This window comes from Plecotus auritus (assembly GCF_963455305.1).
Source record: "Plecotus auritus genome assembly, chromosome: 7".
NCBI classification, from domain to species: Eukaryota; Metazoa; Chordata; class Mammalia; order Chiroptera; family Vespertilionidae; genus Plecotus; species Plecotus auritus.
In genome coordinates this window covers 158,675,321-158,738,704 of record NC_137774.1, presented here as the reverse complement: position 1 = coordinate 158,738,704, position 63,384 = coordinate 158,675,321, and the positions used below count along the sequence as shown (strand labels likewise).

The 63,384-nt window shown below is 37.5% G+C and overlaps 1 pseudogene across 1 annotated transcript; it reads left to right on the top strand.

Annotated features, from left to right (window-relative positions):
• The first annotated feature begins 3,343 nt into the window (after positions 1–3,343).
• LOC308252785 (ferritin light chain-like) lies at positions 3,344–47,689 on the top strand (annotated as a pseudogene). Its single transcript has 2 exons — positions 3,344–3,414; positions 47,087–47,689. The product of its transcript is annotated as a ferritin light chain-like (transcript).
• The last annotated feature ends 15,695 nt before the right edge of the window (positions 47,690–63,384 follow it).

Genomic DNA, 63,384 nt, shown 5'->3' with positions numbered 1-63,384 from the left:
GGAGTTTTTTATTTTTTTTTTTCAGAGGTAGAAAATATGAGTTGTTGAAGAAGTGAGCCAACTAGGCTGTTTGGGCTCAAGAAACAAGTTCCAGAGGCAAAAAGAAGGGTCCCTAGGAGTTTAGAAAAAGGAAAGGCATAGAGAATGCATTTGAAGGAAGAGAGAGGAAAGGTGTGGTTGAGAGAGAGAGAGAGAGAGAGAGAGAGAGAGAGCACTTGGGGAAAGAAGGGGTGGGAAAAGGAATGGCTTGAGAGATAGAATAAGTGAATGAGAATTGAGTTTTTTATTTTCATTACCTCTGTCTGAGATTATTTCAAACAATGTAGGTACAAGTACTATAGCTTTAGCAAAAATTGTGTAGATATCACGATTCAATAAATGACATTTCCCAACGCAAGAATTAGGAACCATATGATCACTCAGTTTTTCTATATCACATCACTTAAAGCATGGATGTTTGAGATAAAAGAAGGCATTATATAAAGAAAGATGACTTACAGTCACATGCCACGTCACTCCTAATTTTCAGTGAAGGACTGACCACACATAGCAGGTGGTCCCATAAAATTACAATGTCGCTAAAAAATCCCTGCCACCTAGTGACGATGACAATGACGCAGCTGTCCTATAGTCACAGGTAGTCTATGTAATGAGGCACCCTACACAACGCTGCAGTATGTAATGCTATGATGCAGTACATTCCGATGTGTCTGTGGCCATGCTGGTGAGAACAACCTGCTGTGGAAACTTGTTCAAACATATGGCACATGCAATTCTGTACAGTATATAATACTTGATAATCTATACTAATAAAAGGGTAATATGCTAATTAGACCTGGTCGACCAGACATCTTCGGTCGTTCTGCCTTCCTTCCAGACAAAGCCAAGGTAGCGGAGGCCAAAGCAAAGGAGATTAGGAGCGGTCAGGCCGGCAGGGGAGAGCAGTTAGGGGCGATCAGGTAGGCAGGGGAGGGGTTAGGGGCAATCAGGCAGGCAGGCAGGTGAGCGGTTGGGAGCTAGTGGTCCCGGATTGCAAGACGGATGTCCAAGAGGTCCCGGATTGGAGATGGTGCAAGCCAGGCTGAGGGACCCCCTCCCCCCATGCACGAATTTCATGCACCAGGCCTCTAGTAATAATAATAAATGCCTGCTACTGGTGTATCTATTTACAAGGTTATACATTTTACAGCTATTTTAGATTGTCCTTTTTCTACTTATAAACAAGTTTGCTGTGAAACAGCATGCCTTACTCTGGCAACAGCCTCACACCTCTCATGTTTACTGGGTCTCATGGTTGCAGTCATTTTATCTTATGCTTCATGTACTCTCCTGTTGTTTTTCAGGGTAACCTGCTGTTCAGGTTTGTAGCCTAAGAGCAATGGTCTCTTACAGCCTAGGTGTGAGGTAGGCTAGACCATCCGGGTTTACGGAAATACACCCTATGATGTTTGCACAAGGATAAAATTGCCTACTGATGCATTTCTCAGGAAATATCCATGTCAGTAATGGGCACATGACTCTACTGTCATTTTCTTACCTAAATTCATTCAATGTCAGATTTCCAGGATACCTTTTTTCACATTTTCTTTTCTAATATTCATATTTTGCTTTCCATTCTGAAAAAATGCAATTTATAAAAATTGTATGAGTGTTCATGTCTATAAAGTAAAATATCTAAACTAAAATTGATATAATCTAATATAAAAATATCAATTCAAGAAATATTAACCAAGACTAGAATTATTTGAATGCCTGAGTATCTTAGTTATGAAAAATACATGACTACTGGAGTGAATTTCTAAAGCTGATATATTTTGCCACCTCTTTGCCTGCTCTTCATGATCAAAGCACTGAGTTTCTTTATAGAGCCTGCGTCTAAGATAATATAAAAAGTAACACTAACCCATCCCCTAAATGTAATGCAATGCCAATGTTTATATTCTGGAAAAAAATGTGATAGAAAAGTCAAAAGTACTGTGGTGTGAGAATAACCTCACCCTCCTCCCAAAAATATCCACCTGGGACCTGTAGATATGTTCTCTTTCAAGCTACAGGGGGATTGAAGTTGCAGATGAAATTAAAGTTGCTAAACAATTGACCCTGAAATTTGAAAATTATCCTGGATTATCTGGTGGGGCACAATATAACCACAAAGGTTCTCCAAAGATGGGAGAGGGAGGTGTGAGAGTTAGTATCAGAGTAATGCAATGTGAGAAACACTTGACCTGTCTGACTGGCCTTCAGCATTGAGAGGGAGCAGGACTGGAATCTGGACAGACTATAGGAGCTGGGAAAAGACAACAAAACATTCTCTCTCCCATCCCCCAGCCTCCAAACCTGAATGCAGTTCTGCAGACACCTTGGTTTCATTCCTTTTAAAAATGAGGCCCATTTTAGACTTCTGACCTCCAGATCTGGAAGGTAATAGATTTGTGTTGTGTTAAGCATGTTATAGACATGAACACAAAGTTAGTGGTAATTTATTACAGCTTCCATGGAAAATATAGGTTCTGAGAAAAGGAAGATCTCCGCACACATAGTACCATAGTGGGAGTTGCTTATACAAGGGCAGAGAAGCAGGCATGGGTAAATCTCTATGGCACAGTCTTCCTGTCATCTAATCTTGAAAGCAGTACAGAGTCTGACAAAATAGGAAAACCTTGCCATATTATTGGGATAGTTTTTTTTTTTTCTTTAGAAACATGTGTCAGCTTTTGATAACAAAGATCATTTTAGCATTGTAAGGTAGATTAAGACTTCTTCCTTAAGCTAGTGACACCAGTAAATTAACACATAGATCAAATTCTAAGAGCTTGAATTGTTATTTTAAACACATTTTCAATTAAACAATTCTGATGGCATTTAATGTAGGAGATCAAATCAGACATAGCATTTCAAACTTTTAAAGAAGACAACATAATGTTTGACTGGCGTTGCTCAGTGGGCGAGCGTTGACCAATGATCCAGGAGGCCACGGTTTGATTCCCAGTCAGGGAACATGCCCACGTTGCAGGGAACATCTGGGGCTGTGCAGGATACAGACGATCAGTGATTCTCTCTCATCATTGATGTTTCTCTCTCTTTCCCCTCCTTTCCCTTCCTCTCTGAAATCAATAAAAATATATATTTTTTAAAAAGACAACATAATATTGATAACATAATTTTCTGCTTTTAACTAGTGCTTTTTATTGTTGGCCTAAATTCCATGAGAGTATAATTCACTGATCATTGGGTACAAACATGTTTTATATGTATCTTTGTTTTTGTGTGTATGTGTTTGTGGGTGAGGGTGGAGGTTGAAGAAGGATGACTACAGCCAGAAGTAGTATCATCAAATGGTAGGATGGAGAGCAGTTCCCCAGTGACCCAGAGGAATGGAGGCTTGGAAGCAATTGCAGGGAGAAGAGGCTGCAGGTATGAGAGACAGTTTTAAACCAGATTGGGCTAAGTGCCACAGGAATGGTGATTGAACTTCTGAGCACAATTTGGGGGGGACCAAGTACATGGGACTAATCATTTTTATTTGCTACGGACACTGAATATCTATGGCTATTGTTCAGTTACCTCTTTTTCAGTATTTCTTGAGGCTAGTTTTTGACTTCTACTTTAGTGAAAAATATACATTGATTTGACTCTTTCCAGGATGAATTGCAATTAGCATTTGATGACTCACTGACCCCCTGCAAAGAATTCATTAAGCAGATGGTACAGTGAAACTTAGGTATAATTTAGTTCACATCCTTCCAATTTGAAACAACCTACTTAAAACTATGACCCATTTAAAGATGATTGAGAAATGTCTAACAGAGCCATTCACTTTCCTTATTTATTCTCTGAAGAATTTCGAATGACACAGAAAAAAAGTGTGTGATTTTTCAATGGCCCTGAAAACTTCCATTGAAGATCATAATGCCTAATCAAAAGAAATTCCTTTTATGAATGTGACTAATGGATACAACATTTTTCTCACATGCTGGTGAATGTTAACTGTTATCATGATTTGCCTGCTCTGACTTTAGTAAATTGTTTCAGACTTCATAGCTATCAAATCTAGTCACGAGCTAAATATTTTATAATTAAAAAACATAAAATATCTTGACCCATATTGTCTGTATAAAAAACTGATCCTTTGGGGGTTATGTTCTAATTTCCTAGATTTTTAAATATTGAATATTTGCTCACAATATTTTATTTTCTGCTAGTAAGCAAAGCTGTAATGTGAAAAAAAACCTAGATTTTGATAATTTTGTTAGTTTTTTTTCCATGTAATATTTGATGACTATATTTTAACTATTTTACATATTTACTGGAACTCTTTTGATAATGCTTCATTACTTTAAAAATTCTCTTGGGTTTACACTGCTTGCATATGCAATTCACTGACAATATAAGATGAAAAAAAGGGAACAGAATAAAAATTAATACTGTTCTGATTTAACTTCCATCTATAGAAAAGAAAAAAAAAAGATTTGTCCCCAAAGCTTCAACTAAGCACTATGAGTTCTAATGTAATTTTTTAATAAGTGTGTTCACCAAATCTGCCTAGGTATTAAAAGTCATTTTTATCCTCTTTTGCACTACTGGCTAATGTTTCAAAAGATAGAAGACTTACCCCAATGCAGAAATTGCTGGGTTAGTATCCAACTCCTGAATCTATGTTTTTGAAAGAGGTTATGCAGGGTACATTCACAGGCAGAAGCCAAGCATCATTTAATGTTCAGCAATAGCTGTAGCTTTGAATAAAACATAGATAAGGCACATTTTATTAGGCAGGAATGTGATCTACTAAAAATTGACTTAACATGGCTTTAGCGAAAGGAGTTTCTCTTAACAAAGCAAGAGTTCGAGGAAGACAGTACAGAATGGGGGTAGAATTCCCATGGTAACATCACAGAGCCAGGTTCTCTCTGTCTCTCCCTTCTAATCCTCAGCTTGTTATCTTTCATCCTCACTCAGGCTTCCTCCTGGTCACTCCAAAGCTGTTGTATCACTGTGTATTATGTCCAGGCATCAAAAAGAGAGGGTCAAAGGAATAAGATGTTACGGTTACCTACTGCTACATAAACGATTAATTCAAAGTTAATGTCTTAACATTGGTTATTTATTATTGTTGTATTATATTGTTTTTATCAAAAATAATGCTCAACTCCCAGGAAGCTGCCATCTGTTCTAAACTCCCATGAAAGGATCTGCGGATCCCGAAGGCTGGAGGATCAGCTTTCAGTTCACATGATGGTCTCTCTCTCTTTTATTCTCTCTCTCAATCTTTTAATTTTTTTAATATATTTTATTGATTTTTTACAGAGAGGAAGGGAGAGGGATAGAGAGTTAGAAACATCGATGAGAGAGAAACATCGATCAGCCGCCTCCTGCATACTCCCCACTGGTTATGTGCCCGCAACCAAGGTACATGCCCTTGACCGAAATCGAACCCGGGACCCTTGAGTCCACAGGCCGACACTCTTTCCACCGAGACAAACCGGTTAGGGCTCTCTCTCAATCTTCTGACCCAACCACTTTCGCTCTCCTTCCTGATAGACAGACTTCCATGTGGCCATTGAAGTTTTCCAAGAGCCCAAGTGTAGTAACTGCCAGGCCTCTGAGGGTTCCAACTTGATGTCACTTTTGCCACTTTCTACTCTTCAAAGTAACCCCAGGCCCATCCCAGATTCAAAAGTGGTAGACTATAGTTGACTAATCCCTGAAAACATAGCTTATTTAGGGCCATGACTTAACAGGGAAAAGTGATATGTCATCTGGTTCCGAATGATTCACATTTCCCCCCATTTAAAAGACACTCATTTACTCTCTCCCACCCAAAACCACCAGATGTCTCCCTGGATTATGGAATCAGGGTCAGAGTTGACATTTGGGATATCATCACTGCACGTAGAGATCTTCAGCTGCCACAGTACTCCATTTAAGTCCTTTAAACCAAGTAGACAAGTTAACGCTCTCTCTCTCTCTCTCTCTCTCTCACACACACACACACACACACACACACACACACACACACACACAGTATTCAACCTTGGGACGAGGACAGCAGAAAAATGAGAGCCATGGAACAGGAACTGGTAACTTACAATTCTGGAATCCAATCAGGTACCTGTTACCAGTGACTTGATTAGGGCCCAATTCTGCTCCATGTTTCTTGAGTACTCTCCGAGTCCTCTTTGATTTTTCCCTAAGAAATGTTACTCTTTTTCAGTTAAGTTTCTTTCTCATTCTGCTTCTTGCCTGTAAATTTGGGGACATTGAAGCCTCTTTTATTGTGGGATCATCTTTCTGTTACTATTTTTTTCTTAAGCTTATATAATTCATTTACAGATTGTGTCTTTTGTTTTGTTTTCAATATATTTTTATTGATTTCAGAGAGGAAGGGAGAGGGAGAGAGAGATAGAAACATCAACAAGGAGAGAGAATCATTGATCAGCTGCCTCCTGGACAGCCACCCACTGGGGATGAAGCCCACAACCAGGGCATGTGACCTGACCAGGAATGGAACCATGACCTCCTGGTTCATAGGTCAATGCTCAACTACTAAGCTACTCCAGCCAGGCTACAAATTTTGTATTTCTTAGGTCTGATATAACAATCCACTCCATTACACAAAGGCAACACCATGTAACATCTGTTTTCAAGTTATCCCCCTGTACTTCGGACTGAGAGTCAGGGTGCTCTGGCCCAAAGCCATCAAGATTCTTAGAAAAGAAAAACAAAACAAAACAAAACAAACAAAACAAAACAAACAAACAAAAAAAAACACCAATATTGTCTAGCAGGGAGTGACTAGGAAGAATACCTTTAAGATTTTTATAAGTAATTTTTTTGTTGTTGAGAGTCTATGAGACATCCACTTAACAACTTCTGTACATCAACAAAGACCTTAAGAACCACACCTGACTTCAGGCTACTTTTAATGACAGGGCCCTGGATTTAATATTTGTCTTAATAGCATTGTTTTACTTTGTACACTATTTTGCCAAGAGAGACTGGAAATGAGAAACAGTTTATTTTTGAACCCAGTAACCCCTGGCTCTTTCCTTTTTGCCTCTAAATTACACTTTAAAAATGAACAATTCCTTCTTTAGCTCATCTCACTCCTTCAGTATTTTATTCCAGGCAGCTAAAAGAAGCCACTTGGTATGTTCAACATTCTAGCTGGAAATTTTATAGCCATATCTGCTAGTTTAATATGAAGACTTTCTATCCTCTACATTAATGCAGGCAACTGCTGATTATGCTGTAAAACTCAGGTCCCCTTAATTAAGGTCTGTAATAACAATTTCTCAGTGTCCTTTCACAATTTATTAGTTTCCATGAGGCCCTTCAGGTATTTGTCCACTGCCCAGTTTCAAAACCAATTAGTTCAGAAGTATCATTTTAGTTCAGAAGGATCTCTCGCCCAGTATCAATTTCTATTGTGATTAGCTCTTAAATAAAACACACCATAACAAAAATTACGGACTTAAAACTACAACAATTTTCCGATTTTCCATAATTGCGCTACATTGGTGGGGCTCACTCGGGCACTTACGCTTATCTTGCCAGCGTGCACTTTATGGCGGCGTCTCTCTTGTCGGTTGGCCGAGAGCAGGCGCTCTCTTCCCATGTCCTCTCAGGTCCTCTCCCCTTCTCCATGAGCGCCCTGATTGACTTTTCCATGGGGATCTTCCATCGGGGTTATGGGACCTCTTACATGTGGTTCTAATTTCCAGAAACACAAACACAGAAGCAGCCAGGCCTTCTCTTTTTTTTCCAATATAATTTTTTATTTTGAAGCTATACAATTTTTATAAGGTGTTGCCCCCCACCTTTGCATTTTTTCAATGTTATTGTTTAAAGTATTACATGTAGTAGTACATATATCTCCTTTTTTTTCCCCATTGACCTTCCCCCAGCCTCCCCTACCCCTGTCGCATGCCCTCATCCCACCCCTCCCCACAGTGTCTTGTGTCCATTGGTTGTGCTTATATGGATGCATACAAGTCCTTCGGTTGATCTCATTCCCCCGCCCCTCCCCAACACTCCCCAGCCTTCCCGCTGTAATTTGACAGTCTGTTCGATGCTTTACTGCCTCTGTGTCTATTAATGCTTAAGTCAGGAAATGGCACAATAATATTCCGTCACATTCCATTGATAAGCACATGTCCTGGGGCTAGCCCACATTCAGGCAGAAGGGAAAAAACACACAAAACAAACAAACAAACAAAAAAACACAACAAAGCACAACTCCCAGGACACATGATTAATTTTGGCGAACATCGCAATGAACAGACAGGCATACCCTCATGTTCACCAGTAGTGAAATCTAAATACAATGCCCTACAACCACGCTATAGCCACATTGTTTTAGGGAGGAATGTAATCTACTAAAAATCAAGTGACAGTAAACTAAGAGGAGAAAAGCCCAGAGAGATATAGTATAAGCTTGGTGTAGAGTCTCAGTGATAATATCGTGGACCCCGTTTCTTTCTGTCTTTTCCATGTCTGATTCTCAGCAGGCTGACTTTCACCTTCATTCACACTGCCTAATATTTTCCATAAGACTGACTTATCTCTAGGTATTAAGACTTTATTCCAGGTGGAAAAGTGATAAGTAGAACAACATGGTTCTCTGAGCTAAGTTGTTCTCATCAGAAAAGCAAAATGAGGAGATTTCTACTTAAATTTTTCATTGGACAGAATTGCATCATATGGCTACTCCCAGCAGTATGGGGAATAGTACAGGCTAGAAAAATATTGACAATTTTCTACCATTGCAAAAACATTTGGTAAGTAGTTCATTTGATATGCAAAACCAATTGCTTTAGTAAAACTGATTTTTAAATATCAAAATATTGGTGTGTTTTTGTTGCTCCTCGGTTCCTTCAGTAAACCTATATAAAAGGATAATAATACGGGTTGGAAATAATTACTTTGCAAACAGAGATAGGAGGGAATATAGCTCTGGTCTGTCTGCCTACAGCCTTTAATTTAAGGTGCCTCAGTATTTAGTAATTTGAGGTCTTGGAATGTTGAAAAAATCAACTACTGCTGAACTCCAAATAATAGAAGAAACAATTTTCATCTTGTGTCTTTTTCAAGGAGCACCAATTAAATGTACTTGGGCAGATAATGTGAGCCAGTTCCTTGGCAAAAATTATATATAATATGTTGTATTTACACCAATAGCAGCCTATTGGCTCTCATCCAAATCAGTTATGTTCCTGGCCTAGATTTTTGGTCATCAAGCTAGAGACTATGTGTCTCAACCTCCCTTACAGAAAGGTGTGCCATGTAACTAAGTTCCTACTAATGGGATGTAACAACATCACATACTCCTTTTTTAAAAAATACAGATTTTTATTGATTTCAGAGAGGAAGGGAGAGGGAGAGGGAGAGGGAGAGGGAGAGGGAGAGGGAGAGGGAGAGGGAGAGGGAGAGGGAGAGGGAGAGGGAGAGGGAGAGGGAGAGGGAGAGGGAGAGGGAGAGGGAGAGGGAGAGGGAGAGAGATGATGAGAGAGAATCATCCTGCAAGCCCCATAATGGGGATCTGGCCCACAACCCGGGCATGTGCCCTGACCTAGAATAGGTGGATGCTCAACCACGGAGCCACACCAGCGGGACTCAAATACATCTTAAATATGATTTCCCATGCCTCACTCTTTTTTTTTCCTTGATCCCAAATGGAAATGGTAAACACAACATTTATAGGTGTGTGTTGTAGATAGAAAAGCCAATCTACTGGGTCCCTGGACTGCTTCATGGAGCACAGAATTCCTGGACTCATATTGTGTATGGGGAATACATTTGTATTGTATTCAGACACAAAAATGGTGGCGTTTCTTAGACTAAGAAACTTAGTCTTTCCTCTAACTAATAAAGAATTGGTATATTTAAATGTTTTCTGCTCTCCCCAAAACCTAAAAAAAAAAATGTGGAATTGACTTTGCAGTCAGGGTAAAGGTACCACATTTATCTAAAACAGTATTTATGGTAACTGGAAGAGTAAAGCACTTGCCTAAAGAAGCACCTTTGAAAGAAGCTAGTGGAGAGAGCCAGAATGCACCACTTACTGCTGCATTTAGCTAGCTTACTGCTGCATTTAGCTAGCTTATTGCTGCATTTAGCTAGCTTATTTCAATAAGTACTGACCTCAGGTAAGAATTACATCATTTTCAAGCAGAAGTGGAAGAAAACAGGAGTTCAGAAATGTGGGATCTGATTGAGTTGGATAAGCCAATTTTTTTTATCATCCCAACAGTAGAAAATCACCCTGCTGTTCAGAGCCTTTCACTCCCATTAAGAATCCTCAGCCCAACAAATGAATCTATAAATTATCTGTGCCAATGATGAGATTAAGAGTGTTGCTATCCAAACATGCCTATTGTATTATATGGTTTTATATTTTCAGTAGACTCATCATTAAAATAATAGCACATGCCATTGGCTGAACAAGAAAGATGGCCCATAAAAACAGGTTTGGTAATTATTTCTAGAAAAGAGCCTTGGATATGGTTTCAAACACATGGGTATAGTTGGAAGCAATTAAACTAGAAGTTCACTGTGTTTTTTAAGGAATTGTTTTACCAAGAAAATCACACAATTCACCTTAAAAAATCTCTAGCTCCCAAACCAGTGGGAACAGTCGCAGACTAAAGACATTGATGTGCTCCTGAGAAAAGCAATCTTTTTAATATCCATGCAGATGTGGCCAAGAAGTTTATGCAAGAACACATTTTGCAAAGAAAAAAACAGGGGACACAAAAGACAGAAGATAGAAAATTTTAATAAGCAGAAATGAGTTCTAAGCAAGAAACTTACTCCACCAGGTAGGATGGGAAGTCTCTGCAATTCTTGTTTAGCAAACTGTTAATGCTTTGACCAGTGAATTCCTGGTCATTTGTTTCCTTTTCCAAATATAACATTGTATTATAATTCCAATATTTTTAATAAATAATAATACATTGTTTTATAATTAATAAATTATAATTCCAACTAAGTTATACAGTTGTTATGAATGATAAGTAAATGACTTATTTGGTTGAAAGAAAGGCACCCAATATCCAGTATCTGATCTGAACGTAGTGACTAAACTGGACCATAGGTTGTCTTCCTTACGAAGGGAGTGATATCTCCCTTATAACATTAGGCAGCAAGGTGGGCATAGATGCAGTACTTGTGTGGTAGACTGTGAAAGAGATTGCTTGCTATCTCTCCATTTAGTAATAACTACCCTTCCCTAGAGTTTTAGCTGGCATGTCACATATGTATAGCTATTTTACTAAATTCCAGTTTAAGGGATATGCACAAAAGTGATGACGCAATCTCCACATCACACAAAAGCTGCTTGCTTTTCACTTTCTTTACCATCCTTCTTTTGGATGTCAGATTGTAGCCTTCATATATGACACATATATGTTCCATCCCTCATGTCTTCTTACAATATGATTGGCAATCCTAATGTTTGCTAGATTCTGTTTTCCCTCCTTGTGTATCTCATTTGAGACTTATGATTACCCTGACCATAGAGTATGGTAAAAGTAATGGAATAGGTGTTCTGAGTCCAGATCATAAAAAATGAAATCACTTCCATTTGGCTTTCTTTCTGTGTCTGGATGTTCAACTTTGGAACCTAGCCAACAAGCTGTGAGGAAGTTCAGGTCACATGGAGAGATCATTAATTGCCACTTTTCACCAGCCCTAGCCAAGTTCTCAGAGGTCAGCCTGCATCAACTGCCAGCTTTGTAAATGAACAAAACTTCAGATAATTCAGATCCCTCATAGGCAATTTTGGAATAAGAGAAAAAAAAAAGGAGTTTGAACCATGGATAATCTTGTGAAGCAAAGATGCCTATTATTTTAGATTAATTTCCATCCTTTTGAACTTTAGGCATGAGAAACAAGTGTTTATCTTATTGGAACCATTGAATTTTGAGATCACAAATACAGTGGGAGGGGTGAGATTAAAGCTTTCATAGCCTGCCTCCTATTACCAGAGATTTGGGGCGGGGGGAAGAGCTTTGTCCAAACATTAGTCTATACACATGTCTTACAAAAATCATTTCGTTAGAGAGCAAATATTCATCCACAGATCAATTCCTTCATCAAATATACATTGACCTCTACTCTATACCAAGTAATGTTCTTACTGCTGAGAAAACTAGGGAACAAGTCAGATGTGATCTCTGTTCTTAAATGAGTTTTCTGTTGCTGCTATAACAAATTACCACAAATTTAGTGGCTTAAAACAACGCAAATTCTTTCTCATACAAATCAGGAGGTCAGAATTCAAAATCAAGATGTTGGCAGGGCTGAATTCCTTCTGGAGAGTAATCCATTTCCTTGCCTTTTCCAGCTTTCAGAGGTTGCCTGCATTCCTTGGCTCACAGTACCTCACTCCAATCTCTGGTTCTTTTATCACTTTAAATATATATATATATATATATATATATATATATATATATATATATATATATAATTTGTTATTGATTTTTTAGAGAGGAAGGGAGAGGGATAAAGAGAGATGGAAACATCAATGAGAGAGAAACATTGACTGGCTGCCTCCTGCATGTTCCCCACTGAGGATCGAGCCTGAAACCTGGGCATGTGCCCTGACTGGGAATTGAAGCAGTGACCTCCTGGCTCATGAGTCGACCTCAACCAATGAGCCATAGCAGCTTGGCATCACTCTTTTTAAATTTGTTTTCTCTGCTCTTCTGCCTCCCTCTTATAAGCACTCCTGTGATTATATCAGGCCCACTTGGAAAACATAATCTCCCCAACTCAAGATTCTTAATGCAATAATATCTGCAAAGTCACTTTACAAATTTACAGGTTCCCAGGACTTGGACATGGAATCTTTGGGAATCTACTATAGTGCTGTGGAATATACTTTTTTTTTATTGTTGAGAACATCTTCATTGGGAATTAGTGTCTTAGGAAATTCACTTCATAACTGGACTCTTTTTTATTTATTTTTTCCATCACTTTTTATACCCTCTATGCCTTCTACCCCTCCATTTATCCCCCTCCACCCCCTCAATCACCACTCTATATATGTGTGAAATCATATGATACTAGTCTTTCTCTGACTGGCTTATTTCACATAGCATGATTTTTTCTAGGTCCATCCATGCATAACTGGACTCTTTTAGTAATGTTCTTTTTTTCCATGTTCTTCACTGAAAAGGCTCACTAAGTGATTTTGGTTTTGATTGTTTTGTATATAATATTCAAGTAGCCAAAGTAGTTTCCTATTTTCCACTCCTTTCTTTATGAAGGTATTTATTTACTACAGCACAAATTAATACAGTCTTTCTTAATGTAGATAGAATACTGAAAATAAAATAGTTTATTCAGTGAAAACTTTATCTCAAGTAATATTTCTGCATTTAAATAAATATTGTAATGGTGAAAAATAAAAATTATCTTCTTTTGCCAATTGTCTTAAGAAGCAGTAGTTGAAGAACTAAGCTATTCTGGCAATAGAATACTTAATATTCAGCATTTAAAATACAAAAAAAACCAACAGTCTCCTCTTGTTTCTCAGTGAAAACAAATATGGTAAATAAAGCCTTTTCAGAGGTCTGTTTGAATGGAAGATGACTTTTCTCTAAAGGACTTCAGTTGTATGTGGATTTCCAAGACAGTCAATGATAAAACCAATAATAATTATAAAGAAGGAATTTGGGTGTGGATAAAAAGTGATATGATACGTTATGAAATGAAATAACACTTGCAAAAAATCCTATTGCATTGCCAAGATCCAGGTTAAACCCTTTTAAAATTGAAAATAAATGGTGAACTAGTTTCTTTGTTTACCAGGAGGGGGGAAAAAACCTATTTTTTCTTCTTTTCCTCACTTTAAATTAATGTAGGATATTTGGTTCACTTTAACCTCTAATAATGAAAAAATAAAAAGGGAAGCAAACAAGGAAAATTTTAGTAGGACTGTAGCCCAGCTATTTGTACTGATGCCTTGTGGTACTGAGTCTTCATTCTGGAGTGTTGTTTGCTGGTGGGGAAATGGAACATTCAAGAATAAGGTAACGAGGTGGAGAATTGATCATTGAGCATTTACTGGGAGGAAATTGACTGCGAATTGTGGCAGTGAAGCAATGTAGGAAGTTGATTAAAAGAACAACAACTCCTCTGTTACTATAGCAGAATTTATATAGATCCTTTCTTCATCCTCTTATATTATGCTCTTTATTGTTCCTAATAACATTTTTTAAAATATATTTTATTGATATTTTACAGAGAGGAAGGGAGAGGGATAGAGAGCTAGAAACATCGATGAGAGAGAAACATCGATCAGCTGCCTCCTGCACACCTCCCACTGGGGATGTGCCCGCAACCAAGGTAACATGCCCTTGACCGGAATCGAACCCGGGACCCTTCAGTCCGCAGGCCGACACTCTATCCACTGAGCCAAACCGGTTTCGGCAACATTTTTCTTAACTATTATAACCTGTTGTTACTGATTTTTTATTCTATGTTGTTCACATCCTAAATCATATTCTAGATTTGGTATAATTATAAGAATGTTAGTTATTGACAATATCGTTATTCTTATTATCATTAACATCATTACTATTAATGGATCAATTAAACACATAACTCCCCTTTGGGAATTAAGATTAGGATTAAAAGACCACTTCTCCAACCTACACAGGCAGTATAAGACAGTTGTATCGTAAGAGGTGAAAGCCAAATTGTCTGTTTAAAATTTATTACATGTGGAGGGCCATTCAAAGAGTGGGGCAGTATATTTCCATTGCAATATTCTTTGTGTTCCTGAAAGCATTACAAGGTGGGAATACTTTTCTTTACACTTGCTAAGCTCATTTGACAGGATTCACACCTACATTTTTTTTTTTTACAAATGTATCCAGCATATTACCTGTCAGAGTGTCATTGAAGCCTGAAATCTCCATATACACATTCATTATATTTAGCAATGACCCCTGTTAAGTAGAATGCTCTAAAATATTTAGCACTTTATAATATGATCACTACTTAAAAGGCTTTCAGCATTCAAAATATGTAAAAACAATGCAACTATAATAAAACAAATTAGGTTTTATGAAAAATCCAACACTAAAGGCAAGGATTAATGTAAAACTCTGTATTGCTAGCAGGAATATTTTTCTAGCAACAATTAACCTGAAACTGTCAAATTCTGTTGAACTGGTCTGAATTAGAAGTTTGTAACTGGGCCACCCCTAATTTTAATTTACTTTCAATGTGGTACTTTGGGACATATTTCACACAATTTTAGTTGTATTGTGTATGCTTGTTAAGAAGACAATACAAAAATAATCTCAAATTTTTAAAGAAAATATGTATTATAAATGTTGGAGAAATACAGAACAAACACTCTATGAAAATAAATTATGACAACTATTTTTAACACAAACTTAAACTCCTATAGATGTTTATATTTTAATAAAGTATGATGCTATTAAAGAGTTGGAAAGTGGCTTGTAATTTTACTTTTGCCCTTTACAGTCCATTAACATCTCTAAGTTAAGTACAATTTTCACTAATCAAATTACCATAGTTTATAGAACAGGTTGTCCCCTTATTATAGCAGCATACTTTATTATCAAATTGGAGGATTTTTTTTCCTAATCAGCCATAAGAGCCAGCTGCCTTTGGCAACAAATTCAATATATTCTTTAAATTATTTAATCTGAATGCTAACTTAATAAAGAAAGGGAAATTAAGTAAAATAGAAACCCCTTGGAAATTTAGGAAAATGTAATTTCTATGAGGTTTTTTATTGATTGATTGATTGATTTTGGCTAACTAAAATAGGCTAAATAAAGTTGATTGTATCACAATCCCATTTGAGAAAAAAGCATAATATACTACAGAGAAATATTTTTTTCTTGGGGGGAAGTCTGCAATAATGCCAACACTAAATTTTTTAATTAAAATAAAATAAAAAAGATAAATAAATAAATAAATGTACTTCAAAATAATTTTAGATTTACAAACAAAAATGCAAACATAGGGTTTTACTCTATTCAGTTAATACTAGGGTGTTAACTTCTTATATAACAACTAGAGGCCCGGTGCACGAAATCCATGCATGGGGGGATGTCCCTCAGCCCAGCCTGCACCCTCTCCAATCTGGGACCCCTCTCACAATCCAGGACTGCTGTCTCCCAACTGCTCGCCTGCCTGCCTTCCTGATTGCCCCTAACCGCTTCTGCCTGCCAGCCTGATCACCCCCTAACCCCCCCCCCCTGCCAGCCTGATTGATGCCTAACTGCTCCCCTGCCAGCCTGTTTGCCCCTAACTGCCCTCCCCTGCAGGCCTGGTCACCCCTAACTGCCCTCCCCTGCAGGCTTGATCGCCCCCAACTGCCCTCCCTTGCAGACCTGGTCCCTCCAAACTGCCCTCTCCTGCTGGCCATCTTGTGGTGGCCATCTTGTGTCCACATGGGGGCAGGATCTTTGACCACAGGGGGCAGCCATCTTGTGTGTTGGAGTGATGGTCAATCTGCATATTACTCTTTTATTAGATAGGATAGAGGCCTGGTGCACGGATGGGTGCCAGCTGGATTGCCCTGAAGGATGCCCCAGATCAGGGTGGGGGTTCCCTTGGGGCATGGGGCAGCCTGGGCGAGGGGCCTGTGGTGGTTTGCAGGCCGGCCACGCCCCCTGCAACCCAAGCTGAGGCCCTGGTATCTGGGGTTTATTTATCTTCTACAATTGAAACTTTGTAGCCTGGAGCAGAGCCAAGCCTTCTGCTTGCTCTGAGGTGGCAGCCATTTCTGTTGGGATTTATGTATCTTCTATAATTGAAACTTTGTAGCCTTAAGCAGAGGCCTGGGCCAGCCAGGGTGTGTGAAAAGCTTGGCTTTCTCCATCGCCAGGGGCAACCCCAGCCTGCTGCTCTTTCCAGCTCTGTGGCTGCCGGCATATTTTTGGGATTTATTTATCCTCTATAATTGAAACTTTGTAGCCTTGAGTGGAGGCCTGGGCCCGCCGGGGTGTGCAGAAAGTGTGGCTTCCTCCATTGCCATGGAAACCCAAGCCTCCTGCTCGTTCCGTGACTGCAGCCATCTTGGTTGGGTTAATTTGCATACTCTCGCCTGATTGGCTGGTGGGTGTGGCTTGTAGGTATAGCAGAGTGATGGTTAATTTGCATATTACTCTTGTATTAGATAGGATGGCAAATTGGAAGCTGTGAATATATATAACAAAGATGACATAAGAAAGATTAATGTTCTTAACATCTAAAGAACACATACAAGTCAATTAAAATCTTCTATTGCCCTAGACAGTTTGGCTCAGTGGATAGAATGTCCGCTTGCGGACCAAAAGGTCCAGGGTTCCATTCTGGTCAAGGGCACATACCTTGGTTGCAGGCTTCTCCCTGGCCAGGCCCTGGTCAGGATGCATGATGTGTTTCACATTGATGCTTCACTCTCTCTTCCACTCTTCCTAAAGACCAATGGAAAAATATACTTGGGTGAGGATTAAAAAAAAAAAAAAAAAAAGTCCTCTATTACTGGAACCGAGGATAGGAGGGATAGATGGAAGAATAAAAGCAAAAACAACAAAATGTAGGAATAGAAAATTAAGTGCAAAAATTGTTATTTTTTTTAAATTTAAAGTCCTACCTCACTGATTAAATAAGAACATATTCAACATAAAATACATATTTTAGTGTCAGACAGGAAATTATGAAAATGAGTCATAATGCCATTGTTGAAGTAGACTTAAAAATTGAATCCTCAAACAGTGATGGGAGAGTAAATTGGCTCATTTTTTTTTTCTGAGAGCAATTTGTATTTTTTTACAAATATGCATGTCCATTAAGCTTTTTAATTATATTTTTACTTTTAATTATATTTTGAACAATATTTGCATCAAGAATGTCCATCATAGTGGTGTTTTTAAACAGCAACAAGTTGAAAAACTCCTAAATGCTTAAAAAGGACATTAAAATCCTATATAATAAAGGCCTATCATGCAAATTGACTGAACAGCAGAATGACCTGCAGAACGACTGGTCACTGTGATGTCCACTGACCACCAGGGGCCAGACCCTCAATGCAGGAGCTGCCTCCAGCCCTCAGGCCCCAGGCCAGCCAAGGCGGGTGCCAGTGGGGGGCCCCCGATCGCCCTCCAGTGGCTCCACAGATCAGCCCTGATCGCCGGCCAGGCCTAGGGACCTTACCCATGCATGAATTTCGTGCACTGGGCCTCTAGTGTTATTATAAAAATGAATTAAATATTATAGGTTTGTTAACTAATTCAATAGAACAGGGGCCCTCAAACTTTTTAAACAGGGGGCCAGTTCACTGTCCCTCAGACCGTTGGAGGGCCGGACTATAGTTTAAAAAAAAAAACAACTATGAACAAATTCCTATGGGCACTGCGGGCCCAGGATGAGTTGGCTGCTAAGCAGGACAGACAGCAGCACCTGGTGGGCTGGATAAATGTCCTCGGCGGGCCGCATGTGGCCTGCAGGCCATAGTTTGAGGACCCCTGCAATAGAACAATACTGGCATGGAAAAGTAATCAAATCAAAAGAAGTGAAAATGAAATTCAGGTTACTTACCAATGTTTATACTACTATAGAAATATTGTTTAAAAAATAACTATTATGTATGTAAAAAAGTCCAGAGAGTTATTTGCTCATATACTGACATTATTTAATAGTAAATTCAGACTAATAAATATCTGATTATTTATCATCTTTATTTTAAAAGTAAGTTCATTGTTTTTTTACTTCTGTGGGGAAAAATCTAAAATGAAACACAAAGAAATGTGATGTTTTCCATCATAATGACATATAAGATATGGTAATATTTTTTGTCTTTGAGAGAACATCGAGATTTTATAATATGCTGCTGCCAGGTATGTATGAATAGACATTGTTACAACAGATTTTTTGGATTTAGTTTATAATTTATAGCAAGAGCTTTACATTTATTACACTTAAGGATTCTGCTTTGAAATATACTATTGACCATGTTTATGATGGACATATTACATTAATAAAAAATTGGACTTTTACTAATATACTATCAGACAATATGGAAAAGAGGAAAGGCATTTGTATTCCTATGTTTGGAATATATTCTTGCCTCTTTCAGGCTGCAAGGAAGAAAGTAAAGATGGTGTTATTTTAAACAGTCATCATTGAATCTGTAGATCCACCAGAGGGGGAGGAAGGCAGGCATATTGATAGAGGCTCCACATAGATTGGAGAGTGGTTGAAACCCAAGAGGGGTCGACCTAAAGCCATTCTGTAGTTTTCTGGTCAGAATGGTGGGCAGGGCAGCAGGAATGCCGAGGCTTCCCTGTAGGAGGCAGTATATAGCGGGTAAGGCACACCCTTTGTCAGTTAAGAGGGCATTCTATGCATCAATTGATGTAAATTAGACCAAGTGTCACTGTTATGGAACTATGGTTGCATATGCAGTAAAGCAAAAAAAAGAGAAAAGCCCAATTCTGTTTAGGTTGTAAAGGAAAACAATAAAAATAATAGAAACATTTTCTTGAACACTAGCTCTATGGCAGGAAATGTGCCAGAACTTTCATGTAGATCATTTCACTTATTTCATATCAACATGAGATGAAATTCACACATTAGTAGAGGGGGACCCAGGATTCAAACACAGGCAGTCTGGCTCTAGAATTTGAGCCCTTCACCTAGATATGCTATATAATATCAACTTAATTTTATTGGTATTATGATTCAGATCCTATATTATAAAAGGCTAATATGCAAATGACTGAATGGCAGAATGACCGGTCACTATGACGCGCACTGACCACCAGGGGGCAGATGCTCAATGCAGGAGTTGCCCCCTGGTGGTCAGTGTACTCCCACAGGGCTCATGGCTGGTGAGTGCAGCGGTGGTGACAGGAGCCTCTCCTGCCTCTGGAGCAGTTGGACATCCCCCAAGGGCTCCTGGACTACAAGAGGGCACAGACTGGGCTGAGGAACCCCCTGAGTGCATGAATTTCGTGCACCATGCCTCTAGTATAAAGACAAACCAGCTCGTTTCTTCTCCCCATGTCATTTAGTTCGCAGGTCTCTTTCTGCCACATGATAGTCACATCTGGGAATCATGGACAGGATTTCCTAATTTATTTGTATCAAATAGTCTAATTTGTTTGTTAATTCCAATTAACGAAGTAATGTAACAGTGCAAATGCAACACATAAACAATGGAAACCCATGTAAAGATACACAGAAAAAAAAGACTAAAGGGAATGATGCCACCAAGCTGACAGAGTTAACTCTGGGTTGTAAATGACATTGAATGAATTTAATTTTCATTAAGATTTTCTTTATTTCAAGTGTTCTGAAGAAATAAAAGTACATTTATTGTAGAAAACAATTATGTTGATTTAAAGAAGAGAGACAAATTTCAAAACATCTGGGAAAATATAATATGCATAAACATCTAAAGGGCATGATTTGCAAAAGTTGGAAGTGGATTTATGTTTTGTAGCTCTGGGGAATAAGTATGCATCACTTTTCATCAACTTTTACCTTTTAAAGTTTTCCACAACATTTAGAGGAGAAGATAACCAAGAAAATTGAGTTATCAGGGTCAAAGATGAATACTATTGGGATTAACTTAGTTTTAGCATGAATATAACATACACTAGAGGCCCAGTGCACAAAATTCATGCACAGGGTGGGGGGGTGTGTCCCTCAGCCCAGCCTGCACCCTCTCCAATCTGGGACCCCTCGAAGGATGTCCGACTGCCCATTTAGGCCCGATCCCACTGCTGGCTCCCAACTGCTCGCCTGCCTGCCAGCCTGATCACTCCCTAACCACTCCCTTGCCAGCCTGGTCAATGCCTAACTGCTCCCCTGCCGGCCCAATTGCCCCTAACTGCCCACCCCTGCCTGGTTGCTCCCATCTGCCCTCCCCTGCTGGACCGGTCACCCCTAACTGCCTCCCTTGCCAGCCTGGTCTCTCCTAACTGCCCTCCCTTCCTGGCCTGGTCCCCCCAACTGCCCTCCCCTGCAGGCCTGGATCCCCCCAACTGTCCTCCTCTGCAGGCCTGGCTGCCCCCAACTGCTTTCCTCTGCCAGCCCGGTCACCCCTAACTGCCTCCCCTGCAGGCCTGATTGCCCCCAACTGCCCTCCCTTGCAGGCCTGATCCCTCCCAATTGTCCTCCCCTGCTGGCCATCTTGTGGCAGCCATCTTGTGTCCACATGGGGGTGGCCATCTTTGACCACATGGGGGCAGCCATCTTGTGTGCTGGAGTGATGGTCAATTTGCATATTACCTCTTTATTATATAGGATATTTTTTAAATTGATGCAATTTAACATAGTTGAATAACTTTTTTTCAGAAAATTAGGAAAATTATTTATTGACTGTTATTCCTCTGGGATTTTAAGAACTAATTAAATATGTCGATGATGCAACAGCACAGTTTTCACAATTTAACAGGGCACTTGTTAAAATTATGATGCACCAGTTATTTTTATATGTTAATAGCAATCTAATTTACCTTAATTTAAAAAATGTGAATTCATGAAAATACTTAACTAAAAGAGTTAAATGCACTCAATCTTAATTTTAGAGCATTAAAATTTTTCAGTCTCCCAGAGCCATTTAATTTCCAGATCTTTTTCTTCTACATAATATTCACAACCAGAAAACCTGCACAGGATTTCTTAATTTTTCTAGAATGAATATTCGCTGTGACACATTGATTGGTTGCTTCCTGCGTGTACCCTTAACTGGAATGGAACCCGGGGTTCCAACATTCTATCCACTGAGCCAAACCAGCTAGGGCCAACTAAAACACTTTACATTTAATTTTTTATAGCAGAACATAGGTGCATATGCTGCCTTATAGAAAGACTAGTATTTTTCAGAATGTAATTTTATAAATTTGGACAATGAAGAGATAAAATATACAAGAAACCTAATTTCCTTCGTACAAAGTGATGTGCAAATTTACTGAGAATATTAAATAAACAAGGAGATATTAAGGAAAAGACCTTTTGGAACCCCATAGTTCTTATTGGAACTGTCACTGTGGGTGGCACCATCCATCCCCAATGGGGATTCCACCAGGCGGAAAAAGCCCCTCCCCTTGATCATGAGAGTTGCTGTCTCCATTCACCCCTGCCTGGCTATTCTGGAGACGCTGGCTTTGTATCGGCTCCCTTAGAAGGTGAAAGTAACAGTAGTAGGACAAATGAATGAAATGCTCAGCATATTATGAGGATTTATGCTGAAACAGTGACGTAAATATCCATTTTTTTAGGAGCTTCCCTTGGCAAGGCCCAGTCTCTAGTTTTGTCTGTGGTGAAGCCGTGTCCATTCCCCCATTAGTGTGGATGGCGAAAATTAATGGGGACCAGCCAACTTGAACAGTAAGTAGGCAAGGATTTGAATGACTGGCTCTTCTCAAATCTTATGAGTATGCCCTTGCATTACAAAAAAGTGAAGCTTTGAACGGTCTTCAAGGTGAATCTGCAGCAGTGTGAACGGTTGTGTAATTCAATTTTAAGTTCAGCAAAATATGAGCAAATGACCTATGAAATGAAACTTCTCTGTCCTGTCTACTGTAATAAAAAATGTTAGAAATAAGTTATTCATGGTTTCTGTACTATCGGCATTTCATTGCTGTTCACACCACTGAATATATGTTGTTCCTCGGATTCTTACACACTAAGTTTCTCATACAATTAAAATCATAAATTTATTTCCATCTTTACTCATTAACAGGTAAGTTTCTATATCCTTCCTGATCTTCTAAAACTACTTATCATCGGCAGCAGGTCCAAGACATACACAAATAGCTCTCCAGTGGGAACCCTTCAATTCAGGAGCAATAGGTCATGGTATATATGTTTCTTTAAATCTCTTTTCTCCTAAAAGTCCCTATTCCTTTTTCAGTCAATTAATAGCTGGGTGCCACTGGATGCTTCTGAGGATGTTAATCTTTGATATCATTGAAGTGTGAATCTAATAAGAGAGCAGACTTCTTGACCCAGAATGAGCTTGTCGTAGGATGTGCATAATTGTAAGCACTGGGGTATAGCACAGGGCTGGGTTTGAGAAATGAGCAACAGACCAGAAAGAAGTTCCAAGTATTCTCATCTAAGATGAAATAACTGACAAATTATATATTAGTCTAAATAGTGTCATCTATTTATATAAAGAGAAAGCATAGCAGAGTAAAGCACAGGCCCTGAAGCCAGACCAACTGGATTCAGATCAAGCTCCAGCATTTATTAAGTATCTTATTTACACCCTCTGTTGAGAATTCAGACCCACAGTTTTCTGCTGCCTCAGCCTCTTGAACTGCAATCTCCTTCTCTTCAACTCAGCAAGGGATCTTCTCATATTCCCCTGCCTTTGAAAATAGTTCCAGGCAGAAAATTTGGGTGACTGTGTATCTTATATTGTTTCTTTCCTTTGTCCCAGGGAGTCCAGTCTTGTATTGTTCTGTTCCCAATGTTTTGAAAACAATAGTTTATTTAATTTACTGTGCTCAGTTTTTCTGTCATTTAAAGTCAGAATTTAAGTCTGTTCTTTGTTATTTCATAATGGCCTGAACAAGCATTTTTCTCTATATTTCTTAAATTTCTATCTCGCCTGTCACAATTTAGCCTTCCTAAATCCATAGAGAAAATTTTCCTTCTCCCCTCTACCATGTCACCCTCTGTCATAATCCTGGTTAAGGTTGACTTTGCCAACCCTCAGGACCAATGAATTTGAAATGACACATGATTATATTCCAAATTTTAACTATATTTTCTATCTAGTGCTCTAATTGATTTAGGCACAATATTCTACCTTTTGATCTGTTGACCTAAGATCATCCAAACCTGTAGAAAATTTTATGAGTTTGAACAAATTGATGAAATGTCAGGAAACAAGATCTAAAAATGCTCCCAAAATTGGTTTTACAGATCTTTTTATACATTTTGAATAAAGGAGGGACTGTTAAGGAAGAAAAAGCCATTCCAGTCAACTTTACCTCCTAGATTACTTTAGATTCTATATTTTACATTCCTCCCCAACATCACATTCCAGGTCAAACAATTATTATCCCAAATATTGACCTGTTAATCGGTTTGCCTGCCTACTTCCAATCCTTTTTCCACACTGCAGTCAAAATATAAACTTTTTAATATTAATTTTAAAATATAAATCATACATATAAATTATTCAGTTAACACACTTAATTGCTTCCCATTGTCCTTAAGAGAAGGTAAGCAACTTAACATTTAGCATTTGGACTCTGTCTATATTTGAAGCATTATTTTCTTAGCCTTTCCACCCATTTTACTCTATAATTAGTCTAATATATGTCAAACTTTGGCATCAATGAACTAACTTATTGGTATTCAGAACACACATAGACAAGCAGTGTTGTGTATAAAGAACAGAATACATAATAAGGAAGGCCAAAACATTAGGCTCATTTGGTCAACAATGACATTCTTTTGCCCTAGCCAGTTTGGCTCAGTGGATAGGATGCTGACCTGTGGACTGAAGGGTCCCAGGATCATTTCTGGCAAGGGCACTTCAAATTGCAGGCTCCTGGTCCTGGTGGACACAGGTGTTTCTCTCTCTCTGTTTCTCCCTTCCATTCTCTCTAAAAATCAATGGGAAAAAATGTCCTTGGGTGAGGATTAAAGAAAACAAAAAACAAAAATCTAACGATGACATTCTTTTAAGTTGGAATGTATGGCTATTTCTTTTCTGCTCCTTGGATCTGTCCACTCAAGTTATTGTGGAATTATTCCTAGTTTTTGTGATAAAGAACCCTTCAAATCCAGTTTTTATCTTCATGCTCCTCTTGAATTTTTTAAATTACATATAGTTAATTAAGCTTCACTTTAGGTTCGAGATATTAATTTTCTTTAATTCTTATGCTTACCCATATCAACCTTAAAGGCCAAGAGATAATTTGACTTTTGCAACTGCCAAGATGAAGAAAAACTTGCAAGTCCTATTCAAATTTGTCATTTGAATATTTCAGTTTGCTCATTCATTCAGTAAATGTTGATTGTTTTCTGTGTACCACACATTATTATAGATGCTGGAGATTGAGCAACAAGTGAGTCTAAATTCCTAATATCTTGGACTGTGCCTTAGAATAGTGAGATATACAAATGACCACATAAACAAAAAGGTTTGTTTTTGTTTTTTTCCAGATAATGACAAGTGCAATGAAGAAAAATAGATTAATAAAAAGTAGACATGATGGAATGTCTGAGGGTGTCTGAAAAATTGATATGAGAGAAAATCATCCATTATGCATACGTACATTCAACAAACATGACAGTATAAGTCTCCTTTTCACCTAACTCTTCCCATTTAAATCTCTCCATACAACTCTAATATATAACCTGCAGGTGACCATAATACTTTTTATTTTCCTTCCTAAGGCTTCATTGATTAATAAATCTGAAAATAACAATAAAAATATTTCTCCTAAATTCAGAATTTGCTATTCACCACCCATTTCTAGAGGGCAGTCCTAAATGTCATTCAATTCATTAAGCTCTGCCATAAAGGAAGTTTCATGAAGAAAGAATTCTTTTAGCTTTTATTGCATGTGAGTCAAGAATGATTCTTGGAAGAAGAATAGTATTTACATTTATTACTCAACATTATGATAAACCAGTGCATTTGCTCTAAAACATCTATTCATCAGCATTATTCTTTACATATTTTTTATTTTCCTACTTTATAAAGTTTCAGACAAAAACCAAACATATTGTTAATAGCCCTAATAGCTTAATATATACATCTTTGATACATATAGGCATGGTCTACATAACCTTATTGAACTAAGATTTTTAAAAAGTCACAGAAGGTAGCAATTATGAAAATAAAAGAACAGCAACTGGAAATCAGAAATGTAAGCAGAAAATTAACATTTATATTACTATCTGTGTTCCAAAAAACATTCCTAAGACTTGCCCTATTTTAATTATTTTTCTTAGTGCTTTGCTACTCCACATGGGCACAAATACATTCTATTCAGTTTATCTTTCACAAAACATAAAGGGATTCTAGATATTAAATAATTTACATGGAGCCTGGAGCTCACAGCTGTATTACCAAAAGCTTTGGCAAAAACAGATATGGCCATTTTTGAAATCAGAAATCAGTCTTGAGTTTTCTCTAGCAGAGAGAACTCACAGCATTTTGAGAAGTTCCTGTGACACATATTAGCATGTTGAAAATAGATTTTACTGTTGAATCACCCCGTCTTTTTGCAGCAGAAATGGTGCTAAGAAAAGTTTAAGATGACACTGTCCCTACTAATTGCATCTAATGGACTTTTCATGTCCTTTTCTTTAATGAACCAGAATTCTCTGGAAGGTGCTTTGTCAACATCTTTGTGGGAAGGTGGCTGCCTCCTTGATTAACAGTGTTAAATATCTCATAAAAACCAAGACAGGTAAGGACCAAATGTGTCCATTGGACTTGATAATAAAAATACTGCTGGTGATATTTTACAAAATATATTTAATGAAATGAGGGAAGAAAAATTAACCTGGGGAAAATTAAGATGAGAACATCTACAGAGAAGTGTTCATGAAAGCAAGGCTCAAAGTTTTGCTTTCAGTGAGATAATGCAGAAGGCAGAGTAAAACACCCTACAAATGCATGTAGACAATTTAATTGGCTTCATATAATCGTAATCTAGAGAACTGATTATTTTTAGAAGTAATAAAAGTTAAAAGTTAAAAGAGTTCTTACTGAAAGGCTTAGCAATTGCTTGGATATGGTTCTCAAGTCTTCTTACATGATTGAATTGTCATATCTTTCTTAAAAATAATTTTAAAAAACATAGTTCTGGCTCGTTGAGTAACCATACAATATTGGATGATGTGACTTTTTTTTATCTCTCTTAAATATTCTCTTCTGCTTTAGTAGAATAATAAATTAAGAATTGTTTAGAAACTCCTTGTACATGTTAACTCTTTTTTCATTTGTGTATTTGTTGCATCAAAATGTCAAGATAATATATTTTCTGGAATAACATCATTTTTACTTCATGGAACAAAAGATTAGGGCTTAGAGATGCAATATGTGGTTTTAAAATATTAGTTCTCATGCTTCCAGACATAAGATAGGATTACACTTACATTGCTTTTGGAGACAGGAGTGGTGAAATGACTAAATTTGACCAACAAAATGCTGAGCAGAAGCTCTAAGATTGTGTGTATAATTCAATATCCCCTTAATCTTCTGCCCTTGTAGCTAGCAGCATGGAAGAGAGGCCAGCTGCTGCAGAATAGTCAGTGTATAATTAGTATTGAAAGATATGTCTTATTGCATAGAAATATCTTAAAAATGTGTTTGGAACCTTTATTGGCTTCATGAGTGTTAAAGGCTATGGTTATTTTAATATGTTTTACAAATGCACAAACTAAAGCATAACTTATTCTATGACTTGCCCAAGGTCACAAGAAAAATCCATTTTTTTTCTGCATTAAATGCAATATTTGGCATTTGTTTATTTGCTTCTCCCACTTTAGGAATTAGGTTCCATTGCTATAACTACACAAATATGGTGTTTGTGTGTGTGTTTGTGTTTGTGTGTGTGTGTACACACACACTGACAAATATATGAGACCTCTGAGTCAGAAACAAAGACAGTTTATCCCTCAAGAGAAAGCAGAAGCCAGAGAAATATGCTGTGTCAGTTCCCTGAGCCCCAACCTCTGTCAGGTGACGCAGCGAGGCTCAGATGGTGCCTGCACATAAGGTGGGGCACAATACAGGAGAGCAACACCCAAGTAAGCAACTTGGATCCTGTATGAGGCTGCTGGTGACTGTCCAGAGTGGAAGGACTATAGGCATTGGTGGGTGGGTTTTTAGATGCCCAATGGTGACAGGGCATAAAAGCAACTGCACAGTTGGCAAAATATCCTTCTGTACATCCAGCAGGTGAAAAATCTTAGTTTCTAACCTTGAAATTGGAATCTTTAAAAAATAGAAGCACAATGTGCTTCATGTGGTTTTTATATAACAACTAGAGGCCCGGTGCATGAAATTCGTGTGGGGGGAGGGGGTGTTCCCTCAGCCCAGCCTGCACCCTCACCAACTGGGGACACTTTGAGGGATGTCCAACTGCCAGTTTAGGCCTGATCCCACAGTATCTGGGTAGTCGGACATCCCTCTCACAATCTGGGACCGCTGGGTCCTAACTCCCCACCTGCCTGCCTGACTGATCGCCCCTAACTGCCCTCCCCTGTCGGTCTGATCTTGCCCCCAATTGCCCTCCTCTGCTGGCCAATTTGGTTCTGATTGGTCAGTTTCTATGCCAGTCAGCATCAAAAGCTCTGCCTGCTAGGCAGCCATTGGCTCCCCACAGCACCCAGATTTGGTTCTGAATGGTTGGTTTCTATGCCAGTCAGCATCAAAAGCTCCGCCTCCTAGGCAGCCATTGGCTCCCCACAACACCCAGATTTGGTTCTGACTGGTCAGTTTCTATGCCAGACAGTGTCAGAAGCTCCGCCTCCTAGGCAGCCATTGGCTCCCCACAGCACCCACATTTGGTTCTGATTGGTGAGTGTCTATGCCAGTCAGCATCTCTAGGCCTATCAACGGGGCCTGATCAGAAAGGCGGGGCTGATCAGCAGCCCAGGTGGAGGCCTGGAGAGAAATGGAGGCGTGGCTGCTATCCAGACTGGGAGAGAAAGAGAGAGGCAAGTGCTGATCAAAAGCTGCCTCAGATCAGCAACGGATCAGTCCCTGCTTCTCTCTTCAGGCCTCTCTCTGGCCCTGATTCGCAGCCCTCTCAGCAGTCAGTGCTGGGGCACCACACCTGCAGCAGAAGCTGACTGCAGGACTAACTTTCTGTTGGTCGAGCCTCGGTAGTGACTGGTCGTTACAACCCAGAATTTTTATATATTAGGATATTTTTTGTAAATGAATTTACTCCAGAAGGGGAGAAAAATCAGATTTGATTGTATTGATTCAAACTTTGCTCAAATATGTTATCCATTTAAGGTGCTGTTGCTTGTGCTAATTCTATGTGGTATATATTTATTTTATTATAGTTCCTCCTCTCTGTGCCTGAAGTTTATATATTAAAATAGGTTTTGTTATATAGCATGTTTTAATTTCTTCTTATAATTTTAAAGAATAGCATTACATTGCTTTTGTTGGTTAGTTGTGAAGTCTGATTATTCTCTCTAAATTGAATTTTGTCATGTTAAAGAGAACATTGGAAATATTTATTATGATATACTGAGTCTGGTAAATTTGAGTGTATACAATCTTCTATATAATTATCTATTGGCCACATAGCTTAATATATATATACATTCCTATATTAATTTTTAAATTTGCACTAAGTATGAGTGCTGAAGCCATACAGGCCTGAAGTTGAAACTTGACATTGTCACTTACTAGGTGACTTTAGAAAATTTTCTTTTATTTTTTAGTATCAGTTCATTTATACTACAAATATGAAAGAATCCCACACTATGAAATTAGATTCTCACCATACAAAGCACAAAGTTTCACACACCGTATCTATACTAATAAAAGGATAACATGCTAATTAGACCGGATAGACTGGACATCTTCCGGACTTGATTCCAGATGTCCTTTCTGACAAAGCTGGGGCCCAGGCAAAGCCCCCGGGGTCCTGGGTGCCTGTGACTGGCCTGGGCAAAGCCACGCGGAGGTCCCAGCGCTGCAGCCCCTTCTGCAGAGGTGGCAGGAGAGGGGCCTGTGCGGTTTCGCCCCTTCTGCAGAGGCAGCCATGGAGGCAGCATCACGGGCCCAGTCCTGGCACCACACCTCCGCAGAGGATGGACAGGATGCTACTGCAGTACATCAACCTCCCACAGCCCCTACCACAGCCAGCCTGGCCCCAGATCGCCCCCCCACCAGTGGGTGGGCGGCGGGGCCAGTGCTAAGAAACAGCGAGCCAGGTTTCTGGTTGAGCCACATTCTTCCCCCGTCCCGCCCCTGCTCAGCCAGAAGCTGGGCTCACAGCTGGTGAGCACAGCGGAGGTGGCATGAGCCTCTCCCGCCTCCACAGCAGGCCAATGGTAAGGAGCAAGGGGTCCTGGACTACGAGAGCCCCGGACTGCGAGAGGGATGTCTGAGTTCCAGCTTAGGCCCGATCCCTGGGCGGGGCGGGGCCGGGGGATGGGGGTCCTGGATTGTGAGAGGGCACAGGCTGGGCCGAGGGCCCCCCTCCAGTGCACAAATTTTGTGCACCGGGCCTCTAATATATATATATATATATATATATATATATATATATATATATATATATATACATATATACATATATATATATATATATATATACATACACACACACACATATACACATACATACACACACACACACACATATATATATATATATACACATACATATACACATACACACACACACACACATATATATATATTACATATGTATATATATATAACATATGTATATATGTGTGTAAACATATATATTAATATACACACAACTAAATAAATTTATAAAATCTTAATACTCAGAGGCCCAGTTGTTTCAAATGTCCACTGTGTCATGGGAAATATCTTTTTGCACGCTGAAGCTCCTAATAGCTTTTGGTGTATACTGCATTTACATTAATTCCCAACAGAAAGAAGACCCTGGCTGACTCTTGCTCATTGCTTTCCTATATGTGCCATATCTGATTATTCATAGACTTGGGGGGATGTGATGATTTTTTAGGAATGACCCTGAAATATACAGTATTTCAGCAAAAGTCTATTCACAAGAATGTTTCCAAACTTCAAAGCCTCGGATAATGCCTTCCTATCGATTGACAGTCAGAGATGATGCTGTCCTTTGATAAGGTTTGCTTTCATCAAGTAGCAGTTTAGGTGCAGCCCAGTAATGCTCAACAAGACTCATTGAAAACACAGCCTGCGGATCGAAAAGCAATTAGCATGCTGGATTGTGATAATTACCCGCAGTATGGGAAGTTTCTCCAAGATAGAGCTTCCACTGTGCCTAATAATAGGATTTTTTAAAAGGTGATATATTTTCATAGACACACCAGGGTTCTCGTTTCAACCTTGTCACTTATATCAGATGGGGAAATACACAACCTTCATGCATTTGTTGTTGTTTTTTTCCCTTCCTAAAGTATGGCACACTGCTGTTCTAACAACTTGTAATGCCATCTGAATGTTGCCTTGAATCATGATGTAGTTGTCCAGGGCAAAGTAACATCTCATTTATTTCTGCTGTTTCTTTGCTGCACAAGGCAATAATTGCCAAGACACAAACATTTAAATGGAGCTCTGATTAAAACTGAATGAGGAAGCAGATGGAGCAGTGTGTGTCTGGTACAAAAGGTCAAGGCGACTCGAATTTCTATTTACATTAGGGAAAAAGAGTGATTCTAGGACATAGCAGAAGTTATGACAATTTATTTAACTCAATAAAAAGCAGTTCTTTCTGAATAATGACTTCTTAACATTTTGGTCTTACATATACTTTTATTATTAATTGGAAATTATATAGGATAGCAAACATGATATGTTATTTGTTGCTTAGATATACTTCATTCAATAATTTTAAAATATTTTATAATTCTATTCCTTTACTAAACATAGCATTTTAGGAGTTAATTCAGGGCTTATTATTATAAACTAGAGGCCCCGTGCACAAAATTCATGCAAGAGTAGGCCTTCCTTACCCCAGCTGCAGGCACCGGCTTTCCTCTGGCACCCAGGACCCGGGCTTCCCTCACAGCCCTGGCTTCACCTGGAAGGATGTCTGGTCTAATTAGCATATTATGCTTTTATTATTATAAATAAACAATGAAGAATAGAAGAACTCTTCTCTAAAAAATATTAGGTTCATATATTATCTGACAGTTCAAATTTTTTTTCTCTATTACTTTGTCTTTTATATTAGGTCAGACTTCTGCAGACAATTACAAATGACATTTGCTAATTGAATTTTCAACCTGATTGATAACTCATATTGAGGCAATTACCTACGTTTCTTATTCTTTGTTGATTCAGATTTTGGTTGCCAACATGAAAGGATCATTTAGATATGTCTTGCAACAGTTCATAGAGGGGGAAAAATGAACTGATGAACTCATGTTGAGTAAGCCAATGATATAAAAAAGAGAAAAAATGTCACTGAGCAATTTTTAATAAAAATTGAATATTTGTTTATTTTTAAATAAGCTTTCTTACCTGAATATGAATAGGTTTTCAGTTCACTTACATATACATTATTATTATTCTAGGATCCCATCAATGTATTTATTGATTATGCAGTATATTTTTCAAACATTTTGTTATTTAAAGTTGCTTATCTTTAACAATAATAAAATAATACTAACATACCTACTGCATTTCAAGCACTGTGCATACATATATAAATTACTTCTCTTAATCTTCTTGACCTAGTCAGAGAGTATAGCTATCCAAATAAAAACAGCTCAGCCAGTGTTGCTCAGTGGTTGAGTATCAACCTATGAACCAGGAGGTCATGGTTTGATTCCCAGTCAGGGCACATGACCAAGGTTGTAGGCTCAATCCCCAGTAGGGGGTGTGCAGGAGGCAGTTGATCAATAATTCTCTCTCATCATTGATGTTTCTATCTTTCCCTCATCTGTCCTCTCTGCAATCAATAAAAATATGTTAAAAACACACACCCACACAAATATTACAGCAGCTCATGCAGCAGACTCCAATAAAATGCCAGGGACAGGATCTTACCTAATTATCAAACTGACATTAGCCACAGCACATTGAATAACAAGAGACATCAATTTTGCCCTCTAATATACTTATTTTCACAATATGTATAGCCTTATAATTGGTTCTGGTAATAATATAGGCAATGAGTAGTACATAAGCACTTGCTCTCCTGGAAAGAGTTGAAATGCACTGCTATGATATTTGGTACTGCAATCCTATCTATTCGTATTTCTGTGTCTGGCTAAGCCCCCTTCTGAGTAACAGGTTCTTTTTTTAGGTGTGTTAAGAGTTGTAATCAGGTTAATGTCAAGTCTTGCTGGCCTGGGGGTCCTCTGCTCTTGAGGTGGCTGCTTAGCTATTTTCAGCTCCATTGTGGATTCATCTAAAAGCTTTCCTGACAGGGACAATCTTTTTTTTTTTAATTTATTTTTTTATTAATTTCTTTATTGATTAAGGTGTTACATATTTATCCTCATCCCCCCATTCCCATCCCAAACCCCTCCCTACGCATGCCCCCACCCCCCTGTTGTCCAGTCTTTCCAATGTATTTTCAAGTCAGCCTACCTAAATTTAGATTTACTTGCTAGTTATTTGTCAAATATACTGAAAAATAATAATTACATTTTCCTGGTTTTTATTGCCTTAAACTTTTTAAAAAATATATTTTTAGAAATTTTTTAAGAAATCTAAAATATTTTAAGAAAATATTTTCTTAATTTATGAATAATTCCAAGTATTGACATAAATGCCCTATTTATCAACATGTGTCACAAATGGGTAAATTGGTAGACAGGGTAATGGGAAAATTATGGGATTGATGGGACTAAATTGTATTGCTTTGTTTTGTTAGTTTTATTTTTAAAAAGCAGTAAACTTAGTAAAACAAAGGTCTAATATTAGGGGTTACAAAGCTGAATTTTTTTTGTCTCACATAATTAATGCAGCATTAAAAAAGAAAATTATTCACCAACACTTTAAAAACTTGAAATTAACATGAGTCAGGTGTTCCTCATAAACTCTAAGTTACTGTGTGGTAAAACAGCTGCTGAATAACATTGAAAGACAAGAAAAATGTTTTATTTTTTCTCTATAAGTATTCTCTGCTAGAAATACCAAAGTAAGGGTAAACACAGAGAGCCATGAATTGTAAGGAAAAATAAAAGAATATATATCTTAGTTTCACTAAAGAATATTCCTATGTCATTGAGGAGTTAGATGGGATCAGGCAGTTTAGGGTAAGGATGGTGGGGAGGGAAGATGGTAGATAAGGAGGGAATGAGCCAGATGGTCAGGATGTCAGGATGTGAGCAAGATAGGAGGAATGTACCAGTCAACCTAGAGCTGCCTTTCCCCCTGAACCCCAGAGTGGTAACTAAAAGTGGGGAGGTGAGGGCAAAAGGAGATTGGCTGGTGGTTGTTTTTTTGTTGTTGTTGTTGAAAGAGTCAATAGAGGTCCATAGCAGGAAAATACAAACCCCTAGACTAGTGAGCCTCTGCAGCAACCCTTTTCGGAACTCCTCTTGGGAGCCAAGAGCTTTGTTATTTTTCACCATAATAAACTTCATTTCCCTTTGCTTACCCCTTCATTGTTCGTGAATCCATTCGTCATCGACTTCTTGGGCTACTCGAGACAACGGAACCCAACAGCTCAGACTTGCATGTCATTATTACATAAACTTATTAAAATAAATAACACATTTTCATGATTCCATTTCTAGCCACTTTCCCTCATTTTTGTTACCTAATCTGGCTCTGCAAGGCGTTTCAATGTGTGATTCTTGCCATAAATCATGTTTATCTTGCATAGACACAAGTGTGATCTCACTGACTGGATTGCAATTTGGTGGTGCTAAGTGCTTACCAATATCTATCCTGTCAAGGTCAACACAGAAATACCATCTGACAGGAATGTGACAAGGTGACCTGTTGTGAAGATGGTAGGCCGTCATCATTAATAATACCTTTGGTGAGATGTCACTACAGGAGGTAGTGATGCCATTAACATGAATGTCAGAATAGCTTATCCTGAAATAATGAGTTTGTTTTATTAAATGTGATATCTTCCTAAGCATACATGTCATCAAAACCTATAGCTATCAGATGTCACTTAAATGTCAAATAATTCAGCCAAGCTTTGCCTACTCTGAAATTGTGTTGCCAAAGTAAAGAAAGCCATGCTTTCTACATAGAAAAGATATTATCTTCTGCACCAAATAAAATAATGATAGAAATATGGTAAGCCCTGGTCATAGAAATCACACATATACATGTAAAACTGCATTTTTAAGAACACCTAGATATTTCATTTGTTTTAAGGAAAATCCATAAATTCCTCAAATACACTTTTTGAAAGTCATAACATGTTTTAGATAAAAGGGGTATTTCCAGCACAAAATAGATTCAAATGAGAGTAAATATCTATACTCATTCTTGACTTTTATTTAGGAAAACACATGCCATAACAATTATATTTGGGGAACTAGAAAATAAAATGCATTGTCAAAGAATAATTAAGCTTAATTTATCAAGCTGCATTTTTCATAACAATTATACAAAAGAATATATTAATCTCTTATGTTTATAAGTTTATCTCTTTTCAAGGAATCTCTGTTTAGTCTGGAGAATGTGTTTTGTAAGGTAATTTTTCCTCTTTATATAAAATTCAATCTTCTTTTGTCTCTTCCATAAAGAAGGTCCAGATGACTAAACACATGATCTTTGTTCACATGTTTAATTATCAGGTTGTTGGTTGTTTTTTCCTTTGGACAATTAGGTTGTATAACCCACCATTTATAAATATATTATTTGACAGACAATTGAAAAATGCACCAGGTTTCATTGACATACACACAAATAGATTTTCTACATTTTTTCCTCTGGCATAAATAATTAAGGAAGCATAGTTTCTTCCACTACAGCTTTAATTCTGAGGAAGTCACCATTGATTGGAATCTGATTAATAGAGTATAGAATAAAATTGACCTCAGTGTTTTTATTGCTATAAGTTTAAATAAATAATTAAACATTATAAAAGACTAGAGGCTGGTGCACAAATTTGTGCATGGGTAGGGTCTGGTTGGCCTGCCCTGATGGGGCCAATAGGGGCCGGGCTGGCCAGGGGAAGGGGATGCAGGAGGGTAGCTGGACGGCCCCACCCGATCGGAGTTGGGGGGATGATTGGGGGACTGGGTGGCTTGGGAGAGGGGCCACAGGAAGGTTGCGGGGGGTTGGAGCCTGGATCAGGCTGGTTGGAGCCTGGATCAGGCTGGCTGGCCACCACAGTGCACATCATAGCAACAGGTAGTTCCGGTCATTCAGCCGTTCCAGTCACTGGGTTTTTATATATATAGACTAGAGGCCTGGTGCACGAAATTTATGCACATGTACGGGCCCTAGGCCTGGCCTGCGATCCGGGCCATCTTCCCCAGCTGCCCGCAACGAGCCCCACCATATGCTGCCACCCACCCCTGGTTCTCCATTTGCCATTGGGTGATCTGTGCCTGACGGCCGGAGGAAGGGACCGAGAGGTGGGCTATTCCTGCCCGCTCGCCAGTCCCACCCCACCACCCACGGGTGGCCAATAGGCAATCAGAGCCTGCCAGCTGAGGAAAGGAACCAAGAGGTGGTCAATGCACTTCACAGTGACTGGTACAGCAGTAGTTCTGGTAGTTCTGCCGTTAGGGTCAATTTGCATATTACCCTTTTATTATATAGGATAGAGGCCTGGTGCATGGGTGGGGACCGGCTGGCCTGCCCTGAAGGGGGCCCTGGATTGGGGTGGGGAGTCCCCGCTGGGGGGGTGGGGCCGGCCTGGGCTTGGGGCTGCGGGGGTTTGCAGGCTGGCCATGCCTCCCGGCTTTGTCAAGAAGGACGTCTGGAATGACGTCTGGAAGATGTCTGGTCTATCCAGTCTAATTAGCATATTACCCATTTATTAGTATAGATATTTCACATTATAAGGTATTTTCTTGAATAACTTTAATTCTTGGCATGGGAAAAATAACAAGTCACAGAAAAATTGAGAGATGTAATAAGAATGTTAATGCAATAATAACAGAATTGAAACAATTCCACATGGCACAACAAATTTTCATTAAAGAGACCTTTCACATTTTTTATTAATAAGTGAATAATTTAAAATATCCCTTTGACCTGAGATTTTCTCATTACTTTCATATACTTTGTATTCCCAGGCTCTTTTTCTGAACCTCAATGACCAAAGAAGTGCTTCTACTCAGTATTTCTTTCTTCTCTTCCTCCTCAATCATATACTTTACAAAGGTTTCCCCTGAAAATATAGTCAATAGTATTTATTGTATTTTCTATGCTGTACTTGACATACCCATGGCTATTTTGTAACTACTAACCTGTACTTCCCAATCCCTTCATTTTTTTTCACCCCGGCCCAATCCCTTCCCCTCTGACAACCCTCAGTCTGTTCTCTGTATTAATGTATTTGTTTCTGCTTTGTTTGCCTATATTGTTCATTAGAGTCTACATTTAAGTGAAATAATATGGCATTTGCCTTTCTCTGACTGACTTATTTCACTTAGCATAATATTATCTAGGTTCATCCATGCTGTACCAAATGGTAAGATTTTATTCCTCCAATTCTCTCTTAATAATAATTTAAATGGCCACATGCATTGTATCTGCAATTTATGCTCTATTAGAGATTTAAGTAGATCCAATTAATTTGTGGCCAATGAATCCTTTTTAACTATCATGCATCATTTGCATTTTAAAATGGATATTGAGTAAGTGATAGAAATCTTCAATTATATTCAGTCATTCGGATCAAATGAGAAAGTTCAGGGAATTTTCTTTCTTGGGGGAGAAAGGCTTCCAAATCAAGATTTAAGATACCTTGATCATCCCAGCAATTGAACAGTTGAGAGTCTTGAAAGTAATAAGGCAATAACTTTCCATCCAGCTTGGATACACTACTTCTTTCCCATTGATTTCTAGTTCTAAAACCTGGGACTTACCTGTCCCAATGGCCTAAAACTTTAGCATTCTTACCCTGCAAGATTTCTTTCTTCTTCTAAGATGTGAGTTATGCTGTGTCCTTATTTAGCAATTAGTAATCAGATGATCAGTACTGTTTTTATAGATAACAGTAGCCCTGGCCCAGAAGATGGGTTCTACTAGCCCAAGCTTTTCTGGAAACTCAGGTTATGGGGGGATGTGTCCTATCACCCTAGCCTGTCTTAATACATTATTTAAATTTTATTTTAAAAATAACATGCCTAGTCTTCCTCAATGGTTGCACATTGTAACACAGACATTTCTATTCTGGTGAAATGTAGTCTCCTCACAATAGAAATATAAGAAGGAAACTATTTTGCCATCTTAGTCGTGATGTAGAAATTCAGGTTATTTATGGAAACAAGAGTATGAACAATGGGGATTACTGTTAATGGGAGAATCATGTATTAATTGTTTCTCAACAAACTTAGAAGAGCATTAGTACATGCATGCGTATATACAAAGAATTGAGACAGTTTCAAATAAAGAGGCGATATAATAAGATTACTATCGACTACAGTTCAAAATCCTAAGAAGGAAAACTCAAAGAAAAATATTATAATCTTCAGTTTACCTAAGTTATAGGACTGAGATAAAGTGTCCAGGAAACACCATCTTGAATTTGATTACAAATTGCAATTTGCAGTTTTGGAAAATGAGCTGTAATGTTTGTTTTACTGGCAGTTAGTGTCAAGCTCGGGTACAGATGGTCTGCTGTTAATCTGTGAAAGCTGGGGCTGTCTTTCAAGTATCAAACCAAGTCAACATGTTGATTGCTATGTAATTGAATATCCACAATTTCATTTTGCTCTAAATGTATTTCATACCACTAATTCTTATTGACAAATTTGTTATCAACCTATGACTTTGAGCTTCTATAGCTATTTTGAAGGGCAGAACACCGTCTGACAGTCTTGGAAAATATCAAGGGTGACTTTACTTGCCTTAATGCAATATTTTTGCATAAAATAAATTACTTGCAGTGTTTAAGTTTCCTTAGTGTTAAAGACTGAGATCATGCTGCCTGATCCCTATTTCCTCCTGCCCACAGGTTTTTACACAAGCTGTAGGACTGCTCACACTCCGTTTTGCTTTATTTTATTTATACATTATTTTCTAGAATGAAAAACCAAATGTTTGTTTCTTACAACTTCTAAATATGTCGAAGAAAACAAGCGCTTAAGTGACATAAAAGGCTCAACTGGATACATGACAGAGCTGGATTTAAATAAATAATGCTTTCAGAGTTAATATCTCTTACTTCCTCCCATCATGAAGGTAACTAATAATTAGTATAAAACTTTGTAATTCATTTGCATAGTTGACATATAAATTATAATGGATGCCTGCAATAATACATTTGCTTTATGATTTATTTAAAAATCTATTCTCCAATTACTTTAGGTTACCAAGTAAATCCCCCACACATACAATCACCACACTGTTGTCCAAGTCCGTGAGTTCTCCCTTTTCCTTTTTTGCTCAATCCCTCCTTACCCCAGCGTCCCCTCTCCCCACCAGAGCTGTCTGTCTGCTCTGTATCTATGAGTCTGTGTCTATTTTGCTTGGTAGTTCATTTTGTTTATTAGATTCCACCTATGAGTGAAATTATATGGTACTTGTCTTTCTCTGACTGGCTTATTTCACTTAGCATAATGCTTTTAGATAGTAGTCACCAGTCTCTTTCATAAGTGTTTTCTGCGAATGATCCCATTTAATTATTTCAACCATCCTAATTTGTTAATAAATAAGTGAAACTCAGAAAATTACATGACTCAGCCAAGCTGTGCACTGACACAAGATCTAAATCTTTCCGATACATGCTACCTCTGTTCTTTGTTATTTTAATACTCTACAGTACCATTACTGCTAATAGTTTGCACTTGTGTTTCGGTATACAGGATCATAATGTTTAAATGTATTCTTCATAAGAAGAATTCCATTTCTAATTGGGAATATGCTACCTATTCTATTTCATTTATCCGTATGAATATGAATATCTGCCAATGATAATATACCTTCTCACCCTACAGATTTTTTCTCTGTTCCTTTATTCAGTTAAAGGTCAGGTTTTGCTCTCTTTCTCAGCATAATTTGTCTTTTCAATTTTTGTGGGAGTATTTCTTATTTTCTGAAAGATAATCTCTGATTTTAGACTGTGATAAAACAAAGTACAAGCCGATTTTTATACGATAGAGAGTGATCTACGCTTAGTAGGAAGACTTTTCTCTCTCTGGTGGTTCTCTGTTTGTTCCTTCAACAAGTGTTTTTAGAGCTCCTGTTGTGTATCAGTCACTTTTGTGATTCAGAAAGTAGAACAGTTCACAAAGCAGATAAAACCACTGCCTTCAATAAGTGACCTTCTATTCTACTGGAGAACAGATAATAAATAAATGTTAGATTTCATATTTTAATGTCATGCAAGTGATTTTTTTAAAAATAATTTTTTTACCAAAGAGTATACAATTTTAGATAACATTATCACTGAAATATTTTATTAGGATTTAGCATTTTAAAAGAAACCTCAATAAAACGTAGATAAATGGTAACTTCTAGGTTTACTAGTATTTTACACAGAGCTTTCTGAAGTGGCAAGTAAGCAATTATGGAGTTTGACTGAGTTTTGTGATAAACTACAGAATGGATCAACTAGGAGAAGCAGATTTGTAATGAACGGCAGCTACAAGTAATGGAAAGGTTAATGGGGTTTGTTGATGTAGAAGCAGGTGATGTTTGCTGCATTTCTAACTTGGAGGCAGAGGTGTACCAAATATATTTGCAAGGTAATTAAATTTTACCTGAAACTTAATTATATGATTGGATATGGATTTCTGTGCCTGGGTATCTATAACTGACCAAAGAGTTGAGAATTTAATTGTTATTTTATAAGATAGAAAGATGAAAGTGCACCAAATTCCCCAAAGAACTCTAGCCTTTTTACGTATAGTGTTATTATCTGTAAATTGCAAACTTTATAACAGCATTTTTGTAAATATTGTTAGTTCCATTTTTATATTGTACATCATCATATTAAAATAAGACTACTGAATTCATTAAACAAATATAACATTCACACTATTACTTACAAATTTGTGTATCAAATGGTGGTTCCAAGATTTATAGGAATTTGAATTTTTTAAAAATATATTTTTATTGATTTCAGAGAGGAAGGGAGGGAGAGGGAGTGGGAGGGAGGGTGAGAGAGAGGGAGGGAGAGAAAGAGAGAGAGAGAGACATCAATGATGGTGGGCGGCAGTGGCGGGAGGCGGTGGCAGGAGGGAAGCCTGCCTCGACAGGCTTCGTTCCCTTCTCTGCTTCGCTCAGGCCACAGGAAGCCCTATTCTTTCAGGAATCTTCCTGCAATGGGCCTCTATTCCTATATAATAAAAGACCATCCTATATAATAAAAGGCTAATATCCAAATGAACCAAACAACTGGTCGCTATGATGTGCACTGATCACCAGGGGGCTGATGCTCAATGCAGGAGCTGCCCCCTGGTGGTCAGTGTGCTCCCACAGGGGGAGCGCTGCTCAGCCAGAAGCCCTGAGCTGGGCTCACGGCTGGCAAGCACAGTGGTGGTGGCGGGAGCCTCTCCCACCTCTGTGGCAGCGCTAAGAATGTCTGACTGACAGCTTAGGCCAGCTCCGACTACTCGAGTATGGAGAGTCCTGTTTCTCACATTCTCACCAACATAGCCATCCTATTAGGTGTGAAATGATATGACATTATGGTAAAATAATATGGTACAATAGTCTCTTATTTATATGTCAATTAGTAAAAAATGTTCTCCAGCTATCACTAATGATCACAAAAATTGTGCTCTATAAGCCATTAATGTTTGCTGATCTTGTCAATTGCTAACACTCTGAAACCACTAATTTAAATAATTAGCAAATATCAATAAAATAAGAAATAGTAAAAGAACCAGAAAGAGAAAAATAATCATGTTCTATTAATTGGAAATATCACATTTTATTTATCTATTCATTGGTTAATGGACATTTAGGTGGAAAAAATAAAGAACAAGAGGAAAAAGGTACACTAGCATGAGGAAAAAACTGATTCTCATTTCAGAGGACATCAAATTGTCTTACTGTCTCAGAAAAATAATTGCCAATCTAGAATTCTACACTCAATCAAATGATCAACAAATTGGAAAGCAAAATTAAGACATTTTTAGCATGGCTATTCCAATAAGCAAACAAAACAAAGCCAAAAAATGCACACACAAAAATACAAACTCTCATCACCCTTTATTACGAAGCTAAGATAATTCAAAGGAAGGAGTAAAGGATGGAAGGACATGAGCATCTTCAAAGGAAGACATTCACCAGAGCAGGGAAAGTAAGAGAATTTCCAGGATATTGGGACAGGCCTTTCCATATCAATAAGTCAGTCAGGTCCTTGGAGCAAGCAGGAGAGATTGTGGTATTAAGTTGTCAACTTTAGGAAACAAACTCTAACCACAGGTTGTATAAAAATTGTCACTGTGTGCAAATCTGACTGAGAGGTTGAAGAGAGTGTGGAGAGAATTAGTTTGAAAGTATAGCAAAAATATCAGTAAGAATATGAACAAAAATATAAATAAAAAGTTGTATGTGAACGGTGTTATAATGATATTACACTGAACAGCTCACAAGTGTAAACATATATTCCTAAAATCAAAATAATGTAATCCTGCATATTGATTTAACCAAGTGGTGATTTATTAAGTGATGAAGTAAGAAGAGAGAAAAAGGTGTTACATGGTCAGAAAAATAAATCCTCATCTTCCACAATAGGAAGTCAATAGGTGTTTAAAATTGATAAGTTTAAAATTAAGCATATAATTTAAAATTATGGTATATGAGAACCCTGCAAAATGAGTTGTAAGTATTTCTATGGAGGCAAATTAGGAATGGGGAGGAATTGATCCTTGGAGTCTTCTACCTTGGGTATTCCTTTTCAGTTTGTTTAAATATTAATTTTATTAATATGTATTCCTATGATTTTTATAAAATTTGATAAGTAATTTGTTTTACAAGTGAAAATTCACTATAACAGTATCCTCATTAATGACAGCAAAAAGCAAAAACACTCCTACATTGCCTAGAGATCCCTTTTCTATTGAATAATGTACATCTTAACCTCATACTTTGTTTCCTGACTTTCTAAAAGAAGAATATTTATTTAAACATTGAAGATCTCGCACTCTGAACTATTTGCCTATTTTTTTTTACAAGCTTATTATTACTTAGTCTGTGGCTAGCAGCAAATCACAAGAATCTTACATTAACTTGCCTTGGTGACAGCATTCCAATCTTTCTTGAGTGCCTCTGCCAGAGAAATCTGTGTAGGTTTTATGAATATCTCTCTAGACAAGGTATTTTTGCTCATGCTTTATCCTCTCTTCTCTTTTCTTTATGATTTAAGTTCTCATCTTTGGTTTCTCTTATTTTTTAAGACCAATTTGGTACCACTCTGCATAAAGACTTTCCATGTATAAAAATATCCCCTTAGAAAAAAATCAGCATTATGAATATATTATCTCCTTTGTTATATTGTCAGTGTCTTGAAATTCATAAAATAGTGTTTTACAGATTACAATTCTCCATATCCCCTAGCACAGTGTTATGTGTATAGTAGGAGATAAATATGAATATTAAATTTAGTAAAATATTACATGTGAATAAAGAATGCTTCTTATTGAAATATGATGAAGAATGCTTCTGTGACTTGCATGCAAAGGTAATTTACCAAGTCTTGATTAATTATGTGATTATCTTCTAATGATATTGTTTGCTTTCTTGATAATAAAAGATCATGTAGTCATTCAAAATATCCTAATATTGTGTTTTTCTACAACTCAGTGAATTATAAAATTGACTTTTTTTTATTCAAGCTTATTTAATTAACTGCATCCACATTCACACACTGAGCTGAAGAAACTTACAGAACATTAGGCATAAGATAAAATTTCAAAGTTTAATTTCAGAATATACATTTAACTTTATTTAAATGTGCTACTTTTTTACTTGACTCAATATTTTCATGTCTAATGAATAATTAAAAGGATTATCAATGCATGATTTTTTTATTTTTTAAATATATTTTATTTTTTTTACAGACAGGAAGGGAGAGGGATAGAGAGTTAGAAACATCGATGAGAGGGAAACATTGATCAGCTGCCTCCTGCAACACTCCCTACTGGGGATATGCCTGCAACTAAGGTACATGCCCTTTACCGGAATCGAACCTGGGATCTTTCAGTCTGCAGGCTGACGCTCTATCCACTGAGCCAAACTGGTTAGGGCAATGCATGATTTTTTAGATTATATTCCCCATATAAATACTGTGAAAAACAACATAGAGTCTTAAAACAGTGTAAGAGTCCACATTTTATCCAGAAAAAAAAGTAAATTTAATTTCAATACATAGATTTTAGGAAAGTGGAGAAAAATATTGAACAAAAGAAATCTGGTCACAGTAAGTAGTTACAAGTTCACTGGAAACTAAAAGGTTGGTAAAAAGGCCAGTAAATGTATCAATATTAAGTATAAAATTGTTTATTAGAACTTTCTGTACTCTCTCCATGAGGTACTTGAATCATGGTTTTGTTTTTATAAATATTAATTAGCAAGTTGTGAGTAAAGAGCTGCCACAGATGTCATGATGCAATATCTTTGTTTTTGTTATTGAGGGTTCTAGTCAGTGTTGAAGACTTTCCTCCATGGCTCGTAGCTATTGCTAAACTTTATTTTATGCACTACTTGCTCCTTTTGAAGTAACATTTCTATTTTCAAGATTACAGCTCATAGAATTACTGGTTCAGTGCTATGATTCTCCCAGTTAGAGAAAAATTCTTTAAAAAGCACATTGACATCATGGAGGGCTAATGCCCCAAGATCCTAAATACCATCCAAGGGACATGTACAGCGCTTTAAATGACAATTGTACTTTTAAAAGATAATAGTAAGTATTGATGACAATGAAGCACTCAGTCTCAGTAAGACTCCTAGAAAGTCCCTGAACTAAAAATAAAAGCTCAGGGAACCACTGGGTCAGCCTGGCTACAGGCACCAACCTTCAGTTCAACAGTAAAAATGTTAGAACTGTGTGATTAAGAATTTAGAAAATGTGTAGCTAATTAATTTCTTATGATAATGTTGGATGAACTGAATACAATTCTTTCCAATGCCATACTCAATTTCTCATTTGAAAACAAAATGCCCAGTGAAACTTATTAACTACTCGGTTTGCTTGCAATTTTCTGGGTCCATCTGTCTCCATTATGATAATGAAAATCATATACCTTGTTTTAGAAACTGACATTAAAGATCCACATATCTCAAAACTTCCCAATTTACTACAATGAATAAAATTGTAAACTATTTTAGCATTGGCAAGTTTTTTTACTATTGAAATTTTTACATTAATATTAACTTTCTTGCGAGTAATTTATGTTTTGAAGGCTTTGTACATAGAAACTAAATTTATAAAGTTTACTATAATTATTCTTTTTGATAGTCCCAGTATCACACCTTGTCAGTGAGAACCCTATCTATTAAAAAATATAATATTATTTCTGTAGTAAAGGTTTTCTTCACCCTAATTTATGGAAGCAGCACTCTCAAGAGGTCTCAACATTTTTAATGTATTATTGATGAAAATGTGGGCACTAGGATGCATTTGATATTCCACAATTTGGTCCTAGGTAGGTTGATAAATATCTCAGCCAAAATAGTATATTTTCAAGGAAATAAGTTCACTTCAGTATATCTCTTTAGCCTGGCTGGCATGGCTCAGTGGTTGAGCGTTGACCTATGAACCAGGAGGTCACGGTTAGATTCCTGGTCAGGACACATACCTAGGTGGTGGGCTTGATCCCCAGTGTGGGGCATACGGGAGGCAGCCAATCAATGACTCTCTCATCATTGATGTTTCTATCTCTCCCTCTCCCTGCTTCTCTGAAATCAATAAAAATATATTTTTAAAAATACCTTTAAAATTTAATTACACAAAGTTTTACTTTAATTTCACTTTAATGTAAATTTCTAAATGGTTATTTTTCTATGACATGTTTACTGAAAATTTTATATCCTCAATATCTTGTCATTTTATACTTTAAAATAAAATATAAATTTTGTCCTGGCCAGTTTGGCTCAGTGGATAGAGTGTTGGCCCAGGTTCAATTCTGGTCAAGGTTAAGTACCTCAGTTGCAGTCTTGACCCTGGCCCTGGTCAGGGTGCGTGCGGTGGCAACTAATTGATGTGTCTATCTCACATTGATGTTTCTCTCTCTCCTCTTCCCATCCATTCTCTCAAAAAAATCAATGGAAAAATATCCTCATGTGAGGATTAACAAGAACAACAACGAAAACCTGTTATACAACTCACTAATTGCCTGAGATTCCTTCAGTCTTTCTACCCCTCTCCTCGTGATAGTCAACCTTGATCTTCTATTGATGTATAGGATTCAGGATCCTGCTCATTTTTCTGTCCACACCCCCCCGCCCCCATGATAGTTTCTGCTTCATAAAGTGAAGGATCAGGGGCAGGTGGGGTTCCCTTTCTTCCACCAGCAGCAGAGGGCTTCTCTCATCACATCAAGGCTGTGGGTGTGTGGATGGTTTCTCTGCCTGCGACTCAGGCCAGCCAGCTATTATCTTATAGTCATGCAGGGCTTGGGAAATGGGCCTGTTGCTTTAGGATGCCCTGTCCACCTCCAAACATTGGCAGGAAATGCATCCTGTGCAGTAGGTATTTCTATCATCTTGTTCTCAACTCCTCTCATGAACACTTGACCTATGAAAATGGTTGACAAGTGGATAAAAGTCTCCTCTTATACCTGGTACTTTCAGGGATTAGGCCCATAATTGACATTTAAAATTCAATAAAGTTTAAGCTTCTTGTTCAACACAATTTTATGGTAGTTATGTCTAATTCCCATTATTATATCTTAGGTGAAACATGTTATGTGTCCTATCTCATCTAAAAAAGGCATGTCACTCATTGTCACTCATGGGATTTTTTCCCCACCAGATATCCTTAAGATCTTACTGTTTTGTTAATGATCAGACTTGTTTTCAGTTTCAAGAAGATAACGTTTTCCTGCTGGTTCTTCTATGTTTCATGAAAAAAAACAAAAACTCCTTATTTCAATTTTAAAACATAATTTTAGAAAGACGTAAGTTGTTAACATGTAATATTTTCCTGATTTGAACCTTAGCCAGTGTGTACTTTGGGCCACATATTTTGTTTTCGTTCTACCTCAGACAGTCATATAAAAATGCGAATGTCGATCGATAGTGTCTTCGGCGGTCCCGGATCAGTCTCGCTTCAACAGTGTTTGGACAAAACAGACCCAGGGACGCCCCTTCTTCCAGACTCCAACCCCCGTCCAGCGTCTTATCCAGTCACCACCTTCAGAACCACCTCCAGGACCAGCCAACACACCATTTTATTTCTACCTTAACTCATTGCCAAACAACCACGAGCTCCCAAATCCGTCAGAATTATTCCACCCAGGTAGAGGCTGCCGTCAACCGCCTGGCCAACCTGCGTCTGCGGGCCCCACACCTACCTCTCTCTGGGCTTCTGTTTCGACCTGACGATGTGGCTCTGGAGGGCGTGGGCCACCTCTTCTGAGAGCTGGTGGAGAAGAAGCCGAGGGCACCGAGCATCTCTTAAAGATGCAAAACCAGCGCGGTGGCCGCATTCTCTTCTAGGATGTGCTGAAGCCTTCCCAGGACACCATGGAAGCCGCCCTGGCCTTGGAGAGGAACCTGAACCAGGCCCTCTTGGAGCTGCAGGCCCTGGCTCTCCCCGCAAACCCTCGTCTCTGTGACTTCCTGCAGAACCACTTCCGGGGTGAGAGGTGAAACTCATCAAGAAGATGGGCGACACCTGACTCACCTCCGCAGGCTGCCGGCCCCCAGGCTGGGCTGGGCGAGGATCTCTTCGAAAGGCTCACCCTCAAGCACGACTAGGAGCCTTTGGAGCCCAGAGCCTTAGAGGGGCCCCTCTGCATCCCCTGGTGTGTGACTTTTACCTGAGCCTCTCCCCAAACCACTAGCCATTCTTCTAACCACCCTGAAGCCCTCTCCCATGCATTGGACCAAATGGAAACAATAAAGCCTTTTGAAGAAAAAAAAGAAAGAAAGAAGCTGATATTTGACTCAGATCCATGCTAAAAAATCAGAATTTAATAAATTAGAAGCCCACTGTAGTTAGTAGTTGACTATTACTAATTAAGTGAATCGGGTTAAATATTTGCAAAGAACTAGAGAAGAAGAAGAATGAACTCTGAATTTCTTATTGTCTCCTAAAGCAGTGGTCGGCAAACTGCGGCTCACGGTTTTGAGTTTGCCGACCACTGGACTAGACTAAACGTTACCGTGTAGTTGGAAGCTGTGAGGATTAGGCAATCGTGGCATATTGTGTGTAAAGAGGTAAAGGGTTCAAACAGGCACACGGGTACAAACAGCTCCTTCTTCTCCAAAGATTCTTAATTTCTCCACTTTTACTGCCGAGGTCTATTCAGAAAGAGACACTTTTGGAACGTCAAAGCTTTTCCCCTAGAAGTTTCCAGCTATTGAATGGGGTGGGGGCCATCTGTTGGTACATTGATATTTGTTCTGTGAAAACATGGGTTTGTTACAAATCTTTGTAAAAAGACTTTGGTTAGTTTTATTTTTTGTTTTGTCTTCGTTGTTTGTTCAGATCCTACAAGATTTCTCTTTTTTAAATGAAATCAGATGGTAACAATGTTTGGTTCATTAAACTTTGCATTCAAACTAAAGAACAGAAATAAAGGTTTTAAGGAAGAGAGAGTACTAGGACACAAAGACAGAATATCCTTTTTGACTTTGCAGAGGCAAAATGCTTGACTAAATGGCTAATAGACAGATGACTGAATATTTATAATACTTTTGCAAAGAACTCCAAACTAGTCATGCTACCTGTAATAATAAAAATGACAATCTTTTCAGCTACAGGCTTATTTCAAATAATAGTAATTTGTAAGTGTCTTTCAAAGAGAACTAATAATTATATTTTCATTTATTAGATATGCAGCAGAAATAGCAAATTGTTCATGGTATTTAGTGAAACATGCATATTTTCAGTTCATGGTTAGCAGTTCTGGACTTTACGTTCTGTAATTTATGAGGGTTTTTAAGGGTATTTATCAGGCTTTCTTTTCTTTTTTTTTTTTAGACTAACATGTTTATGTAGGATTTTTTAAGTTTATCTTTATTGTTGAAAGTATTACAGATGTCTCCTTTCCTTCCGATTGACCCCCTCCATCCTGCACCCACCTCCCATCCAGGCCTTCACCACACCACTGTCTGCATCCATGGACCATGCATACATGCATACAAGTTCTTTGATCATGCTATTTTTTAAAATCTAATTTTTAAATTAGAATTTATAACCTAAATACAAAATGGTGCACAATTATATAAGTGCACTGGTGATACATTTGCCGAGAGTAAACATACCCATCTACAGGAAGAAACAAAATATTACCAGGTCCCCTGAATCCTCCTTTGTATTATTTTTTGTGTGAGTTCTTTTTTTCAGGAGAACTTACTTTTAATTAGCCATACTCATGGATTGCTTCTAGAAGAGCAGAAACTTTAATTAGTAAATATTGATCTCAAATGCCTGGAAATATATAGTATTTCAATAAGTAATTACATTCAAAATGAAACAATTTAAAATAAATAATATGTGCTTACATATGTGTATTTACTAAAATATGTGTAAAAATAGTTTACTAACACTTATTTTTGTTCATGGACACAATAAGTTTTTAATAAGAAGAAAATAATGTATTTATATTTTATTTGGTTAAAACATATGTGATCACATATATGTTCCAGGTTCCTAAATGTCATGAGCAATGCTTCCATTAATGTTGATTGCATTATTAAATGCCAGATTTATATATTATGTACTAGTCAAATTATTAGGAAGTTAATTAGATGGATAATGTTTACATTGCTTAAGTTGAATTTGCAAATATTATTATAGTATTGGTTTAAAATATTTTGTCACATCAATTAAGTCAGAGTGCCTACTTAAAATGACAGAATACTGCCATGGCTGGGTGCTGTTGTGTTAATCTGGATACCCCAAGGTTGCAGGTTCAATCTCCGATCAGGGCACATACAAGAATCAACTGATGATTGCATAAATAACTGAAACAACAAGTCTCTCTCTCTCTCTCTCTCTCTCTCTCTCTCTCTCTCTCTCTCTCACTTTCTCTCTCTCTCACCCATTCTCCTTTCCTCTCTCTCTAAAATAAATAAAATAAATAAATGATAAAATACTGATAAAACTAGATTTCTACTTAACTTTTGAATGTTTGGAAAAAATTTACATTTTAACATTTAAATGAATATAATTTAATTTTTATTTGCAAAATATTTTACAAGTATTTTGTATACACATTTAATTTTAAGTTAACAATTATTTAGGAATTTTAAAAAGTGTATAAAATAATACATAGGACAACACTACAAAGACACTTAATGGATGTTAGAATACCTGGCTCCATCTCTTGCATCTATAAACCAGTTTATAAATAATTTTAAAGTATTGCTTCCTGATCTGTAAGATATAAAGGAAGATAATAAAGAAATCTCTTCCAGCTATGTAATTATATGCACTTCAATTTAAGTAATCACTTTGAAGTATGCCCAATGTATTTTCACTGACTATTTGGTCATTTTTTTCTAAATAATTCTACCAATGGAATAGGCTATGAAAATGAATCTCACTGCTGCAAAGAAATAAAAATGTTACCATAAGTAAAATTACATTACATAACTTTAACTTTTGGGCTTTAGCCTTGAAGAAACAACCAAGTAATTCCCTGAGAGTAAAGGATGTTTAATTACTAAAACTAAAGTTTTATTTTTACTTTAGTTTAAAATTAATTTTTGAAAGATCATTGGTTTCACAACTTAAACTACTTTTTCATGGTTACGCATCCCTTAATAAATGTCAGCAGTATTTAGATTCTAAAACTACTTTGGTAGTATAAAATATAATGCCTTATTTTTGTGTGTGACTCTTGTTGGTTATATTAGTTACCTTAGGCTACCATAACAAAATAAGATAGACTGGGTGACTTAAACAACAGAACTTTACTTTCTTACAGTTCTGGAGGCTAGAATTCCAAGATCAAGTTGCCAGCATGATCATTTTCTCTTTCCAATTTGCAGATGGCAACCTTCTTCCTGTGTCTTCTAAGATGGGGGGAAAGTAAAAGAGAGTTTTCTATGATTTCTTCACATAATGGTAATGATCTCATCATGAGGACCCCACCTTCATGGCTGCATCTAAATTTAATTGTCTCCCAGAGTTCTCATCTAATTATCACCACAAGAATTCAACATATGAATTTTGGATTTTGGGGAACACAATTTAATCCATACTAGTAATGTTCTATCATTTCATGTTCACATTTCATACACTTTCAATCTTATTTTTGCCTCAGAGAATCTTCTTCACTCTCTGGTAAATGCATCTGTGTCTATAAATAAGGTGTCTCATTAACTTTAGGGGAGTTGGGTGTTACAAGGAGAATAAATTTTCCATGTATTATGTTATCATCTTGTAGGCTTTTCAACATCCTTTTGATCTTCTAATGATATGTTGATTTATGTGTGTGAGTTATTATATATATATATATATATATATATATATATATATATTTGTTTTGTGCTATTCTGTATAAAAACTTGAATCAATTCTACTCATTCCTAGACTTTTCAAAAATAATAGAAAATTAAATAATTCAAAATAGAGCATTAGAGTTAAAATAAAACAATCTTAGTAAAATATATTTATTTCAACAAATTATGGTAATCTTTCCAAACTAACTTTCTCAAAGACAAGGATTTTCAAAAGAAGGAATTACTTTTTCAGTTATAAATATCACAAAAATTGCATAATTTATAACTATATATTGACTTTATAAAAGGAAACATCAAAATTTATTGACTACAGTATATATCTTAAGCCAGGCAACTTGAGAAATAATTAATCTTGATAATCACAGAAAATGTAAATCAATAAATGCATCATTGTGTTTGGCTAGGACCTATAAATAAAATGCAAAAAGCATTACTGCTGTCATTTTGTAAATTGCTTTGATGTTTTAAGAATTTACTTTAAGCATTTCTAGAGTAGCATTATTTAAAATTATTTAGCCTAACTAAAGTATATGTTATGTAATGTCCCAAAATATAACTATGTGAAGAAGTATTAGGCAACTGGCCAAATAAAAGCCTAATAGATAACAATATGCTTAGAATTTTTATTTAATTAACAATAAACTTAAATAACTAACAAATTATAATGTTATGCACCTATAATTTCCATGTTCACCTGAAATTGGATTTTAAATAATAGAATATAATTTTTCATATTGCCAACAATTTTTAAGCCAAATTCAGGAACTAAATATAATGGTGTGAGGAGATATGGATTCTGATACCTGTCTTTCCTCTATGATCTTACGCATTTCAATTTACTTTAAAAATGTGATAAATTTTACCATCAAAGCACTGACTCATATCTTGCAGGGATAGAAAGCAAAAGGAAAAACTGTACTTGTTCTCAACTAGCTTACAGATCCTTTGAGGTCTACAAGAAAGTCAGAAGAGTGTAAACATTACCATAACACAACATAGACTGTAAGTGCCTTTGAACAGATTTTTTTTAATTATGAAATTAAAAGGGTAAAATAATAGAGTGATGAGATAACATTCAAGGTAAGTTTTCAAATTAGTGTAGAATTTCAAAAGATAGAACTGGAGAGTTGGGTGAGAAGGCATGACAGAAATAGAATAGAATGCAGGGGAAATGTGTAAAGGAAAGAAACACGTTCAGAAAGAGCAAGTCATAAAGTATTCTAGAGTGAGCAAATGTAGGAGAATATAGTTTAAAAAGCCAGGGATGTAATTTAGAATTCTATTGTACACTAGTTTAATTTTCAGAAATTGATTGACTAACTCAACAAATAATTACTTTGGACTATAATTCCAGATACCACATCACACATTAAAAATCCACACTTCATGTTACAAAAAAAAGCAAACAGGTTTTGAAATGCTAGGTGTCTAGAAATAAAATAGAAGTGAATGGAACAATTACATGAATATATCTAAGACTGCTACTATATGATTCTCAGAAGTCTATGGTAGAGAGGTGCACAGTGTTAAAAAAAATACATATGTTATAGGATCTAACTACATCAGACGGATCAAAGAACAATCCCCTAAAGAAGAAAGAAGAAAAAAGAAAAGAAAAAGTTCAGAAGGATAGAAGTGAGAGGAGAAAAAAAATGAGCTTAGGTGTATGTGAGAAAGTATGTATGAAATGGAAGGCCAGTAAGGTGGATCACAGATAGATAAGTGTTGTCATGCTATATGGAAGACAGGAAAGATAAACCAGTCCCAGATATTGTAGGGTCTTTTACATTATTTAATTTAAGTAAATGGGAAATTATTTACATGAACAAAAAGAGGATTATTTATTATAAAAACTATTTCAAAAATAAAACACTCACTGTTGAGTGAAGAAGAGTTGGGAAGGACAAGAGTTTTAAAGAAATAAGTGGTTTGAAAATAGATATTTATGTACTAATTTAAGAAAGATTTAAGCCCTGGCTGGGTGGCTCAGTTGATTGAGCATCCCAGGAAACATAAAGATTTTGGGTTTGATCCCCAGTTAGGGCATGTATGGGAGACAACCAATCCATTCTCTCTCTCTCTCTCTCTCTCTCTCTCTCTCTCTCTCTCTCTCTCTCTCTCTCTCTCTCTCCTCTCCCCCCTTCTCTTCCTCTCTCCCTCTCAAATAAATAAAACATATCCTTTGGGTTAGATTTTAAAAAAAGAAAATTTCAAAAATAAATATTTAAGATTTTCAGTGGAGAGTATGGAATGGAAAATTAGAAATTAGGAAGGTAGTTATCCAAGTTTATTCTTTGTCACTGGATTGTGATACTTGGTTCAATGATGGTTGCATTAACTGTGATAGAAAATTTAAACTATAACATGAAATTTCTTAAAGAAATAACACTATAAATTCAGCTTTAGGTACCTATGAGGTTTCTTTGAAATAAATATCCAAGCAAAGATGCAGTTTTGCTATTTTAAAGAGTAACTCTAGACTGGATATAGATGTTTGTGCATTATCTTTACAAAGGTAATTATTGTTTTCTTGGAGCAGTAAAGGAACTTTGCTAAGGAGCAATAAAAAAGTAAAAATAAACCTGAAAATACTGACCAAGTAGACTTGAGTAAGGCTGAAAAGAGATCAAGAAAGAAAAAAATGAATGTTAAAGCCAAGAATGGATGTCATAGAATTGTTTCAAAAAAGAGTCAAAAGGGGCAGTAAAAGCTGAGATGGCAAGGAAAAGGATATTGACTACTAGCTTTCTAGATGGAAAAATCAATAAAGAATTTACAAATGCTATTTCAGAGAAAAGTTATGGGGCAGAAAACAGATTGTTCTGTATTAAGAAGGGGGAGGTAGGTGAAGAAAGGAAGCCATTGTTTATAGGTTACTATTTCAAGGAGTGCTTGGTATAGAGTAGTGACAGAGATACAATTGGAGAAGCATATAATTGAAATGAAATATATTTTAATGGACTAGTTAGCATATTCAATGGAAAAATGCAGTTGAAGAGTAATGGGACTACATTCCATCTGAGACATGGCATAAGACTTAGCTGAGCCAGCCCTTGAGGAATTCCTGTATTCCTGTTTCAACCAATGGGAGTCAAGTTTCCCCATCCAACTGCAGCTGTGCACCTATATCCCCATCAACATCTTTATGGATCAACCAGAGAGCTACATTCTGTGCAATCAGGACAATGCTTTTAGGACTAATCAGACTGTGAAGATTTGGGGTCCTAATTTGCATGCTGAAGGACCAATCAGGGACCAGAGGAAGGAACTTCTGTCTATATGTCAGCTCCCCTCTGGCTCAAAGAGCACACTTTTCCTTTCCACAAAATACTAAACACTGTGTATCCCTGGCTAAAGCTGAAACTTGGAAGACTTCTTGCAGGAACAGAGAGGAGAAGACCAGGAGAGACTTGGGACCAGAGAAGACCAGAGCTGCCTAGTGAAGAGGGTTTGGCCCCAGGGCTGCCTCTCAGCTCTGGTGTTTTGACAGCCATGCTGTATCACCATTGAGCTGTTTTTCACTGAATAAAGTTTTCTTCTTCACTGCACACTAAATTGGAGATTCTTTTGGCATTGAATTGGTGCCAAGGACCTTCAGTTAATACTTGATTGATAGCTGATGATTCATAGTAATGTCCTTTAATCAGATTTACATACTACATCCACTAGTTCAAGTTGTGTTGTCTATATCTGATAGTTCCCATAGAAATTAATATTTATTACAGTTACATTTCAGAAATTTAAAATAAATTATAGGAAAACCCTCTCTTCTAAACGGTTTCTAGAATTAACATTTATATTGATATCATAAGCACATTATCATCCCAATAAATAAGAGCTCCATAAGAATTGCCTCTTAATTAAACAAAAATTATAACATTTATTCTGAGACATGTGATTCAGATTTTGAATCCTTAGGAAATGTTTTAGAATTAAAAACAAGGTTAAGGACAGAAAGACACAGTTTCAACCTATGGCCATATTTTCTTCTTGAACAGTAAGGGGCTACCAACCACTTGATACCACTTGATAAATATATTACCAATAAAATGACTCCTGAAAGAAATGCATAACAGACATTTTTAATTGATCCATGACTAATACATTTATTCAATTTATAGATTGAAGTGGCATTTATATTGGGCAAGAAGAAAGACTGTATGAATGAATGCAGAAACTTAAAACATTTCAATAAGTAATCAGATTCATTTTTTGTAAATCTGTAGGTGGCTTCTTTCTCTTCCATTCTTTCAATTCAATACACATCTTGACTTTTGACTTTGGAAGTAATATCAATCTCAGATTGGTTGATATTTTGAAACATTACATTTAAGTAAACACTAAGTAATATAATGCTATACTCACTTTTGGGGAGATTCTCTGTGACAGATACACAAAGAACAAGAAATTACAAGGGCAGATGAATAATAGCCTGTCAAAATGAACAAGGAAAGGGAGATACTTGTAAAGTTATGCTTTCAACTGAATTATTTATATAAAAAGAAAACCATTTCTTACAAATCATTTATTTTTTAACCCGTGGAACAAAATATGCTGTCACTTTCACTGGTACTTTGCATAGGCAAGCAGACTGTTCTTAGCTGCATATAGGCATCTTTTCCTAATATGTAAAGAGCAAGAACACACACTTCAGAAATTCTTCAATGAATAAAATTTGAGAGCAAAACTTATACAATCCAAATTGCTGGAAAGGGTAACAGTATTTCTGTCTACCAACAACTCTATATTGTCTCTTAAAAGTGCTTGCTTGTTTCTACCAGGTCACAGATTACCATTTGTTTTCAGCATATGATGGGGATGAAGGGACGCATGATGAAGGTGGGAGGAAATAATCTAAACCACAGGGCTTAGTCTGTAGTACATTTGTGACATTTCCTTGGGGAACATTCTATAGCTATTTTAGGTACTAGCTACATAAAATAATCATGCAATAGAAAAATGTATCTGTTTCTCTTTTCTTCTTCTCTTCATAATTTATTGGATGCTTATAGAGTTTATATTTTAAATTTTTGGAAACAAAAGAGAGGGAAATTGGTTATTTACCATTATGCTTATCTTTCCATAGATAAGTTTTATAATTTTCCTTTAAGATATATTTAACTCACCCACACATTAATTGTACAGATTGAAATTTTATCCTCCACAATTCTATCTTTCAAACACCCTTCACATAAAAAGTATCTTTCATACCTGAGAAGTGAATAGAACGATGTAAGTATGGGAATTAGTTCATTTCCACTCAGGGAATTGAGAATCAAAAGTGGACTGTGACTGAAGGATGTGCAGGTCTCATACTCTTAAAATCACAATGAAGAATTGCTATACATTGGTCTTTAAAAATTACTGTCTGGCTATAGCCACTGTTTCAGTTAGATAAATCATACATTGGAGACTGTATATTCTGGATCAATTCAGCCTGTAACAACTCACCTTTTAGGTTTACTGATATAATTGATGGAGTGCTACATAGAGAAGCATCATAGCAAAGGTATCTGTATAGACCATGGAGCCATCTTCCTAATAAATTTAATTATTTATATATATGATATGATTAGAGGCCTGGTGCATGAAATTTGTGCATGGGGGGGTGTCCCTCAGCCCAACCTGAACCCTCTCCAATCTGGGACCCCTCAGGGGATGTCCGACTGCCGGTTTAGGCCCGATCCGGGACAGTTCGCTCCCAACCGCTTGCCTGCCTGCCAGCCTGATCACCCCCTAACCACTCCCCTGCCAGCCTGATCGACGCCTAACTGCTCCCCTGCTGACCTGGTCACCCCTAAGTGCCCTCCCCAGCCAGCCTGATTGCCCCTAATGGCCTCTGCCTCGGCCCCTACCACCGTGGCTTTGTCTGGAAGGACGTCTGGATGGATGTCTGAAATTAGCATATTACCCTTTTATTAGTATAGATAACATATATGCCCCTAAAAAGTTATATTATTTTACACGCTTTAAATTATACAGTACATTCAACCTCTTATACCCTGTTTTTTTTTTTTTTGTTTGTTTCTTTTTCTAAATATATCTTATTGATTTTTTTTATGGAGAGGAAGGGAGAGGAATAGAGAGTTAGAAACATCAATGAGAGAGAAACATCAATCAGCTGCCTCCTGCACACCCCCAACTGAGGATGTGCCTGCAACCAAGGTACATGCCCTTGACCAGAATCTGGGACACTTCAGTCCGCAGGCCGATGCTCTATCCACTGAGCCAAACTGGTTAGGGCTCCCCCACTTCTTTTTTTTCTTTTTAGATTATCCACATTTGTAGATATGGCATTAATTCATTTTCCATTGATTTTTAAAGAGAGTGGAAGGGAGAGGGATAGAGAGAGAGAAACATCAATACCACGTTCACGCTCAACCAAGCTATCCACTTCAGCCTGGCTGTTATTCAATTTCTGGAATTTTATTTCAATTAATTCTCCCAAAGTCTGTGGTTTAGGTAATATTCACATTTTGCTGATGAGAAAAAACCAAAAAAAAAAAAAACAGGGTATATTAATTCTGGAGAAGGCGGGGCCAGCAACTTCTAGCAGCACCAAGCTTCCAGATAGGGGCAAGGTTTGCAGGGCTAGCTCTTTGAACACCGTAAGTGATTCAGTCTCTCCCTCTCAAGAGCTGCTGTCGCCCCCGAGGTTATAGGGCTGCCCTGAAAGTCCTCTGCACGCCTCCCGTGGGCGGCAAACATGGCAGTGGACTCAGCGATGGAACTGCTATTTTTAGGTACTTTTAAACACCCCAGCGCTGAGGTAAGACTTTGCTTCTTGATTCTGACTATGCTTCTCGACTGTGGGACATGTACAAAAATCCTTAGGCATGCTTCGACTTTCCCTCCTGCCAGTGGCCTTAAATTCTGCACGTACACATCCCCTCCCCACAGCTAGGTGTGGGCACCACGTCTGCCAGAGACCATCGGTGGCCAGGACATTTCTCTGCCTTATCTTAGGCTCCTGCGTCTTTGGTTGAGTTGGCTGTTCTGCTTGCTTTGCTCCCCTGCCTCCTTACCCCCTTCAACTTTGGGCCTTGAAAATATCTTGGTTCTCAGGTTTAGCTCACGTGGTGTTTGGGAAGGTCTCAGACTGCCTGTGTTTGACAGCAGTTCCAGAGACCGAGCAGGTCATGATGGCTTCATGATTCCTAAATCCCTCCTCCCAGGTCCTTTTTCTAACAGGAGTTAGGTTGCCCAGATGTGACACTCATTCGGTTTAGGATTCACCCATTAGGACATGACATATTTGCATGGAACAGCTTTTGTGTGGAGGATACCTACCAGGAGGGGAATCAGTGGTGAAAGGAACCAATGGCGGCTTTGGAACCCCCAGACAGGGAACCTCGCTCACTCCCTGCATGTCTCCCCACTGCACTCCCTGCATGTCTCCCTCAGCCGCCAGCCTGGGCATGCAGGAAGCTTGGCTTCCTTCATTGCCCGGCAACAAAGGAAGCCAAGCCTCCTGCCACTCTGCCTGCTCTGTGGCTCTGGCAGACACTGCCATATTTGTGGCTATGGGCGTGGCCATCTTTGTTGTGGAGTGATGGTTAATTTGCATATTACCCTTTTATTACATAGGATTATACATGCAATTTCAAGTATTTTACAAAACTTTGTTTTACAAAATATTTGTATTAGGGTTCTTCAGGGAAACAGAAACAATAAGATGTGACTATAGATAGAAAGAGATGCATTTTAATGAATTGGATCATAGGATTATGGAGAACAGCAAGTTTGAAATTTCAAGGTAGGCCAGAGCACCGGAGTCCCAGGAGAGCTAATGTCACAGTTCAAGTCTGAAGGCCTTCTGCTGCATAATTTCTTCTAGCTTACTGCTGGTGGAGGTCAGTTTTTTGGTTCCATTCACACCTTCAACTAATTAGATGAAGCACACCCACATTATGGAGGGCAATCTACTTTACTCCAGTTCAAAGATTTGAATATTAAAGTCATCTAAAAGCACCCTCACAAAAACATCCAGAATAATGTTTGAGCAAATATCTCTGAGCACGGAGCACCATAGTCTAGCCAAGTTGTAACATAAAATCAACCTTCATTAAGTCTACTCCATGTCTAGTTTAATGCAGCTTCTTAAATCATACTTCATATCTAAATAAGAACCATACTTCAAATAAAGGTCATATGTCATCTAATATCATACAATTTTCCTGTGTAGAATAAAAACATACTAACCATATTTAAATATTATGATATAAAGTCTATATATTTATGCTACAAGATATGGAGAAAAGAGAAGGAAAAACAACAAAGATATTTGCTCATTAGAAATACTCATGACAATTACAGTTATCATCTCCATAACTGTGGTGATAGCTGGTATGTATAACTACTTCTTCCACTACCCATTCATTTTGCCCTCAGCAAGCACCTCAGTTAGTTATGCTACATAATCCTAGAGAAGACAGTTCCCTCACTCAGGAAAAAAAAATATCCTCATTAAATATGAGTATTAAAGGTGATAATGAATGTAAACCATCTACAGAGACATGCTTTTTGCTCTCATTTAGCCTCCAGAGTAGTTGTAAAATTAAACATTAAAGTCATAAACATATATATAACTACATAATTAAAGGATTCTTATTAAAAATAAAATGAAGTGTCTAATTAACTGTAAAGTTAGGGAAACTGCTCAGAGCAAATAACACTTAAGAAATAGGACTTAAATGGGAATTAGGAAAATAGCTGAGAGGAAATTAGTAGAGAGAACCATAGATAAGCTGTTAAGGCAGAAAATAGCTTAACACGTTGTAAGAATTAATATATATATATATATATATATATATATATATATATATATATAGAAAATTATATATGATATCTATTTTTTTCTAATGAGCACAAGAGTAAAATGATTCCACTAGTTAACACATTGCACATCAGTAGTTTCATTGCTAGCTTTATTCAGGGGCCAGATAAGTTTCTATTGAATGAGTACAAAAAACGTTTTACAAAGTATCATGCTTTAAAAAGAAATTAGCTTGTAAGAACATGTAATAAGTAACTTCAAAATGCAATGGGTATTTAATTTTAAGGCATGCCTTTAACATTTATGTAAAACACTGTATAATAAGAAAACATGAGAATGCTTGTGATCTGCCCGCCATGTGTTAAGATAATGCCAGCTGGTTGTAATGGTTCATTTTATGTGCCAGCTTGGTACTTAGCAAAGCTATGGTATCAATTATTTAGTCAAAAACAAATCTATGAGTTGCTGAGAAAGTATTTTTTCGATATGGTCAAACCCAAACCTTCAATATCTCTAGGTATACCTGCACTTAAAGTCAACCAATTGTAGATGCCAAACCATGGCAATAAAGAAAGTATCAAGATAAAGTGAGTCACAAACTTTTTCTAGTGGAGGATCTTGCCCTCAATTTCTTAAATAATAATATTAATAATAATAATAAATTTAAAAATTGTGAAGCATAATAAAGCAATGAGCAATGCAATGAGATAAGTCCATAGAGGAGATTATGCTCAATAATGTGGGTGAGCCTCATCCAATCAGTTGAACTCCTAAGAGCAGCAGTTGAGGTTCTCCTGAGAAGAAGCAATGTACACTCAAGACTGCATTACAAAATCCTGCCCGACTTCCCAGCCTGGTGGTCAGTTCTACGTGTTTAGGACTTTCTAACTCCCACAATTGTGTAAGCTAATTCATTAAAACAAGTAATATATAAACACACATGTTCTATTGATTCTGCTTCTCTGGAAAACCCTTACTGATATACTGCTGTAAATAAACTACTAATGCATCAACTCAAAAGGAAATTTGCTTCTTACATAATTGTCCAATTCGGGTGTTCCTGGTCCATGACTGCTGTCCTCCCTGTCTTGAATCAGAACCCAGATTAATCTGACATTGTGGGTCTAACATTCCCTAAGAGGGTGGTTTATAAAGGAGAAGCATCAGAAGGCCTTTTTATTTCACGTATTTTTTATTGATTTCAGAGAGGAAGGGAAAGGGAGAGAGAGATAGAAACACCAATGATGAGAGAATCATTGAGTGGCTGCCTCCTGCACTCCCCCTACTGGGGATTGAGCCAGCAACTTGGGCATGTGCACTTGACAGGAATAGAACCTGGGACCCTTTGGTCCACAGGCTGACTCTCCATCCACTGAGCCAAACTGTCTAGGGCCAGAGGGCTTTTTAAAGCATAGTTTATCAGATCCCAATCTCAGACGGTTTCGTTTCTTTTATTTATTTATTTTTTTCCAGTTGGGTTGGGAATGATGAATTTGCATTTCTAAAAAAGTTACAAGTTCACAGGTCATTTCTGATACTGTTGACCCAGGAACTACACTCTGCAAACCCTTAAAACTGGTTTTAAGTGTTTTGGTTAAAATCGGCAGAAGAGAAATCTGAAAATATGAGTAGGTTAAAATCAGCCTGTAGGAGTATTTACATCATGCAAAATTTTTTTAGAAGGCAAGATTTCTTTTATCTGTATTAACTAGTTGCTAAATATTTACTAAAGTGTCCCAGGGTATCTATAATAATAAAAGCATAATATACTAATTAGACCAGACAGCCGAACAACATTCCAGACATCATTCCAGATATCCTTCTGGATGAAGCAGCCACAGCAGGGGCTGAGGCAGAGGCGGTTAAGGGCAATTAGGGAGGCAGGCAGGCAGGTGAGGGGTTTGGGGAGATCAGGCAGGCAGGCAGAGGCAGTTAGGGGAGATCAGGCAGGCTGGCAGAGGCGGTTAGGGGAGATCAGGCAGGCAGGCAAAGTGGTTAGGGACTATCGGGCAGGTAGGCAGAGGCAGTTAAGGGAGATCAGGCGGGCAGGCAGGTGAGCAGTTAGGAGCCAGTGGTCCTGGATTGCGCGAGGGTGCAGGCCAGGCTGAGGGACTCCCCCCACAACCCCCGTGCACAATTTTCGTGCACTGGGCCTCTAGTAGGTAACAAAAACAAAAGTGTCAGGAATGACTTTTGGATTTCTGGCTCCATTTTTTAAGTGGATTCATGTGGCATGTGCAATCATGGTGGGGATAAAAAAGGAGGAGCAGGCTTGGAATTAGAGTGGCTTAGATAAACTGTGTGTGAGGAACTTTTGAGCTCTGCATCATGTATTATACAGTAAATTAGATAGCTAAGACTAAGTTTGAAGAGTTACCACGGAGTATACTGCATGGAATCTTCTGTATATCCAATCAAGTAAGATATTTATAACTGCATGTAATAAAAAAGTACAGTACAATTTAAAATGATAAACAATAAGGAGATTTTATGTTTATGTAGTTGAAAAACTTCATATTATGATGGCCATCAGTCTGGCTTCAATCTGGGTTCTAGCTCTGCTCTCCTGTGATCCCATCCCCTTACTTGAGTGCCTACTGAATATTCAGGCTAAACATGAAGTGGCTTAAATATTACCTTTTATTGTTCTTCCAAACCTTTGGAAATTCCTTATTTTAAGAAAACAAGCTTTGGTACATTTACACAATAGAATACTATTTGGTTGTAAAAACCAAGGACCTCTTAAACTTTGTGACAGCATGGATAGACCTGGAGAGTATTATGCTAAGTGAAATAAGTCAGTCAGAGAAAGTCAAATACCATATGATCTCACTGATATGTGGACACATGGAGCAGACTGACAGGTGGGATCGGGCCTAAACGGGCAGTCAGACATCCCTCTAGGGGTCCCAGATTGGAGACCGTGCAGGCTGGGCTGAGGGACAACCCCCCCATGCATGAATTTTGTGCACCGGGCCTCTAGTAGTTATATAGGTTTCAAGTGTACAATTGTAGGATATATCATCTGTATATTGTATTGCGTTCCCACCATCCCAAGTCAAATCATCTTCCATCACCATATGTTTCACCTCCTTACCCCCTTCTGCTTCCTACCCCCTTCCTTCGTGTAACCACCAAACTGCTGTCTGTCTATGAGTTTCCCTTTGTTTGTCTGTTTGGTCATTTGTTGCTTTCAGTTTCA